At 40.3% G+C, this 72,089-nt stretch overlaps 1 pseudogene; it reads right to left on the reverse strand.

Moving 5' to 3' along the window:
- Positions 1-25,716: 25,716 nt before the first annotated feature.
- LOC138819944 (RING finger protein 11 pseudogene) lies at positions 25,717-26,180 on the reverse strand (annotated as a pseudogene).
- Positions 26,181-72,089: the final 45,909 nt, after the last annotated feature.

Genomic DNA, 72,089 nt, shown 5'->3' on the forward strand with positions numbered 1-72,089 from the left:
CACGCGTTCCCACCTGGCTACTTTCCCCGCCCATTTTGTCATCTTTATGCACCACTAAATGGGCTGGCACCTGCCAAACCTTGCTCTTCCTAGCTGCAAACCTGGACAGCCTTGCCAGTGAGGAGGAATGGGGACTGGAAGGGCACTGGGAATGAGGGCAGAGCTGTTTTTTAACTTCAGTTTCTCCCACCCTGAAGCCTTTTCATGAAACCTCTGGTTCAGGCGCCTTGGATTTTTGCTGTGCTGGTTTATTTTCCTTCCTGGATCACAGCTTTAAACTCAAGCATGGAGCTGTCACACCCTGACTGGCAAATAAATATTTCTGGCAACGTGCCCCAGCTGCTGTTTCCTGTGTTTAGGGAGCGCTGCGCAGGGAGGTGTTTGCAGAGCTGTGCTGCATGTTGAGTCTGTTCCTTGGTGCCTGCCATGAGGCACAAACCCGCAATGCTCCGGGGTTCAGATCCCAGCTCCCGTTTGCTGAGATCTGAGGAGAAACTCACAGACCACAGGGTGAGGTCATAGTCTCTGTTCTGTGGGGCTATGAGCTCATCGGGCTGCAAGGTTGAAGGTCTGGCCCAGGCTGGGCCTCTGATCCATCCTGGTACTCAGAGGTCCGTTTATTTCTACCTTACCCATTTGTGCAATGAAACCCTGCATTTCAAGAATGAGCCAAACCTTGCACACACATGTGAGAGCGCGCACACACGTGTGAGACTTAGTGATTTCTTTTCTTTGTTCATGACTTACAAATATGTGTGCATGTCGTGTTTCATGAATCATGGGCATCTTGAGTGCTTGGGTATAGTTTCTAGAACCTTAGTGCACTACCTGATTCCATGCAAGTCCAATGGTGAACATAAGAGACAGAAAAGACCTGCTCACAGAACTTTTGCATTGACTCCTGCATCTCAGTCATGCCAGAAGGAATCGTTCACTTAGGTCTACTTACAAAACTGCTGCTGGCAGCTTACTAATTAGACATTCCTCCTGCCTAGCCCTGTGCTCACTGTTAAAATAACAGGGTGGTTTATTGCATTATTTTTTCAGCAAAGATCAGACCAGCAAGGACCAATGGCTCTCATGGAGTAAGTAATTAGTTCCTAGCAAAGAAAAGCCGGCACATCTGTTTTAGGAATCCATTAGTCATCCACAGCATTGCCATTTGATTTTGAAGATTAGGAAATGGGGAAGGGGTGTGATTTGAATTTTGTTTGAGCAAGAGTGTGAGGTGGCTCTCCAGACACATAAAGTATATTCTCAAACCAGGTCGTTGGACATTTCTCACCTCATACTAAAAATGGGGGCAGGAAATTGGTCACTTACATCCCACTTACATTTTCCAGTCCGCAGAGCACTTTTACCTATGATTATTCCTGTATGAAAGATGGGAACTATGAAAGATGGCCATAGGAAGAAACCCAAGCCATGTGTTTTATGGCTAGAGACAGGAGGAGTGGGAATTCGAAATTCTGGGTTCCCCTCTCTTTTTCTGGACACGCCCACCCTTGTTCCTGAGTTCTTCTCCAAGTTCATCTGTCCACCAGCAACCTCAAGAAAGAGACCTTAAAGGCCTTGATAATAAATGTTTAGGAGAACTATGCAGCCATGTAAAATTACTGGGAATGGAGTTGTGTTGTCTGTAGTCCTAACGTAGGCTTTCGGCAGCTTAGAGATGGAATGAGGATTTTTTGAGATATTTTTTGTTTTTGTTGGTTGTGGGCCTGAACTCTGGGCCTGGGCACTGTCCCTCAGGTCTCCAGCTCAAGGCTAGCATTCTTACCACTTGAGCCACAACACCACTTCCAGCTTTTTCTGCTTTTATGTGTGCTGAGGAATCAAACCCTGGGCCTTGTGCATGCAAGGCAAGCACTCTACCACTGAGCCACCTTCCCAGCTCCAGAATGAGGAGATAGACTAGATAGACTAGATAGACTTGATAGACTAGAACCTGTGTAAGTAGGTTCATGTTTATACCTCTGGTGCTCAAGTCAGCTCTGGAGACACGTTTCCTCACCCCAGCTGAGCAATTAGCAGGGGAGCGGAGAGATAGAAGTTGCATATCAAGTCAGTGATACAGCCTGGTTATTAATGTAGCCAGCCCAGAACATCCCCTATCTTGTTACTGAGGAAACCAGAATGGCAGCATGCTGACTCCATCCCACAGCTGGACAAGGGCAGGGCCTGGTATCAGCAGCACCATCCCCAGGTTCTTGCAGGGCAAGAGCAGACCTCAGCTTTTACAGCTGGGATTCTTTTTGGTCCCACTGCTACCAGCTACCATGGCCTGCCATTGGTCCATCTGGGCTCTGCACCTGTGGGCAGGGCCTGCCATGCAGGCCCTGGTCCAGCTCCTCTCTTAAAGGGCCAGTGATGCCCAGACCCTGTGGATGGCCCTCATGTGCTGATGCCCTGCTCCAGTCAGCTCCTGGGGTGTGTATCCAATGGCACTGCAATGGGCTCCGGCTTCCACTCTCCTCAGTGGTGTCAAGGTCGGAACTCCATGACCCTGGATGACATTAGTGGATCCCAAGGCCAAGCTTAGTTTTATTTTACTAACAAACAAACAAGCCACAGGTCCCAGTCACTTTCTGAGGATAGCTCCCCTATAACCCTCAGGCAGCTGGGGATGGGCATGGTTGATGATGCTGCCATTCGTTTAGTGTGTGCCTGCCTTGCCCTGCGGTAGAAAAGGGCAAGTGAAAGCATGAGCAAGCGGCTGGGGAGGGGGGCTGTCTGAAAAAATCCCTATCTGGCCTCATCCCTGGTGGAGCCTCTCCTGGTCCTTATCCTTCCTTAGGAAGGCCTCCCTCCCAGAGCCACTGTCCAAAGGGCTCTGTCCCGGATTCATGGAAGAACAATGAATGTGATATGAACTAAACTGCATTAGCTAAAATGTGGAGTGGGCTCCTTTGCTAACTTCTTGTTCCATATACAAAGGGACACGCAGAGGCAACCTAAGAGGAAGTTTATTTACTTTTTTTTTAATGCCCATTTGGGGGCTTGAACTCTCACTGAGCTTTTTCTGACCAGGCTGGTGCTCTGCTACTTGAGACAAAGCTCCCCTTCTGGCTTTTTGATGATTCACTGATGATAAAATTCTTGCAGATGTTTTTGCCCAGGCTGGCTTGGAACTGCAATCCTCAGGTCTCAGCCTCCTGAGCTAGACTTACAGGCATGAGCCACCAGTGCCTGGCCTAATTTCAACTTCTATGTGAAAAATTATGTAACCATTTTCCTTTAGTAGAATTGAGACTGGTGCTGTGGCCTAGCCAGTTTGTTCTAAAGTTTTACAAGGTTTTATACATTCACTGAACCTCTAGTTACCTGTCATAGGATAGAGGTAGTCAAAGCCAGCTCCCAGCTAACTGGGACCATGGAATTTCCTGGAGGGAGATGTGATAATGCAGCCTTATTCAAATACATATGTGGAGAGGCAACCTACCCGTTGTCAAAAGGGCAGGGCAGATCTTGTCCCCTGTGGCTCTTTAGGATGGAACTGCCTGTGTCAGCCAACTTCCTCTCCTCTGGGGATGAGGCACTAAACTATTGAAAACTAAACAAGCAAAATTAATAAAGCAAGGAACAAATCATCCTGTTTTCTCCCTTCTCTTCTTCTTTCTAAAAGACCGGGAGGCAAAGAGATGTTGATGCAGGGAGGAATGTGATTGCATTAGTTTCCTGAAGCTGCTGTAACCAATGACCACAAATGGAGAGAGGCAAAGGATGATAGTCTATGCTGCCCTGGATCTGCACGCCAGAGCCCTCACCATGGGAAGGCAGTGCTTTCTCCCTCTGCAGGTCCCTGGGGAAAATCTGTTCCTTGCCTCTTCTAGCTTCTGGTGGTGACCACCTTGCCCTGGCTTGTGGCCACATCTCTTCACTCTTAAGATTGTACCTTTCTATTCTGTCTTCACTCTGTGATGTCTATCTGGAATCTCCCTTTGTCTTTTCCTTATATGGATACTTGTGACTGCATTTAAGATCTGCTCAGATGATCAAGATTTGTTTTTCTACCTAGGGACCCTTAGTTTCATTGCATCTTGTAAAATCCATTTTTCCATACCAAGTAAATTTAGAGAGTCGAGAGATTGGGACCTGTCACCTGAGGAGAAAGGATGTGATATTCAGCCCATTCCATTAATATTCCTTAGTTGACTTGAGGCTGTATAGACTTCAAGATCCAGGAGAACCTGGGTGCCAGTGGCTCACACCTATAATCCTACCTACTCTGGAGGCTGAGATCTGGGGATCATGGTTCAAGGCCAACCCAGGCAGGAAAGTCTGTGAAACTCTTATCTCTAATGAACCACTAGAAAACCAGAAGTAGAGCTGTGGCTCCATTTGTAGAGCACTCACCTTGAGCTGAAGAGCTAAGGGACAGTACCCAGGCCCAGAGTTCAAGCCTCATGACCTAAAAAAACAAATCCAGGAGAAATGTGCTCAACTTCAAGACTGGGCTTAAGAGGAGGAGATGGATGACATGGTGAGGCAGGAAGTGAGTGAGGAATTATGTTTGCCTGTTTCTCTTTGGAAAAGGCCACTCAGCATTCATGCAGCTCCTTCTGCCCAGACCCCTTCCTTCTTGCTCCTTTTAAAGGCCAGGCCTGGCTCCATTATTTTCCTTGCTCATGAAACTGAGATCTTACACCCAGGCCCGAAGTCCAGGAGTCCCCCAGTAGCACCAACCACTTGTCCTCTTATGCCAAATAAAGAAGAGACATAGTAAAGGGCTGAAAAGAGAATTATTTCCCAGCAGCCTTAGGAAGACAGCACTTAAGTACATCCTCAGCAGTCTTTGGGGGTGCAGACATTGGCCTTAGGTTAAAGAGGGAGAATTGGGGGCAGGGGATGAGAAAGGTCTGCAGAGTTCACACAGCCCCGGCTTCAGGTATGGCCTGGTGGGCAGTTAGCCCAGTCTTTGTCCTGGAGGAATTCTGGAGATATTGTTATTACTCTGTTACTGGAACAGATCAGGAGCAAGGCGATCTTCTAAGTCTTTGGCTGTTTTCTTTAAAATGATAAGAAGCAGACTTTGCTTGTTTGAGGGGCCGTGTGTCTTCCACATGAGATGGATGCCTGTGAATCTGCTCTTTCTTGGAGCCCATGGTGATTGCAATGGTGACTATAGCAGAAATCCTCTCAGATCAAAAGCACAGAGGCAAAGTCGAGGCGGGGACAGGGGGAGCTTTTCAGTAAATTCTCAGGGCCCAGCCAGAGGAACTTTTATGTTTTCTCTTAACACATGGCACATGTGGAATCTAAGCCCACCTGGTCCTTGTCCCGGTGGTTAGCTACGTGGAGGCAGGCCTTTCACCGACTTCCAAGGCACTGCGAGCTTCTCCTGTAGCTGTGTCCTATGTGGGTGAAGTTCTTGATAGCACAGGGACAGCTGGATTCTTCTCAGGTGTTTGTCATTTTCTCTCAAACCACAATCCTCCCGTGTCCAACCTCCCAAGTAGCGTGAACCACAAGAGCCTGGCTGTCCCAACCCTCTCCCCATCTAAGCTGGACTGGCTCAGAGCCCTGACCAGAAAGTCTCTTCTCCCTCTCTCACTTTCCCTGGAGAGTGGATAGGCTCCCTTCCCAGCCACACTCATGCCTCTGATGGTTTAAATCTAAAGTAAGTAATTTTCCCTGAAGCCAGGCAAAACTCAAGGGCATGCACTGGAAAGGGAGCAATGCTAGCTGGAGGCTGGCTGGGGGGGCAGACTTAAACCAGGAATAGAGGTCGTGTGTGTGTGTGTGTGTGTGTGTGTGTGTGTGTGTGCGCGCGCGCGCGTTTGTTTGTGCCCACGTATGTGCATGCATATGCGCCTGTGCACGTGTGTGCTTGGGGGGACATGCTGGGATTTTGCTGGATAATTAGAGGTAAGTGTCTGTTGGATTTGTCTGCCCAGGCTGGCTTTGAGCCTCCACCCTCAGATCTCAGTAGCTAGTTTAGAGTTGTGAGCCACCAGCGCCCCTCAAGCAACTAGTTTTAAACCTCTCCATAGAGAAGAACATGCTGTCAGTATTTGCAATTCTGTTCCACTAGCCTTTGTTTTCAGGTATATACCTTTCTTCCAGACTAACTCACACTCTTCCTCAGAGCCAGGCCGCAGCTGGTGGTCAAGTTGACCACACATGTTCCTCTGAGTTTGAAGCAGTGTGGGAAGCTAGGGGGCCCTTGATCGGAGGTCTGACCGGACACTAGGAACCAGAGCTCTGGCTATCCCATGTTCTCTTCTTTAGGCCAAGTAACAGGCTGCTGATTGCATTTCCTGCTTCTTCAGGGCAGAGAGGAGCATTCTAATGTCAACCTGGGCCACACAACATAGTCAGACAAAGTGTCCCAATTAGTTTCACAGATGGACTGGCCCACTGAGGCCAGCATTGATTTTGAGGTCTGCATGCCGGCATATTAACTCAGGATATCGATTCTGCCTTTTACTTTATTGCCCTGTCTCCTGGATGGACTTGGAACATGGTCTGGATGGCAAGAGGACTCCGAGGATTACCCGTCGCAGAATGTACCTCAGGTGATGTACAGGAATGGCTTCACTTCATCAGACAGCTTCCCACTAGGACATACTATCTTCAATAATTTATAGCCCAGCATGCCTGGACAGGTGATGGCTCGGCAGTCTTCCACTTGCTCGCTTCCTTCTTTCACCAGCACACATCTGGTCACCTCCTCCCCATGACCGGGGCTGTATGCTGATGTCAAGATGATCTTTGTTTAGTCTATTCAGAAGTAAAGGAAGCCATTTGGAGCCACACACGAAGGAGGCCCACACAGTACGTGTCTGCCTCTGTTTGAAAAGAGAGTGGAGAGTATCTCTTAAAGCACCTGTCAACTGTGTCCCAGATGCTTTCCCAGTCCTTATGGGACCAAAATTGCATCCTCAGTGCATCTGAAAGCGGTCCATTCTAAGATGTTACCAATTTATTTATTTAAAAGAGATACTGTGAGCCAAGGAAGGTGGCTCAGTGGTAGAGTGCTTGCCTTGTATGCATGAGGCCCTGGTTCAATAACTCAGCACCACATAAGCAGAAAAAAGCCACAAGTGGTTATGTGGTTCAAGTGGAAGAGCACTAGCCTTGAGCTCAAGAGTTGTAGGACAGCATCCAAGCACAGAGTTCAGAGAGAGAGAGAGAGAGAGAGAGAGAGAGAGAGAGAGAGAGAGAGAGAGAGAGAGAGAGAGAGAGAGAGAGAGACTGTGGATATTCTATTCTGAAAAAAATAAACATTGGGCTGGGTGTGTGGCTCAAGGTTCACAGGTGTGAGCCACTGGCAGCTGGCTAGCTCACCATCACATTCATTTGTTCACTCATGCATTTCTTCACTCTCATGTTAATATGTGCAGAAGAGAATGGGGAACAGAACAGGCAGGGATCAGCCCTGGGTCTTACCCACATCCTTCCCCAGATAAGGAAATTGGGAACCTCCTATGATAAGGTACCTAGCAGCCCCCACCTCTACCATGTGTGCATGCACCTAAGGAGCAAACATAGTGGCTGTCCTGAAATGCCTGGAAACTTCCAAACTCCTGGGCCCATCACAGAGGACAAAGCCAGCTCAAAGTCCCCCACAGCTGTCCCTCGCTCTTTGTGAAGGGGTTAGGAGGGCTCCCAGGCTCCAGAGGGCAGGGGGGGACAGAGGCCTGGAGGGAGAGGGTGAAAGTCACAGGAAGGGGCATGAGGGAGTGGGGCCTCCACAATGGCTTCCTTCAGTGCAAAGACTCTCGCTTGTGCACTCAGACATGTGCGGCATGACTTGAAGACTGAAGAGAGGAAGAGCTCTTCATTTGAGTATGCACCAATGCCCACCAATGCCCACCACTTACAGAGTGCCTGCTGCTCTTCCACCCCAGCAAGCTGGCTGCACAGGTGAGGCCAGATGGGAGGTGAGGAGGGAGGCTGGAGCAAAGGCTGGAGGCTGGATCCCTCTTGCCCTCCCCAGATTCAGCCGTTATCTCCAGCAAACCAGAAGGAGGGGGAGGAGGAGGGACAAGAAGAAGAAATGATGATGAAGAGGGAGAGGAAGAGGAGGAACAGGAGGAACAGAAGGAGGAGGAGGAGGAATTGTTCTGTTATATAAGTTCCATGTGTTCTTTCCTTCATCCAGCAGCAAGGTGTGCTAGGCATTGTTCTGAAGACCAAGCTTTATATGTTAGTAGCCAAAACAAACACAAGTCCTCTGTCAATTTAAACACTGATGGAATATTGATTCATTTTAAGGTCTGGCAAAGGTATTGTGATTTTGTTTTTGGATCTAGTGTTTTCTAGAACGCACATATTGAAAGACTTATCTATGAGCTGCCATGTTACTTGGGAGTCTCTTGACCCCATGAGCAGGGCGCCGGTGGCTCATGCCTCCCTTCCTAGCTACTAAGGTTGAGATTGGTGGATCATGGTTCAAAGCCAGCCCAGGCAGGAAAGTCTATTAAGGCTTTTATCTCTAATTAACCACCAGAAAGCCAGAAGTGGAACTGCACCGGCTCAAGTGGTAGAGTGCATATGTTCTTGTGTGCATGTGCACGTGCGTAAACATACACACACCACACACACCGGGCACTGGAACTTGGAAGATGTGGATTCTTGCCTTCAGAACCCAAGTCCCACTCTGGCTACATTCCACATCCATAGCCTTTGCACTCAGCCCCACAGAGCATGGCTCAGAAGGCCCCACATGGAGTCCAAGCCATGGCTGATTCTCTGAGCCAGAGATTCAGACAGCCAGAAACAAGCCCGTAGCTGGAAGGCACTGCTGGTCATCCTGAACCAGGGCCAAGTGGGGTGGAACATGGCCCAGTGCCTCCCACTCTCTGCCCAGGCTGGTGGGGGTCACCGGACTCGTTTCTAGTCCCTGATGTCCAGGCCTGGCTTCCAGCTCTTTGGACTCTGCCTCCTGTTTTTGGGTCAGATTACAGCCAGTAAACAACCAACCCCATGAGGAACAAAAAGTTTCTGGTTTAGAAAATGGAGCCCATCTGTTTCTCATTTGACTCCTCTGGGAAGCCTGATTTCCTTCCACGCTCCCACCCAGGACCTCTGGCTTCTCTGGGAATGCAGTGGCCACCTTTGGCCACCTTGGCATTAGGGAAGTGGGGAGCTGGCTGGGAGGGCAGAAGCCCCTTGTTTCCACTCATAGAGGGTGTCCTGGATGGTTTACTTGATTTTTTTTTCATGAAAATTAAGTGTCTGTACTTAATCTAAAAAAGTCTAAATAAAAATATAAAATTGTGGCTGATTAAACAAGCATTGTTTTCCTGAAGACAATAGAAGTCTGTATCTTAATTCCTTATTAACAGACTCATATAATCGTGAGCAGTACCTTACCGTCGGCTGTGAGAACACTTGATTAAAATTTACAAGGTTGTTTGGGAGTGGTGCCTCTTCCGCAGGCCTGTCTCTCTCCTGGGACTCAGGAGTCGGTGGCTCCCTGGAAATCATCTCTTTGTTCCTCTAGGCTGGTGTGACAGGTCCCTCTTGTGTTCGTTGTTAACATTGTCCTGTTTCTGTTCCCAGAACAGGAGGACTGAATTCAGCAACTGAGTTACTAACATACTTTAATCCATGTCCTCCTCTTCCTGTCCTTCACCACTACCATCATCATCATTACCGCCACCTTCATTATCACCACTGCCATGATCATCACCACCACCATCATCATCATCACTGCAATCATTGATGATGAATCACCATCATCATCATCATGATCAATTCATCACCACTATCATCATCAATCCACCGTGATCATCATCACCACCACCACCATCATCATCATCACCACTGCCATCATCATCATGATCAATCTACCACCATCATCAATCCACCGTTATCATCATCATCACCACCAACATCATCATCATCATCATCATCATCATCACCACAGCCATCATCATCATAATCAATCCACCATCATCATCAATCCACCACTATCATCATCAATCCACCATCATCATCACCACCATTATCATCATCATCACTGCCATCATCATCATCAATCCACTACCACCACCACCATCATCATCATCATCACCACTGCCATCATCATCATCATCATCAATCCACCATCATCAATCCACCATCATCATCACCACCATCATCATCATCACCACTGCCATCATCATCATAAATCCACCATCATCATCAATCCACCACCATCATCAATCCACCACCATCATCATCAATCCATCACCATCATCAATCCACCACCATCATCAATCCACCACCATTATCATCATCATCATCATCATCATCATCATCATCATCATCATCATCATCATCATCATCATCATCATCACCATCATCATCACCACTGCCATCATAATCATCATCATCAATCCACCATCATCAATCCACCATGATCACCAGCACCATCATCATCACTGCCATCATCATCATCATCATCAATCCACCATCATCATCAATCCACCACTATCATCATCAATCCACCACCATCATCATCACCATCACCAGCATCACTGTTATCATTGCTATCAACACCATTGTCAGAACTATCATCACCATCAGCACTACCACTATTACCATCATCACCATGGCCATCCCTACGGTTATGGATGATTATCAGTACCATAGATACCTATGTTGCATGTGGTTAGGCTAAGTGGCCATCAGTATAGATAGAAGTGACTGAATTCTATCCCTGCCTGTGTTCCCTTGGCTAAGTAACTTCCAGCTTTGTATGTCAGTTTCCACACTGACTAAGATGAGCTTGTGAAGAATAGCATTGGGATTTTGTGTGTGTGTGTGTGTGTGTGTGTGTGTGTGTGTGTGTGTGTGTGTGTGTGTGTGTGTGTGTGTGCTTGTGTCAGTACTGAGGCTTGAACTCTGGGCCTGGGTGCTGTCACTCAGCTCTTTAGCTCAAGGCTAGTGCTCTGCCACTTGAGCCAAAGTGCCACTTCCAGCTTTCTGGTGGTGTATTGGAGATAAGAGTATCACAAACTTTCCTGCCTGGGCTGGCTTTGAACTATGATTCTCAGATCTCAGCCTCTTGAGTAGCTAGGATTACAAGTGTGAGCCACCAGCATCCAGCATAGAGCTTTTTAAGTACAGAACATTTTCAGATTTTCCCCATTGTGTATGATGCTGGCTATAGTTTTACCCTTCCATTCCTGGTCTCTTCAGTGCTTTTCTTATGAAGAGATGTTGAATTTTGTCATAGGATTTTTCTTCATTTATTGAGATAATTATGTGTGTTTGTCTTTTATTCTGATTATGTGCTATATTATGTGTGTTGATCTGCATATATTTAACCATCCTTGGGTCCCTGGATAACTAATGCATTTATAAGATTATTTCTTTGTTGCTTTGTATGTCCCTCCCCCACAGTGTAACCCCCGTTTTCACTATATTTGATGTCAGTATAACATGTGGAGGAGATGGGGACAAACAAGTCGTTTAAGGATTCAGGTGGACCTGTTGCAACAATGAGAAGTACAAAATGTCATGTCAAAACCAGCTTTACAATGCCGGTGTGGGGGGGGGGAGGGGGGTATAATTGGGTGGGGGGAGGGGGGTAAAATTGGGTGGGGGGAGGGGGGAGGCGGGGAAGGGAAGTGAAGGGTAAACAAAGGAGGAGGCTGCAATGCTTGGTAAGAAATGTATCCATTATCCTGCCCATGTAATTGTAGCCCCTTTGTACAGTATGTTCTCAAATAAAATAAAATACAATTTAAAAAAAAAAATGAGCTCAATCATGTGTGTGATGTTTTTGTGTATTCTGGTACTGAGGATTGAACTTGGAGGCTGGATGCTGTCGCTTAGCTTCCCCCCCCCAAGGCTGGTACTATACTATTTGAGCCATAGCTGTACTTCTGGCTTTTTGCTGGTTAATTGGAGATGAATCTCACAGACTTTTTTGCCTGGCCTGGCTTTGAATTGTGATCCTCAGATCTCAGCTTCCTGAGTAACTTGGATGACAGGTGTGAACTACCCACCACACAGCATCTTTTATTCCTTATGTTGATGTTGTTGTTGTTGATTGTGGGGCCTGAACTCTGGGCCTGGGTGCTGTCCGTCAGCTCTTCAGCTCAGGGCTAGCGTTCTACCAATTGATCCACAGTACCACTTCTGCCTTTTTCTGCTTATATGGTGCTAAGGAATCAAACCCCGGGCCTCATGCATGCAAGGCAAGCACTCTACCACAGAGCCCCCTTCCCAACCCCTTTTAAATTCTTTTAAGGCAGCTTTGTCCAACGCCATTTTGTTCACACATGTTACCCTCTGAGTGACAGCATCTCACCCTTCATCTCCATAGTCCCAGCAGGAGTATGCTGTCCTCAGAGCTGCATAAGACGGACTCTTAGAGGTTGCTGAGACTGAGACTGACGTCTTGGGTTAATTGAAAGGCTCCTCGAGTAGGCCTAACACACCATTATGTGATGCACCTGACACCCACACAATTTAGTGACTTCTTATTTTGTGAGAATCATAGTCTCTGATCGAATAAATCTGCCAAACTCCAGCTCCAATGGGGCCAGGCCCCTTTCCCAAGATGCACAGAGGCACGAAGAGAATCGCAGATGGCATGCACAGGGTGTTTTTCAATTGTGTTTGGCTGTCAACACCACGTCCACCTCCACTGAAAGTGACTCATATGTTCTGTAGCTATCCTGTTCCACTGTATTTTGTGGGAAAGAAAGTTGGTTTTTTCAAGTAAGTCCGTTTTTATCATATGTCATGAAAATACTGGTTTATGATTGTGTGTCTGTGTGTCACTGGGAATAGAACCCAGGGCCTGGCACATGCTAGGCACTGCTTTGCCACTGAGCTATAACCCAGTCCTGCACAAGCTTTTCTCTATTTCTTTCTTTTTTTGGTGTTGGTATTGAGGCTTGAACTAAGGCTGGAGTGCTGTCCTCTAGCTTTTTCACACAACCACTTGAGCCAGAGCTTCCTGCTTTTTGGTGGTTCGCCCGAGGATATGTCTCCCAGAGTTGTCTGCCTAGGCTGGCTTTGAACTGCGACTCTCAGCTCTCAGCCTCCTGAGTAGCTGGGATGACAGACATGAGCAACCAGCATCCAGGTTTTTGTGTTCTTAAAAAGCAAGATCCTAAACATTTGCTGGAGAATCATAGATCTGCTCAGGTTTTCTTAATAGAATTTGTACAACATTGATTTAATAAAATTATTATAAATCTTTTAGCCAAATAATAGTGAGGTCATAGGGTAATTCTTTGCTTCCTGATGCCCCACAGAAGTGCGCACACAGGGCTGGGCACACAGAGCGGCCGTGTGTGGCTCATTTTTCTTGTGACTGAAGAGAGGAGAACGAAACTTCCACTCTGTTTCAAATTAGGCTACTGCAGTCCGCTTCTGTTCTCCTCACTCTGTGGCTCCCTCCACCCTCTACCTGCTACACAATTAACACCCAATTACATCCAACACCTTCATGGAAGCCATTGCTGGTTGCATTCCAGCTCCCTTGCTGCCTCCCTAACCCAGAGCCCAGTCTGCCACCAGGCTGCACAGGTGTTTGCCGGTAGGAAGCTTTTCAGTTTTACTGAGCTTTTCCCGGCACGAGAAATTAATGTGGTATTTAATGCAATGTCTTTGCTGAACCATCTCTTCTGGGCCTGGCTGTTCTCGGCAATAATAACCCTGTGTGCATGTGGGGTGTGTGTATGTATGTGTATGGTGTGCTCCTGGGTCTGAGCACATTAGTTCACTGGATGAGGAGGAGTGAACTGGGTGGGGAGGGGAGGAAAGAGAGGCCCAGAGGTGACAATGGGAAGACCCAACAGAGCCCCACTTCTGAGCCTGCTGCTCCCCACTTTGCTCCCATCTGGGCAGGAAAGGGGAAGTTCAGTGTCATCAGCTTTGGGAATCTCGATTCTCTCCTTCTCCATGTTGAAGTTCAGGAAAGCAAGAGGACAGGGAATTTTGCTTTTGTCCTCAAGTGTACAAGCAAGCACCTGGGGAGTGTCTCCATAGAGCTCACCTGGCGGGAACGCCTTACAGTTGTGGTGCTGGCTTTTGTGGAGCGGTGTGTGTGTCCACCACGGGAAAGTGTATCTCTGGACCCTCCCACTGGCGTCTCCCACCTTCTTTTCTCCCCTTCCTCCTCTTTCTCTTCCTCCTCTTTCTCCTTCCTCCTTTTTCCACACAGTCTTCCCAGGCTTTCTTAGTATCTCAGGCTCCAGAGTTGCTGGGATTGCAGATATGAGTTGCTGGTGTGGGCAGAGACCATGCACCTCACCCATCCCCCATTTTTTGCAGTCATTTTCTGGTTGTCATCCATGAGTGGGTTTAGAACTCAGCTCACTTTATCTGACATGAGTCCTAGTGGCACAGCTTCTTGGTGATTCATCTAGGAATGGCTTCATGTTCACGTTCACCACCTGGGTTCACATTTTCTGAGCTGCTTCTGACCTTCCACTCTATTTACATGCAAATAAGTTTGTCAGGGCTTCCTGTTTAAGCCTGCAGAGCCTGGCTGTTCAGTGAGAGGAGTTTTAGAATGCTTGCATTTTGTCAGGGGAAGGATATATTCCCAGCTGATTATCCCTGAGATTTCCTCCCACAGCCCCAACCAACCCATACCCCACAATGGCTGCTTCAGTCCCCTCCCTGCAGGCCTGGCCCCATGCAGCCAATGGGCTGCAGCACTTTCTTCCTTACTCACCAATAGTTTAACTATCTCATGAGCACACACATACACAGCACTCAGGGACTGGGGAAAGTAATGGCTTCCACCACACTTCGTCCCGGTCCCTCTGCTGCTGATCCTTCTTTTCCTATCCAGCATCCATTGACCACCCTTTTCCCTCTTAGCATATTTAATTTGTATTCCAGACAGACATACACCCAGGCTGGTGTCCCTATCTCATGCCTGTAATCTGAGCTACTCAAGATGCTGAGATGTGAAGATGGAGATACAAAGCCAGCACAGGCAGGAAATCTGTGAAAGTAATCTAAAACTAATCACTAAAAGGCCAGAAATGGATGTGTGACTTTTTGTAGAGGACCAATCACGAGTGATAAAATATAGGGTCAGTGCCCAGGCCATTACTTCAAGCCCCAGTTTGGGCACAAAGAACAAACAAACCAAAACCCAAAGGAAGAACAACAAAGGAGACAAAGGGAGAGGGAAGAAGGGGTGAGGTTTTGATTCCTCATAAGCATGTATGGAAACTTCACAGTGAAAGCCCTGTCCTACAATCAGTGCATATTAATTACAAAACAAAAAACAGAGGGTTGGGAATGTGGCTTAGCAATAGAGTTGCCTAGATTGCATGAAGCCCTGGGTTCCATTCCTCAGTACCACATAAATAGAAAAAGCCAGAAGTGTGGCTCAAGTGGTCGAGTGCTAGCCTTGAGCAAAAGAAGCTCAGGGACAGTGCCCAGGCCCAGAGATAAAGCTCCAGGACTGGAAAACAAAACAAAAACCAAAATTAAAACAAAAAACAAATACAAAAAATAACCAGAACAAAAGGATAAAAACATTTGCTGGAGAATCATAGATCTGCTCAGGTTTTCTTAATAGAATTTGTACAACATTGATTTAATAAAGTTATTATAAATCTTTTAGCCAAATAATAGTGAGGTCATAGGGTAATTCTTTGCTTCCTGATGGTCTGCATGATATTAACTCAAGCTGCCAGATGGTGTCTAGAGGATATGCTTCCAGACAGACCACAGGACTGAGCTCTATGAGTAGACTGACCACTTGGTTGGGTCTGGATGCTGGGGTGTTTCCTGCTCAGAAACATAGGAATTATGCAAAATAATAGCCTCTGAGAGGGTGGAGAAGCTTACATGAAACCCTGGCCAGCTTAATTAAGCCCAGAAACAAATGGCTGTCGCCACTAGGGGGCAGTGCAGTCCCCCTGCTTTCCCTGGGGGACGCATCCTTTCTGAGCATCCTTTTATTGTCAGCATCCATTATCCTTCCAGGATCCACTCTCCGTGTCTCTGTTCCTACAGAGTCCAAACCTTTGCTGAAAATATTCATTCACGGCAGTGGGAGTGTAAAAGGAGGATCCCTAAAAGTAAAGAAAAATAAGATTTATTTGGGGATCAACTGGGGATTTTTGCCCATCGCAAACAGAAAAAGAGAACCAAAATGGGGAAAGTTACCCATGGAGCTGTTCTGCCATCTGGTGGACACAGTGCACCCTGCACCTTGCAAACTATACTGGGGGTTTTAGGATTATAAAAGCTACTTAAGACAGCAAGCAATCAAGTAAGTCAGCAAAATCTCCACAAAAATCCTGAATAGCACACATGAATAAAGTGAACACAAGTTTTCCATTTAAAAGAATTGAGGATCAAATTCAGAAATATCATAGATGTTTTCTATCACTTACTTTTCACGTACCAAGTGTGCACACTGGTGCAGCTGGTAATCTTAGCACTGAAGAGACCCAGGCGGGCCAGCCTGGGATACCTAATGAGACAGGAGCTGACATTTCAGAAGGTTTGAAGTGAAACATATATATATATATATATATATATATATATATATATATATATATATATATATATATATATGTGTGTGTGTGTGTGTGTGTGTGTGTGTATAAATATTACATATATGTAATATATGTAAATGTTTTATAAACATATGTAAATGTTTTATAAACATCTGGTACTACCTAAGAATTGTGATTTGAGCTTCCTTGGTGTGAAACACTTAATGCAGCTATTTCACAAATATTTAGGGGCTCTGAGATACTGCAGCAGACTCAGGGGTAAGTGGACACATTGGAAATTGTCCTTTCTCCACTTTTCATGGTTGCACAGGAATACAAGGGGTCTCACTGTGCTGATTTCATAGGCATGTACAGTGCTCTTTGAACAAATGCCTCAAATTCCTTTTGATACTATCCATTTCAAACTATTTAGTGGGTTTTATTTTTCTCTGTAACTTTTTCTTTTTTTTTTTTTGTGTCGTGGGTCTTGAACTCTCGGCCTGGACACTGTCCCTCAGCTCTTCAGCTCCAGGCTAGTGCTCTACCACTTGAGCTCTACCAATAAATCTGGTGATTTATTGGAGATAAGAGTTTCACAGACTTTCTTGCCTGGGCTGGCTTTGAAACGGGATCCTCAGATTTCAGCCTCCTGAGTAGCTAGGATTACAGGTGTGAGCCACAGACGCCCAGCTGTAACTTTTTCTTTTAAGCTTATTTATTCATTTTAGTGTCATCCTGAGGCTTGAACTCAGGGTCTGGGTGCCCTACCACTTGAGCCATAGCTCCATTTCTGGCTTTTTGGTGGCTAACCAGAGATAAGAATCTCATGGGCTTTCCTGCCTGCCCTGGCTTTGAACCATGATCCTCCTATCTCAGTCTCTGGAGTAGCTTTGATTACAGACATGAACTACAGGCCCCCAGATGCAAGCTTATCTCCAGCATGAGGCTGATGGTTTCTGAGCAGTCTGATGGACGTCCATTCTCCTCCTTCCTCAAGTGGAACCTTTGGCTACAAGGTTCTGAAAGTGCTTCCACTTCCTTCAACTCAGTATTTTTACCATATTGACAAGAATATGTGTGTGTGTGTGTGTGTGTGTGTGTGTGTGTGTGTGTGTGTGTGTGTGTGTAATGGAGCCTCAAAACTTGTCAGAATTGGTTCTCTTGTCTGTCAGAAGAACTGATATCAGTTTTCACATGCCCAACTTCAAGAAGAGAATTTTGACCCATCATCTATCACCTGTCTATCTATCTGCCTGTCTGTCTATCATCTATCCACTACCTACCCATCTATCTGCCTATCTATCTGCCGGCAAGGTTGCTATCAGACTGACTTCAAACATGATCCTCCTTCCTCAGTCCCACCAGTGCTGGGTTTTTAGATGTGCACTCATGCCCAACTTATTTATGTGTAAGTACATTATTCAGATAATATATTTGTGCTTAAAAAGGAAATAAGAGAATGGCATAAATTGCATATAAAATTCTTCTAAGTCACATCCTAACTAAACATTGGAGTAGTATTGTATTATTATACTCATTACAAACTTCTGAAGGAAAACAACACATATATTTATTTCTGTATAATAAGTAATTATCATATGTAATTATATATATATATATATATATATGTATATAATGATGACTTTTTTACCCTGTACCCGGACAGGCTTGAACTCGGTGCCTGTCTTGTGCACTCATGGCCAGTGTTCTGTGACCTGAGCCATGGCCCCAGCCTGTCAAGTCAGCAGCACTCCTCCATCAAAGCCCCATATTCCTGCATGTCTAACGCCATGTGGAGCTCATGTCGGGGCTGGGTGCTGAGTGCTGAGTGGGACATAAATAGCTACTTTTAGATGGGGGGGATGGCCAAATGTGTTCAACGGCTTCTGGAGCTGGGTGACTGGGTGCGATAGGAGCCAGATGTGTGGATTCCAGGCTGATTGCCTCTTCCCCTTGCCCCTCCGGCTGCCTTCCCTGTGCCCCCCATCCTCCCCTCTGGTCCCCCTGGCCCTTTGCCCTGCCCTCCCCATCCCTCCGCCCTCCTCTTCCCTCCCCATCCCCCCTGGCCCTTCCCTGCCCCCCCTGCCCAACACCCAGCCCTCCTCCTTGCCCTCCTCCTGCCCTCCCCCCTTCTCACCCTTGTGCAGAGGGAGGAGAGGAGACAGTGGTGGGTGTGGTGGCCGGCTGGGCTTGGGCTGGAGTGGGTGTAGAGGATATCCAGCAGGAGGCCCAGGCTCTGTGGAGGCCAGTGGGGGGAGGGGTCGAGTCCAGCTGGAGGCCCGGCCTCCGTGGAAGCCTTCTGGCCGGACACCACTGGCACCTGGACTTGCTGTCAGTCAGCTGCTCCAGGTTCCTCTGTTGCCTACTGGTTTTTGTTTTACAATGGTTGCACTCAAGAGCTTCAAATTTATCTATAGATCGACTTGTATCAGGTTTATAGGTGACTGAGCATGTGTTTGCCATGTCAGCCTTTGCATTCTGTGCTTTTGTTCCATTAACGTCTTACACTTCCAGGAGAGAGACCGGGGGTTTTGTGAGTATAAGCGTGGGTGATGTGTGGGTAGTATGTGGTGTGTGTGGTGTGATTATGTGTGGTGTTTATGATTGTGTGTGGGGGATGTGTGTGTGAGTGTGTGGTGTGTGGTGTGATTATGTGTGGTGTGTGTGGTGTGTGGTGTGATTGTGAGTGATTGAGTGTGAGCATGTGTGGTGTGTGTGATTGAGTGTGAGTGTGAGCGTGTGTGGTGTGAGTGTGAGCGTGTGTGGTGTGTGTGATTGTGTGTGCTTGGTGTGTGTGTGGTGTGAGTGTGAGTCATTCTGTCGTCCTCGGTGCTGGGTGTGAACGTTGCCTTGTGCTCCGGACCGCCCTTCCGAGGCTCTCCTGGGAGCAGAGCATGGAGCTTGGGGTCACCCGCTGCCCTGCGCGGGCTGGGGTCGTGGGGTCGGCAGGTCCAGTGGGCCGGGGGTCGGCAGGCCCAGGCCGGCCTTTGCCCCCACTCTGACCGTGCTCCATGCCCACCACCCCGCAGTCCCTGCGGTCCCGGAAGCAGAGGCCATGGGCTCTCAGTTGGAGGCAGTCTGGACCAGTCTGGATCAACTTCACCCTCATCTCAGAGCCTCCGGCGAGGAGGGCATCTAGTACCTGTGGGGAGGCCGGGCGGGGCGCTGTGCTCAGCCCAGAGGGGGCGCTGTGCCCAGCCCAGTGGGAGTGCTGCCGGGCCGGGGCACTGCCGGGAAGGGGTGCTGCCCGGCGCTGTGCCCAGTGGGGGCGCTGCCTGGCTGGGCGCTGGGCCAGGCGCCCCCTGGGCGCTGTCACCCAGGCCTGCAGAGGCCTCAGGAGCCGGCGGGGCTGGGGCAGTGGGAACCCCAGGAGGGGCAAGGGGTCTCCCTTGGCCCAACCCAGGCCTTGTGTGGCCTGGATCCCATTAGCGGCGGTGGAGGAGTCTGGCCCAGCGGGAGGGCAGCCTAGGTCAAGAGCCTGCACTGGTTATGGTAGACTTGCCTGGGGGTGTCAATTTAGGAGGGACAGTGGGGGGGCGGCGTAGGGGGGCAGTGGGAGAAGTGGGGGGCGTGGTTGGGGGTGTAGGAGGGGCATAGTGGGGGTCGTGGGGAGTTGGTGGGCCGCAGTGTAGGCGGGAGCAGTGAGGGGCATGGTGGGGGCACGGCGGGGGGCGGTGGGTCCCCCGGTGGGGTGGGGCTCTGAGCCCAGGCTGGCCCAGGCATAGCTGTGGCCCTCCTCCCTTCTCTTCTTCACTCTTCCCTTTCTGCCTATTTTAAACTTCGGATGGGTCCTGGGGCTCGAACCCCGGTTGCGCTGTCCCCAGCTTCTCCCTTGGGCTGGGCTCAAGGCATTGTGATGAAGGGAGGTGGATCCCAGAGCCGGGTTCCATGGAGCCTGGAGCTTCTGGAAAAGCCCACAGCCGGGGTTCTTAGGTGCCAGCCCCCACCTTCAATCAAGGCTGTTTTGTAATGAAATCAGCCCTGCTTTGGACCCCAGACCCATGGCGGCATTTCTTCTCCTGAATTTATCTCCAGGTAGTTGAACATCTTCCAGCTGATATGCTTTACTAAATGACAAAGACAAATGCAGCTCTTAGAACGAGCATGAAGGGGGTTTCACACTTTTTCTTTCTTCCTTTTTTCTTTTCTTTTTGTTTTCTGTGCAGGTACTGGGGCTTGATCCTCCACACAGCTAGAATAGCAACGAGAGCACCCCTGAACACAAAAGCCCAGGGACAGCCCCCAGGTGATGAGTTCAAGCCCCAGGACACACACACACACACACACACACACACACACACACACACACACACACACACACACACACGTTGTGGATGAACATACAGTTTATATCTCCACTACATGTTCATGTTTGGTGTTGCTCAACACATGAGTCCTGGGACGGGAGGTATATTGCTTGTGAGCTAAGAAAGCACACAGTAGACAGGAAAGACTTCAGAGTTTGCACTTTGGTGACTACATTGTACCCCCACCTCTGGCTCCTGTCATCTGGGAGGCTCAAGGTGAGCTGAGTGTGTGGAGGGGCCTCTGACGCTTCTACTAGGAAGATTCTCTGAGCCATCGTGGCTCCTGTTGGGTTGACCACCTTAAATGAGGAAAATGACCTAGGGCTGCAGGGGTGCACCGTCCAAATTCAGGACCCTTACGGACATGCAGGGGACCATTTCTCAGAAGTAAAGATGCCCTGAGCCCCGAATCTTTCCATGGCCAACCTTGCCCCCAATGCAAGGGCTGCTCATTGACGGCTGTGAAACGTAGGCCTTGGTTGGTTTCTCTGCTCATGGGAACTGCTGCAAAGACTCCCCGTTTTACCTCTGCAAGCACCTTCATTCCGCTCTCCATCCCTGACTCCACACCCCTGATCTGGAGCCCAATCCTGGCTCACAGATCGCCTGTGCACATGCTATGTGACATCTGCTCCAATGAGCCCTGTAATTACTACCCGCCCACTTTCATCCCGCTCATTTCCTGTCACTTCCTCATGGAAGTGTGCAAGCTCTTCATGAAATCCTCGTTCTTCATGTGCATGCTGTAGTGTCATTGCGCCTTTCTCTCCACGTTGTTTCTTAGTTATGTCTGAGTGGCAGCTCCAGGATGAGAGGTGGGGTAGTTTGCTACCCATATGCCTCTGTCCAGGCTACTTTCTGGCTGGTTTACTTGTGTGTGTGTGTGTGTGTGTGTGTGTGTGTGTGTGTGTGTGTGTGTGTGTGTGTGTAATTGGAGATAAGAATCTGTTGGCTCTGAATCTTGATCCTCAGATCTCAGCCTCATGAATAACTAGGATTATGCTTTCAGGTGTGAAGGTGGTTCTCTTATTTTCCCACCTAGATTAGAAACCTCTTGACAGCAAGAGGAGAATTTTCCTGATACTTGGCTTATTAGTTTGCCTTCCCATGTCACCGTGTTCCATCTACTAGGATGGTATTAGTTGTGTGGTTCTGTAGCTACCTAGCTTTTTGTGTCCACAGGCAAGGTAGGCATTTCTTGATTGAAAGGAAGTGCCTGGATAGGTCTATTGGCCAATCACAGTGCCTGGCATGTGGCACACACTCCATGAATGTTTGATGAAAGAACAAATGCACTCAGACTTTGTGGGAAAACACTGACTGTAAGACGTGGATCATTGTACTGCTTTGTGAGCATGCTGCAGAACATGAGGGGTTTACTTCTGCAAATGCGATGCTTCTTTTCTTTGTTTCTTGGTGTACTTCCCCCACTTCCTATTCAGTATAGAACTTGAGCAGATTAAACAGGACTCAGTCTTGAATCCACGATGACACAGAGGCTGAAATGACCCTGGGGTTGGAAGTGATCAGTTCACTTGAATATTATTTGGAGGATAAAGTTTTCCTTCTGGGAAGAGAGATGCTAATGAAAAAAAATCACTCCCTGACTACAATTCAGAAGTAATAGGAATTTGGCTAGAAATAGGATCTTATGAAAACTCACCAAGCAGAGCATTTCTTCCCATGTCTTGGCCTTCAGGCTGGCATTCCAATGTTAGTGTTTCTCTGGTTTCTGGAGCTCAGGGTGGGGACAGGTGCCAGTGTACTGGGCAAGCAAGCCAACAGGTCTGGGCATGAGGGCGGCCTGCAGAATTTTATAGAGCTTGTGTTCATAACACGTGGACAAGTCCAAGGCAATTTGCAAAGATGTGAGAGATTTGTGTTGTTGTTGTTATAAATGTCTGTATGATAAAATGCGTGAATCTCAGGATTGGACTGGATCCGAAAGATGATCTCATAAAAGAAGGCTTCTGCTTTACTGGAGAAGATCTGTTTTCCGTATCCCAAATATTCTAACTTGTCACGGGCCGTGCTTGGTGGAGTCTGTTAAGTTATAAGATAAACAACAGGCAAAAATGGAAACGTGAGTCTTCCCTTCTCTTGTGGCTATGGAGACAGAACGAGGCAGCCATCTCCACCTTTCAGTGGTGAACCAGGGAGAGAGATTGGGAAGGGAGCGAAGGATACACATTAACCAGGAAAGATTCCAAGATCCTGTGGATTACTGTTGCTCCAACTTAAAAGTTCATCCACTCACTTGGCGATCAATCCACTTACTTGGCGATCAGCCCTTCCCCCACCCCCCAGTCCTGAGGCTTGACCTCATGGCCTGGGCATTGTTCCTGAGTTTCTTTTCTTTTTTCTGAGTTTTTAGTATAACTTTACTACTGGGTACATTCTTTAGCCCAGTGGTGGTCTGCATAAATCTTTTTAAATTTTTTTTTTATTTTTAATTTTTTATTGTGAAAATACTGTACAGAGGGGTTACAATTACATGGGCAAGGTAATGAGTACATTTCTTATCAAGAATTGTTGCCTACTGCTTTGTTTCCCCTTTCCTGTGTTTCTTTTGTTCAAGAGTACACTGTACCACTTGAACCACAGTGCCACTGCTGGATTTTTCTGCTTATATGGTACTGAGGAATTGGACTCAGGGCTTCAGGCATGCTAGGCAAGCCCTCTACCACTAAGCCACATTCTTAGCCTTGACTTGATCAAGACTTAGTCAAATGCTCCTTTGGATTCAGGAGGACTGGGGTGAGGCCTGGGGCTCTGCATTTCTTTTTTGGGGGGAGGGTCCGGTCATGGGGCATGAACTCTGGGCCTGGGCGCTGTCCCTCAGCTCTTCAGCTCAAGGCTAGCGCTCTACCACTTGAGCCACAGTGCCACTTCCGGCTTTTTTCTTTTTGCTTATGTGGTGCTGAGGAATCGAACCCAGGGCCTCGAGCATGCAAGGCAAGCGCTCTACCACTGAGCCTCCTTCCCAGTAGGGGCTCTGCATTTCTGACAGTCTTCTGCATGCTGCTGCTGATGCCTGAGCCACTTCTTGAGGGGTGAGGTTCTGGAGGTGGAGTGGTGTTCTGGCTGTTGGGGGTAAATCCCCATGGCAACCATCTCCAAAGGAGAGGAAGCAGACCCTTGGGTGATAAAAGTTCACTGAAAAGTTTACAACTTCTAAGGGGTCACTCTAGATTTCCAGATTCCTGCTTTTGGAAATACCAGAGGCAGGAACTCTTTTTTCAAACTTGTGGGTGTTATTAAAATTCTTTTTTTTTGTTTCCTCCAAATTTGCTTTACATAATTGGATGAATATAAATTAATGAACAGAAACTTAAGCAAGATACATGTAACAATTTAATAGAACCTGATAAATGAAATTCTTTCATTTTTTTTTCAAATTCATCTTTAAGTTTTTCCATCGTGGGGCTCATAGGGAAATTAACATATGGACATTACAGTTGAATGCCAAATTAACTAATTATGACATATTAAATACTTCTATAATGCAATCATGAAGACCCTTCATACCACTTGTGTTTTGTATTTAGAAAAGTGTTAGAATCACAAATTAAACTCAAAAAAAAGAGAAATATTTGACTTGTTATCTGGAGACTGATTCTCCTTTCAATAATGGTTTTTAGTGGTAACATCACTGAGCTGAACAAATAAGTCAACTTTTGAGAACATTAAGAAAAATAAACACATGCAAAATGTATAAAACACACTACTACATCTTTACTAGGCCATCTCTATTTCTAATACTTCAGAAACTTAGAGATTTAGCATACTCTTACATTAAATGCAAGAAAAAAATAAAGTAGAAATTCCTTTTTTGAGATCACAACTATGAAGTCAGGTGGTTATACAAATTCTGCATTTGTGTGCAAAACATTAAACACATTTACCTTTGTTCTTGTCAGTCACCTAGGACTTAACATAACTTTTGAAGAAACAGACACAGAGATGTTTTTGTATGACTTCAATAACCTCAGCACTACAGTAATGAGAGATGCAGTATCCTTTTGCTGTGTTTCAAGACTATAGGGAAGGAAGTCACAGGGAAGAGAATCAAATTATTACAACTAAGAAACTACTTCTTGTTAAGTTTCACCATGGTGCCACTTTCATTTTTACATAGTATGGTGGCATAATTCAAGCTCAATAAATCAGAAATCTTAATATTTAAAATTTATCTTGACTTTCAATTATTACCATATTAACAACCAAAAGAATTAGATAGAACATATAGAAAGGGTAATATTAAACCCACTTTGCTAGAATTGGTTTCTTGACACATTAACTCATTTTTAATACAAAAGGGATAGTGCATCTCAATTTGCTTACAAGCTAGGAGATCACTTTGATTTCTGCATTTTCTAACTGCTAACAGAATAAAGCACTTATAAGAGGTTATAAACTGATTTTCAAGCATAGAGCCAGCCCCAATGATAATAATACACTATTTTTAAAGACCTAAGGCAATGAATTCCATTTCCAATGGAAAAAAAAACTGTGCAAACAAGCTTAAAACTACTTTTTTTGTGCCAGTGTTATAAAATGTTGCTTTTAATAAAACCTTGACCCAAATGCCAGTAACTTCAGAAAAGAATCTGGGTAGAGGGAAGAAGAAAGTTATTTCATTTAGAAAAAATAGCCACTATCTTTTTCCTAATCTTCAACACACACAATTTAAACATATACAGATGCTTTAACACTACACAATTCCTATGTACTTGAGCAATAACAAAGTCTAAATACAATTATATTTTTAAACACTGGGTCAAGGTTTTACATAAAAATACAATCCTACTTTTTCCTGCTAAGTTTCTAAAATATCACATACTTTCCTCAACATCTGCAGCCATCCAGATATTTTTAGGAAATTTTTGTGCATGATCTTAATTCCTAATCCCTGGCTCTTTTGGCTCAGTGACAAAAGATCAAAACCGCCAAAAATGATGGTTCACTTGATGTCAGACGAGAGACCCTGGCTCAATTAGTCTCATAGGACGAAAGCAGTGCTGCATCAACTGGCTCCTTGCAGGAGGGGCATGTGAAAGATCTCATCAACCAGTCATCTATACAGTCCAGATGATAGATGTGCATGCACGGCAGAAATCGATTTGGGTCCCCATAAACAAAGTCCATCATACAGATCACACACTCTCGGATCTTTTTCTCTGATCCATCTCTTCCAGGGTCATAAACTCCTTTAGGCAGATGCTGTATAAGGCCTATTCTTTGAGCTATCCTAATTTGTTCCTCTTCAGTCAGCTGAGTTGCTAGCCGAGTCTGGCTGGGTATTGGATGATAGACTGGAACTGGAACTTGTTCCTGATATGGCAGCAGCGGCTCTTGATCTGGCTCCAGGTCCGAATCTGGCCAGGTCCGACTGAGACTGGTGCAGCAGGGAGATGTCATCCGAGGTGGGAGATTTGAGCCAGTTTCCCATCTTCCTGGGATGGGGCATGTGTGTGTGTGCGTGTGTGTGTACGTGTGCGTGTGTGAGAGAGATCTAGGGGAGGAGGAAAGCAGGGATGGGGGTCCTTCGCACGCTCTGCGGGGCAGCCTAGGTCGACAAAATGGGGTCGAGAGCAGGCCCGGGCTCAGGCAACGGCCTCCCTGCCCCCGGCATCACCGCGGGGCAGCTCATGCCAGTCCCCCGCACCCCAGGAAGGGGGACTCAAGGCCTGGCCGCAGACTCCGCTGGGGTCATGGCAGTTTCACCTCCTGTGAGGAGACTATGGGGGGGGCGGGGAGACCGAGCGCTTCCTCCCCCCTTGTCCCCCCTCGCAGTGTGGCGGCGGCCATGGAGCTGCTGGACCTAATCCAGGTCAGGAGGAGGCGGGTGCGGCTGCCTCAGCTACTGTCTCAGCTGCTGCTGCCCCCGCTGACGCCGAGCCGCTGCTGCGGGCCTCATCCTACTCCATGGCGGCCAGAACGAGGCCTTTAAAATTCTTAAAAAACCTCATATGATTAAAATGTAAGGAATCATTAAGATTATTGTCATAATTGAATAAACTCTAAATCATCTATGGAGCTCTGGTAAGTTCTGATGAAGAGGAGCACCATTGCCTCTGCCTTTGACATATAATTGCTTTCAAATAATGACCAGGACAAAGAGGACATGGCCAGGTGTGCTGGTAAACTCTTGGAATCTAAGTACTTGGGAGCCGAGGCACCAAGAATTGTGAGTTCAAGATCAGTCTGGGCTACAAAGCAAGTTGGATTATACAAGGCTTATTCAGAATAGAGCACAAACTCAATTGTTTCAAAAGGGCTTAGAAATATTTTTCCATAATTTCTGGCATGAGAAGTGTATTTTAACACGAAGAGCAAGAATGAGCATATTTTAGGTGGAAAATTAAGACAGTAGTTGAGACTTCTATTTTTTTTTTTTAATTTCAGGAAGGCAAGACAGGGGGATTTGAATTAGCTTTCCTTCTGGAAACTAGAAAAAGCACGGGTAAGAGGGAAGGGATGGAAAGGGGAAACAAAGGAGGAGGCTACAATGCTTATAAGAAATGTACTCATTGTCTTGCCCATGTAATTGTAACCTCTCTGTACCGTATTTTCACAATAAAAAATAAATTTAAAAAAAAAAGAGATGTAATTCTCAAATGTTGCTGGGTTCAGCACTTTTGGTAGCAGGCTAAAGCATCTGTGAGGGTGGAAGCCAGGATCACCACTCTGACCAGACTCACTTCTTGTCCAGGGTCAAGGATCAAAGACGGATGAACTTAGGGTAAAGAAAGGCACGGTGCACGGCTAGCTACAAATCCCTTCCTTCTTGTCACCCCACACACATTAGTGGTGAGCAAGGCAGCTGGGGTACAGTGCATACCTGATGGGTCTGGGGACAGGAAGCCGGGATTCCATAGCAAGCCAGTGAGTTTTGAGCAAGTGCGCACCAGGATTCATTTACCTTCTTGGCAGAGCAGATCTGCTGGTTCTGCTTGGGGAAAAGAGACTTCCTGAGATGTGAGGTAATTTTCATAAGGGGGAAACACATGTGGAGTCCTGCAGTACAAAACAATCTCAAGAGAAGTGGTGCTGTGGCTCAAGGGGTAGAGCGCTCGCCTTGAGCTGAAGAGCTGAGGGACAGCGCCCAGGCCCAGAGTTCAAGCCCCATGACTGGCAAAAAACAGTATGTATACAAAACAATCTCAAGGTGCTGATAGCTGGTACTCTCAGTCATGTGACTGGAGACTGGCTATGGCCCCACAAGGCCTTCCAGAGACCTTTGGGACTGGGGAAGGGAAAGAGAGGCCAAAATCTCTGAAGCTTTTCAAATACACAGCCTCTGTGAAGTTTATGAGAGTCTGGAGGAAATTCTTTTCTATTTTCAGTTTTAACCATCTTCCTCCTTTTAGTAAACTTTGACATGTAGGCTCCTTTAAAAAACAACAACAACAACAAAAATCCAAGATGTCAGCAAAAGACTTAATGAGGTTTGAGCTAGGCCTTGGGATGAGTAGCTAGAAGTGTGTGTGCAATGACTTGAGATTGATAAACGGTGGGCCAGGGAAAGGGGAATCATCCAATAAGCAAATGCATACTTGAAAGTCAGAGACGACTTTGCAAAATCCTTTAGGAAGGATTATCATCTAAGTGGAGTCGTATTTTGTAGTTCAAATATTAACATCTGGTCACATTTAAATAATAATGTGAACAATAACTAAAAATTTAAAAGTTCAGTGTTGCATAATAAAATAATATTTCATTTAGTCTTTATGGGCTCCAAATGTGCTAAGGGCTATTTTTTTTATACTCCACATGAGGCAAATTAGTGAAAAGTTAAGGAAACGTTTTTATGCCGGCTCAGGGATGCTGCATTGCCATTGTCTTCTGCCATGCATTAGTTCAGGTAAAATGTCTATAGTATAATGTATGTGTTCTTCCTTTGTTTTTAATGAACAATACAATGATTATTCCCTGAGGAACTGTCCTTCAGGTTGTTTTAATTTGTGAAGAAATGAGAGTGAGCCCTGGCTGCCTCTTCTCGACCATCTTGTCCCTTCCATCAGTGGTCATGAACCTAACACTTATGGCTATTATAAATCCCTCTGTGCCTGTCTGGTTATCTGTCTGTATGTCTGTCTCTGGTGAAGGAATGGAGAAGAGTCCAGTGAGGTAACGTGTCTGATTTATTATCACATACTTAGTAAGCAGTATGTTTGATTTCTCTTTCATGAACTTCAAACCACTATTTTATGCCAGCACAACCATTGATAACTCATGCAGAAATGGTTAAATCTCAGAAAACAGAGTCACAGGGCCCATGAAAGGGCTACACTTGTGCTGAGTGTGCTACTAAAGAAAGAAAGAAAGACTGCTCATAAGGATGAGCTCTGAATGAGACGTGTTGTGGCAGATACTGCCTAACTGTGAGGCATATGCTAATGTTTAGCCTAAGTGCATTTCTTCCTTACCAAGCATTAAATTACTCTCTATTCTCCCACTAATTGCTCCGACTAGGATGGTTCTAATTGTTCCAAGTTCCCACTCTTTCCCTCTGGGCTCACTGTTGGAGTGCATCACTCAGCCATGCCACCCCTTCTCACTGCCGCTCAGGCACTACTCTGGCTGTGAAATGCCGTATTCAAGCAGGGCTGCACCTGCCCTGCATGCATGGCCAGGCTTCAGGAAGGGCTTTGCAGACATGTACCCATGAGCATGTTGAGTGCTCGGCAGTGAAAGCCAGGTGTCTGGAGGTGAGTATGGTGATGGGCTCCGGCTTAACGCTGCAGCTGATGTGGTAGAGATGGGTCTAAGAGGCTCCAGAATCACAGAACATGAATCAGATCCCTGGCCTACTAGGTGGGTGACACTGAAACATGAATCTGACCTTCTTCAGTTTCATCTAGGGGATGTGAAGTACCTTGCAAAGTTACATGACCAGACCGGACTGTCCAGATGCAGTGTGCGTGGTGAGCAGAGCCCATTCACATGATGGCCCATGCAGCTCCAAGGGTGGCAGCAGCCATTCGTATTGGAGCCTAGTGCTAGGCAAGGCCTGCTGGTGCCAGGTCACAGCTTTGCTGCAGGCTGCCGCCACTCAAGAACCTTCTTGAGTTCCTGTCTTGCAAATTCAAACGGCAGAATCTCAGACAATGAAGAATGAGTTCAAGGAACTTTATTCAGGTGCGACACGTCCTGGTTGAAGGCTCCTGATCAAAAGTGCCTGAGTCTAGGGGTTTTTAGGCCCCAATGGATCTGCTTCATAATGAAATAATGCATGTAAAGCATTTAGCTCACAGAAAAGTGTAGAAAGGAACAACATTTTCTTCCCCCTAAATAATAAAAAGAGAGAAACTATCCACAAAGTCTCAACTTCACCTCCTGTTCTTTTCTAGCTTTTTTCTGTCTTTGACATTTAGACTTATCCCCTGCTAAGCTTGTTCTAATGACTGTCTCCAAACACTAGACATGATCACAATCAGGATTCAATCTAGAGAACAAAAGCCATGTGGCCTTTTAAACACAGAGAAGGCAGTGATAGGAAAAGCTTAAAATATGGAGCTGAAGAACAGAAAGATGAAAAGAGAACCTCGAAGTGGCATGGACATTGTAAGGACAGGACGCCACCAGCATCCCTGTGGCTCTCCTCTCCAAGAGGAATGAGACAAGTTTGCTCGGTTAGAACCTGATCTTGGAGAAATGGCCTGCTGCAGCGGCCATTTCTCTGCGGGGGTAGGGAAGGTGTCCTGCCCTTGTTGGTGCTTAGTGGATCAGGGCTGGGACTGCTAAAGAGTTGAGACTCAGACATCTGAGAAGGGGCTGGTGCTGGGAGATCTGAAGCACCTGAATTCTGAGCGGTTGTTCAAAGCCCTAATGGCTGCTGTTGACAGGGACCAGTTTACTGAGAAGCTGGGAGAGTTCCCCCTTTCCCATTAACTTTACAGTCCATTGGTATATCAAACAGGGACTGACTAGTCAAGAAGAGATGCAGGTTTTTGAGTCTCTGCCCTTCTGTCATGAAGCAGAGTGTAAAGGGTGGGCTGGAAGCCAAGCTCAGGAACCTGTACTAGATACCTATGGACAACACACACACATGGACAGATCTCTCATCTTTTCCTTATCTCTTTGGTGCTGTATTCTGGGGTTTGTTTCCTGTTTACAAGCTCACCTTCATACTAGAATTTGCTATTCATCTCCATGTAATGCAGCCCTAATCTTTGGGATTCTCTCCTTGCTGTGAGGTAAGCCTCTTTTGGGAGCAAGTAAAAAGGTCAGCTTGACTTACTTTCACTAGAAAGGGGCCTGTGATGGATGGCATAATCAGGAGGGTTCACTTTGGTAGCAGGGGACAGTTGCAACACTGGGGATAGAGTGCAACATTGGGGGGGGCTCTCTCTCCCTCCCTGGGCTGGTTTCCTTGCTTCCATGCATATGTGGTGAGGAGCAGACTGAGCTCATGGCAGCAGGCCTTGTGTGAACACAGAAAGGCAATTTTATCTTTCCTGGCTTTAGCATGAACACCTCCGGGGCTTGGCTCAGTCAGTGATGGTGCGCAGCCCTGTCCCTGGGCCAGGGAGTGAAGGTGTCCTGTGTATGGATTAGTTTACAACTTACATCTGCCCATCTGAATTGGTGTGACCAGAAGACATGAAAACAAAAATCAATTATGGGCTAGGGTAGGTTTTGTTTAATCTTGTTTAAAAATAAGATGATGATTATTAATGTGAAATATGCTGAGTACTGTTCACATGAACGTCTGTGGTAGGCAACATCCCTCTCTGTCATAGTCACAGGCTCTGTGTGGTCAAGGTCTAACATGACTTTCTGGGCATGTCTGTGAAGTCAAATGTTGGGCAATTGGCTGCTCCTATCCCCATTTTAACTTGAATTTGGCACCTATGGCAAAAAACCTGGAGAATTCCTCAGAAGACACGTAACTGGTTTGTTTTTCTTTGGAGGGGGGGCTTTCTTTAGTTTAAGTCCAAGATAGTGACTTGAGTATTACTCATGGCTCTTGCTCACTGGCCAATGCTCTACCAACTGAGCTCTACCTCCAACCCCATGGTATTGTTACATGTTAGCTCTGGGAGACAGGAGTTAGGAGCATGCGTCTGCAGTTTTTCAAGAAAGGAGCCACTAAGGCCCAGGGGATGCAGGGACCAGGTGTAATGCGAGTGTCACAGCAAAAGGTGAGACACAGGCTCCCTAGGTACCTGGGTAATCACACAACTTGGCAGTGGTGGGGTGCAAGGGTGAGGGGATGGAGGGAGATACACAGGATTAGCACATGGCTTGTGTTCAGTGTATGGGGGAATTTCCCAGTGTTGTCTCCAAACTATTTTATCTCTTGGTCTCCATTGCTGCCTTCTCTTCCTTTTTCCTTCCCTCCCTTCTCCTGCAATTTCTTTCCTTGCCTTTTGTGTGTTTGTTCATTTGTTTGCTTGTTGTTGTTGTTTTCCTGTACCAATAGAGACTGTCCTATTAGTCAGGGTTCTACCAGAGAAACAGAAACACTATTAGCTAGACATTAAGAAGCATACTGCAGGGAATGGTTTACCCTGCTGTGGGAGTTGGCTAGACAAATCTGAAATCCCTGATCTTGAGGACCCGGCAGCAGTGGACCCGTCCTCTGCCTCTGTCACTTGCATTTATGACGGGTTTGCTTCTGCATTGTTGTTTCCAGGGGCCCCAGCTTTGACTCTGGAATTGCCTTGGATTCTTCCTACTGCCCATCTCCCATAGGAGTCTATGTGTAATACATGCATATTATGTGCCAGTGTCATATATATCTCAATTAAAAATACAGATTCCTATAAAGATGGCATTTGACTATTTTGGAAACAGTAAAGTTTATATATTTTTGTCAGTCATGATTCTTGAACTCTGGGCCTGGGCATTGTCACTGAGCTCTTCAGCTCAAGGTGAGCCACAGTGCCACTTCTGGTTTCTGGTGGCTCATTGGAGAGAAGAGTCTCATGTAGGTTCCTGCTGGGGCTGGTTTGAACCATGATCCTCAGATTTCAGCCTCCTGAGTAGCTAGGATTACAGCCGTGAGCCACTGGTGCCCAGAAAACTATATATATTTTTTGGTGTGTACCTTTTCATTGTCTTTTCTTCTTTACAGTAGAAGCATTGGAGTTGGGATGTGGCTTAGTTGGAAGAGCACTAGCCAATGATCAAACATATCAGATATTGAGTTTAATTCCTGGTCTCAGACCTAAAAAAAGAAGGCATTATTTAGAAGTCCATGGTCCAGAAAGTGCCAGAAGGATCCAAAAGGTGGAGGCTGGGAATTGGTATTTAAACTCAAAATCCAGAAGTTTGCTGAAGAGGATGTGGGTGAATGATACCTGATTTCCATTAATTGAGATTCCAGGTTCCCGTGATTTCCTTTTCTCAAAGCCAAATAGTCCCGAAATAGACATAAAACTCTAAAGAGACAAACTTGAAATGTTTCACAAGAGGCAATTCAAAGGTTACATGGAAGTCATTCAGCAAGAAGGTCACCTGGAAGCCATGGTTCCATCATCCTGGAAACCCTGCATCAGGACCTAGATTTTCTGGGAGGGCGGAGAAGAGTTATGGTGGAGAAACCAATGAGTGGTACCCTCCCCATTGCATGTAGGATGTTTTGCCTGACTTTCTGGCCTTCAGTGTCTGATGGAATGTGAGAACTAGAAGGCCATACTCACACAAGATCCATTACGCCAGGCCATGTCTGCGTGGCGGGGAGCTTGTGGTGAGCACAGACTGAATTGGGCAGGCCGGATCTTAGGGTGGGGATGAGTGCTGTGGCTTCTGTGCTAGGAGGTGTTTAACACGGGCTAGATTGGCTTACATTGGCTGGTAAAGGAAGATTCTTAAAACTTTTAGAAATTAGTGACCATTCTTTAAATTGCATACGCTTACAATCAAACACCATATGATAAAACAAAAGCAACAGAGGCTCAGCAATCATTGTTTTCTACTTTACTACACTTCATTCTTTAGTGTTGTCTGTGTTTTCAAGGTTACTGATGCTCACTCTGTCTGCCTAATGGAGATTTTATGTAATGATGCCATATTGCTCAAGTGTTCCTAACCCAACAACCAGTGCCATCCCATTGGTGGTTTGAACTTGGTCCCTCAGGGCCACATGGAGATAAGATGGGTATGTGTGGAGGCTGTGCACATGGGAAATAGAGCTGTGGCTGAAGAGATTGGTTCTAAAGGTGCAGCACTATTACTTGTAAGCAGTAGCAAGTCATTTCCCCTCACATAGTCACAACCGCACTTACATTATGACATACATGGCCAGTTATTTCTGTCTGTCATGCTCATCAAGGATAGGCAGGGAGATGTGGACCCAGCTATGGGGCCAAGGAGTTGGCAAACATCAATGAATAAATTCATCCCCAGAACCAACCGGCTACATGAGCTTTATGAAAAAGAATATTCTATAATTTACTATTATATGTGAATTTCACACTCCTCCCTATCTTCAATATCAGCAACATTTTAATAAACATATTAATGTCTTTCCACACACACGTAGTAGTGTGTATATAAACACATTTGCTAGCACACTACTGGATAGCTTCCATTGAGGAACTCCTGGTTTATAAAATAATTTGGGCCTAGATGTGAATCTGCAAGAAGAGAAGTGGAGAGAAAGTCTCTCAGTGGAGCTTGGATTATTGTCTTTGAAGAATTCAGAGGACAGAGGACATTCATGTGTGAGGCTGGGTCGCAGGGCTACAATTGCTCACATTTAAACTCCTAGGTACTTGGTGGCTGAGTTCTGAGAACAGAGGCTTGAAGGCAACCTAGATATTTAAATCTGAGAGATTCTTTTCCAGTTTACCAGAAAAAGCCAGAAGCAGAAGGTGTGGCTTGTGTTGTAGAACTCCAGTCTTGAACACAAAGGCTAAGCAGGAGCATTTAGGCCCTTAGTTCAAGCCCCAGATACACAGATATGGCTGGAACACACACACACACACACACACACACACACACACACACACACACACACACACACACACACACACACACACACACACAGAATTTCACTAAATCAATGTTTTCCTTAGAGTAAGAGTGGTTTATTGGACTTCCATTAAACCTCTTATGTTTCCATCTGTATGAGATAGATTACAAAATCATGAGACACTAAGGAAACTTCTAGTGTGAAAATCCAATGAAAGCAAGATGAGGAAAATGAGCAATGTGCTCCGGTACAAAACTATACTAGGAAAATGGAAATATGTGTCCTTCATATCATAAATTCCTTAAGAAACATGTTTTAAAACTTTATGATAAAAATGGAAAACATTATATAATCAAAAAAGGAAGTAAATCTGTTATTGAAGTTATTCTAATAGTGAAAGCCTTATCAAAATTATAGTTGTTACAAAATTGAGGAACAAAGCTCAAAGGGCCCAAAGACTCAATATTCTCCTGAGATGGAAAGAGGGTCTTTCCCTGGCTAGGCCCAAAGAAAGCCACACTCTCATTGAAGCCTGTGAGTCTTAAGCCTAGGAGAAACCAGATAAACTACGGTTTAGCGCCTAACCTAACGAAACTGTTAAGATAATAAATGAGCTTTATTTTCCATCATCATGTCTGTTGTTTCAAAGATTAAAAAAATGATAAACCATATCTTGATGGGTGTACACAGCTTTGTGCTAAAACTATTGTGATTGACATTATGTTAAACTCATTGTGACTAAGAAGATGTGGAATAAGCCACCCGTTCATTTTAAGGGAAACGCATTTACAAAGATAGTGAATGGGATTTGGCTGAAAATGAAATTCTTGTTGACTTAAATTAGTAGACAATAAAATATATTGTGCATGGAATAAGTAGTACAAATTTATACAAAACATTACAAAATGATAATTATGGTAAATCTATGGGTTATTTTAAATCTGTGGTGGGTTATACATATATCGAATATATGCAAATGAAATTAGTAGTTGCCTATTCTACATGTTTTAAACCACTCTCATTCCAGTTTGAACCAAGGAATCAGAGAATAGGCAGAGAGTGGTAATGTAAAATATACAGAGGAACTGTGAGCAGAATGTGGTGATACTAATAGCTTCCCCAATATTCTAAACATAGCTGTAGGAAAATGTTCTGTTTGCATAGAGGAAAATATTTTGTTTTGTTTTTCATGAATAACTACATTAAAATGTTATGGTAACTTTTTAAATGATGACCATTTCAAAGACTCCTTTTTTTCCTCACATGAAAATTACTGAAGTAAAGTTTACTACCCTTATCTCTGCTGGCTTTCAGAATCATTTTATTTTAACAGCTATTTCTTTTGAGCATCAAGAAAATAGATATGTGTATATGTGCATAGGATAAAAATAGCTCGTTAACACACAAATTAAATTAATAAAAGAAAAATTTACAAGAATTAGAAGAAAAATTATTTGTCAAATATATTCTGATATCTGCTAAATTTACCCACCATTTTATGTTTTTAGAAAAAATTAAACAGTTACATTGACTCTCACATGTAATATCTACTTAGAGGGATGGTATCAGAAGGATTATTCCTCAAAATTAGTATATACACTAAAGTAAAATAGATCTCATCTCTAAAATATCAACAAAATGGTACAATAGAGGCTTGGTTCAGGTGGCAGACTGCCAGTACAACAGGCAGCAAGCTTAGTCCAATGTGAGGCTCTGAGATCAAAGCCTGGAGTAAGCAAAAATTGAAAAAAAAAGATTCATGAACCTTGGATTTTATGGATCTAGTATTCTCTTAACTGATGATAAAGATCGCATTTTGACACATAAACCTGGGTCAAAACATACAAGAAAGAATTTATTGTGCATCAAACACAAATAAAGAACAATGGGAAAGGAATCATCATTTCTATGATTACTGTTTTACAAGTAGAAAATATCCACTATGAGATCTCTTACTCAGTATTTACATATATATATATATATATGAGTTATCACTGATAATTAACATTTATATATTAGTAGTAATGTTGAAAGCTAAGAGTTACAGACGATCTGCAGCACCAATTTTTATGCTATGAATATAAAATAACAATAAAATATACACATAAATATCTGTGGCATATTATATATGCTAAGCATATGTACATAATATCTATAGCATAGTATTTTAAATTAAAATGTTCAACATAATATGATTATAAAATAGTAATAGTAATATAGACATATTATTTAACATCAGTCACTTCATGAAATAAGCAGGATTTTTGTCTTTATCTTACTTATGGGAAATTACTACATATATATATATATCATATATATTATATGTAAATACAGTATATAATATATATAGCTAGATAGCTAGATAGATCTATCTAGCTAGCTATCTATATTAGAGCAAGTTCTTCCTGGAAAGGTAAAGTGTAAGAGTGGAGCTAGAATTTGAAATTATCATTAAAAAATCATCAAGACTCAATTTGGGACTGTATAAAATATACTCTTGCTTAGAAAAGCCTCTTGAGTACTTGAAAAGAATATGGATGTTTTTTTCATTTTGTATAATGTCCTTTAATAGACTTTAAAAACTAGTTAATTTACTATGTTGCACAAAACATCCACTTTATTATTTAACTTCATCTGATTCTTCTTTGAGAGTATGTGGTTTGAACCTCCAACTATTATTCTAGAAGTGTCTGTTATTTTTTTATGAATTTTCTTGTCCTTCAGTTACTGTATGTTTATCATTTTATTATTTCTTATTTTATTTAATGTTTTCTTCTATATTCCTACTTTCATCGTATTTTATTTTATTTATTTGGTGCTAGTATCAATGTTTTAGTTCAGAGTCTCAAGCTCTTGCTCAGCTATTATGTTCAAGGGTTTGCTCTATCACTTGACCCATGCTTTCACCATAACATTTTATGGGTTAGAAAGATGTAGTCCAGAATACTTTTCTACTCAGGCCTCAGACTCCTGACTAATTAAAATTCCATATGTGAGCCATTGGTGCCTGGTAAAGTTTCATATTTGAATTTAAAAATCTATTTTATCTATATTACATCTAATCTCCTGTTTCCTTTTGTTACTATTTTCAAGGAATCTTTTTAAAACTCAGCTTCTTTGGGCTGTTGGTTTTCAACTCAGTATTACAGACAGAATTTAGGTGGATGAGATTTTTTTCAAGGGAGACAGTATTTCAAAAGGCTTCCCTGATAGCACTTTGCCTCTTCTACCAAGTATTAGTATAATAGGCACTTCCTACCATGTGATTGCTTTTAGTGTTGTAGTGAGCGAATCTTTAGCATAATGTTTTCAAAAGAAGACAAAGAATAAAATGAAGTGGCTAAAAACACTAGGTCCTTAAATCCCCTGTGTGTTGCTTTAGCTAAGGTACACATGGTTGGAATAGGTGTATGTACACAAGAGTGGATTCTTCCCTCTGAAATTGACTTAGATTCTCAAGAACAGAATGCAAGATGGCAACAGAAGTCATCAATGTTTGGAGATCAGGATAACCAAAGTCCATCTTGATTTCAATGTTGGGTATAAGCTTGTCCAGGAACATGTCTATGCTCCGTTCAACTAGGCTGACAATGAGTATTGACTGGGATATTATGCACTGAATTAAATTGCCAGGAAAATCCTACAATTTACTGCTCAAATGATCACCTGGAAGTTGAAAATTTCCCATGTTATCCAGTTTCTAAAGAGACATCACATATACTTGATTGATGCATGCCCACGATTGTTCTAATTTGCCAACTTCGAAGTCATAATGCCTAATATTTTATGTTTAAAAGTTATTTGAAGGAACTTCGTGATAATTTGTGTAACAAAATATTACTTAAGATTAGAGGTGAAAAGCAAACAAAATATTGAAACCATTACAAACCCTTTAATTTGAAGTTATATCCGGGTTATGTATAATTGTGGATTTTGATGACTTGTAATTTAAAGTAGAATTCTAGGACTAAAACATTTACAAAAAACTAGACCAATCGTATCTAAATATTTCAGTCACAATTGATGTTATAGAGGGAAGCAAAAACTAATACTATAACTTTTGAAAGTTTTCAAAATTAAACATTTCATGTATTTTGTTTTCTTTCTTTTTTTGGTGCCAGTTCTGAGAATTGAATTCATGGCTAGGGGGTAATCCCTGAGCTTTTTTACTCAAATCTAACATTTAAACCACAGTTTCACTTCCAGCTTATTTTGGTGGTTATATGGACTTGAGGAACTTATGGTCTTTGCTCCCCAGATTGTCTTTGAACCACAATCACTGCATGAAACAGGAGCTCAAGGCAAAATTCATTTTATTTTATTTTTTTTCATGTGAATCTTTCTAATTTTTTATTTATTCTCAAGGTAATGTACAAAGGGGTTACAATTACATAAGTAAGGTAATAAGTACATTTCTTGTCAAAATTGTTACCCCTTTCCTCAGTTTTCTGGCACTTTCCTCCTCCCAACCCCGCTCCTCCAAATTGTCTTCTAACAATTTATTTTTTTTTTATTGTGAGAATACCGTCCAGAGGAGTTACAATTTCATGGGCAAGATAATGAGTACATTTCTTATCAAGTGTTGTTGCCTCCTCTTTCTTTCCCCTTCCTCTCCTTTCCCATACTCCCCCAACCAAATCGACCTCCCCACCAAAGTTGTGTAGTTCATTTTTCAATATAGCGACTTATACAGCTCATTGTTGCAATGGGTCTAGCTGTATCCCTAGTTAAACAATTTGTTTTTGCCCTTCCCCTACACAAATTATACCAACATCAACTACAGTGAAAGCAGGGGTTATACCTTGAGGGAGAGACGTACAAAGCAACATAGAAATAATCTAATAGATATGTTAGAAAAAATTGCATGAAATTAAAAATCACTAGAATATTTATCTTGGGGTTCATTCCCCTAACATCAACTTATCTGAACTATTCTGCTTGACTCAGACATTTTCTAGTTATTGCAAATAAGGGAAAGAGACCTATGTCTCTTTGGGCCCGGCTTACTTCACTTAATATAATTTTTTCCAAACCTTTCCATTTTCTAACAAATGGGGCAATGTCATTCTTTCTGATGGAGGCATAGAATTCCATTGTGTATATAATACCACATTTTCTTGATCCATTCATCTACTGAGGGGCATCTGGGTTGGTTCCATATCTTAGCTATAGTAAATAAGGCTGCAATAAACATAGTTGTGCTGATAGGTTTAGTGTGGTCTTGTTTGTAAACATTTGGGTAAATGCCCAAAAGTGGGATTGCTGGGTCATAGGGGACCTCTATGTGGAGTCTTTTGAGGAACCTCCATACTACTTTCCAAAGTGATTGAACAAGTTTACACTCCCACCAACAATGCAGTAAGGTTCCCTTCTGTCCACATCCCCTCCAGCATCTGTTGTTGTTAGAGTTCTTGATTTTTACCATTTTAACTGGGGTGAGGTGGTATCTTAATATTGTTTGGATTTGCATTTCTTTTATGGCCAGAGAGGTTGAGCATTTCTTCATGTGTCTATTGGCCATCGTTCTTTCCTCTTCAGCGAAGTTTCTCTTTAAATCTTTAGCCCACTTATTTATTGGACAGTTCTTCTTTAATGATTTGTTGTTTGGGGTTTAATTTTTTGAGTTCCAAGTATATTTTAGATATGAGACCCTTGTCCATTGTATGGCTAGTGAAGATTTTCTCCCAATCCGTGGGCTTTCTATTGATCTTGCTAGCTATGTCCTTTGCCATGCAGAAGCTCTGCAACTTCATGCAATCCCATTTGTCCAACCTTTCTTTGATTGGTTGTGTTTCTGGATCTCTATTAAGAAAATTTTGGCCTGAGCTAAGGAGACCTAGGTTTCTCCTATTCCATCCTGTAATGTTTTCAGATTGTCTGCCTTGACTCCAAGGTTTTGATCCATTTGGAGTTGATTCTGGTGCAGGGTGATAGATAAGGATCTAGCTTTAGTTTTCTACAAGTAGTTAACCAATTTTGCCAGTACCATTTACTGAAGAGGCTGTCTTTTTTTCCGTTCTATTTTTTTTAGCTCTCTTATCGAAGATTAGATAGCTATAGGTCTGTAGGTGCATTTCTGGGTTTTAAATTCTATTCCATTGGTCCTGAGGTATGTTCTTGTGCCAGTACCAAGCTTTTTTGATTACTATGGTTTTATACTAGAGTTTGAAATTTGGTATTGATATTCCACCAGCAGTGTTCTTTCCGTTGAGTAGCGTTTTTGCTATTCGGGGACTTTTATTATTCCATATGAATTTTTGGATTGGTTCTTCTATTTCCTTGAAGAATGAGGTTGGAATTTTGATAGGTATCACATTAAATTTGTAGATAGCCTTGGGAAGTATTGCCATTTTCACGATGTTGATCTTTCCAATCCAGGAGCATGGGAGAATTTGCCATTTTCTAAGTTCTGTTTTGATATCCTTTTTCAAGTTTTTAAAGTTTTCATCATGGAGGTCCTTCACTTCTTTGGTTAAGTTAATTCCTATGTATTTTATTTTTTGTGGGGCTATTACAAATAGAGTTGCTTTCTTAATTTCAGCTACACTTTCCTGATTGTTGGCATAGAGAAAAGCCATTGATTTTGGGGGGTTAATTTTGTACCCTGCTACTCTGCCAAACTTTTGAATCAGCTTGAGTAATTTGGGAGTGGAGTCTATGGGATTCTTTAAATATAAGATCATGTCATCTGCAATGAGAGAGAGTTTACTTCTTCTTTCGCTATTTGGATCCCCTTTATTTTTGCATCTTGTCTTATTGCTGTAGCTAGACATTCTAATACTAGATTGAAGAGAAGTGGAGAGAGTGGATATCTTTGTCTTGTTCCTGAGTTAGGAAATGGCTTTAGTTTTTCACCATTAAGTATAATGCTGGCTGTAGGTTTGTCATATACAGCCTTTATTGTATTGAGGAATGTTCCATGGATTCCTAATTTTTCCAAAACCTTCATCATAACGGGGGGTTGGATCTTGTCAAATGCTTTTTCTGCATCTATTGAGATAACCATGTGATTCTTATCCTTGTTCCTGTTGATGTGATGAATTATATTAATGGATTTGCGTATATTGAACCAGCTTTGCATCCCTGAAATGAATCCTGTTGATCATGGTGCATGATTTTTTGGATGAATTGTTGAAGTCGATTGGCCAAAATTTTGTTGAAAACTTTTGCATCAATGTTCATCAAAGAAATGGGCCTATAGTTCTCTTTCTTTGATGAGTCCCTGCCTGGTTTGGGGATAAGGGTTATGATGGCTTCATAGAATGTGTTCGGTTGTGAACTTTCTCTTTCAATTTCATTGAAGAGTTGGAGGAGTATTGGTGTGAGCTCTGCTTTGAAGGCCTTTTAAAATTCCGCTGTAAAAACTTCTGGTCCTGGACTTTTCTTAGCTGGGAAGTCTCTTATTGCTGTTTCTATTTGGATGATTGATATGGGCCTGTTAAGATTGTTTAACTCATCTTGGTTTAGTTTTGACATGTCAATATTTGCTAGGAAATGGTCCATTTCTGCCAAGTTCTCAAACTTAATAGCATAAAGTTTTGAGACATTTTCCCTTACCATGTTCTTAATCTTGGTTGTTTCTGTGGTGATGTTTCCACTCTCATCTCTTAGTTTATTTCTTTGGGTGTGTTCTCTTCTTTTTCTGATAAGATTTGCTAAGGGTCTGAGAATTCTGTTAATTCTTTTCGAAGAACCAACTCTTTGTTTTGTCGATTCTTTCAATGGTTTTTTTTTATTCTAATTCATTTAATTCTGATTTAATTTTAATTATTTCTTTCCATTTACTGGATTGGAGTTTATCTTGCTGCTCTTTTTCAAGGAGGTTCAGATGTCTCATTAAATTGTTGGTTTCAGATCTCTCCAATTTGATGATGTAGGAACTCAGAGCTATAAACTTGCCCCTGAGTTCTTCCTTTGTTGTGTCCCAGAGGAGCTGGAAATTTATGTGCTCATTTTTGTTGAATATCATGAACATTTGAATTTCCTTTCTAATCTCTTCCATGAATGACTCGTGATTCAGCAGTGTGTTGTTCAGCCTCCATGTGATACCAGACTTTATTTAGTGGCTTTTGGTGTTGAGTTCCAATTTTATTTCCTTGCGGTCAGAGAGAATGCAAAGTATAATTTCAATATTTCTGAATTTGGACGTTTGCTTTGTGGCCTAAAATGTGGTCTATTTTAGAAAATGTTCCATGTACTCCTGAGAAAAAACGTGTATTCTGATGTCTGTTAAAACTAGTTGATCTATGTAGTTGTTTAGATCTACGGTTTCTCTGTTGAGTTTTTGCCCAGTTGATCTATCTAGTGGGGAGAGTGGTGTGTTACAATCCCCAACAATTAATGTGTTTGGATCTATATGGGATTTGAGGGAAAGTAGTGTTTCTTGGCTAAATGTGAGTGCTCCATGGTTTGGCGAATAGATATTTAGAATTGTAATATCCTCCTGAAGGAGAGATCCCTTAATTAGTATGTAGCCATCTTCTTTATCTCTTCTCACGAATTTTGATTTGAAGTCTATTTTATCTATTATTAGGAATGCAACTCCACCCTGTTTATGGAGGCCGTTTGCTTGGTAGATTTTGTTCCAACCTTTAACCTTGAAAATGTGTTTGTTTTTACGGGCGAGATGTGACTCCTGAAGGCCGAAGATAGAAGGATCTTGCTTTTTAATCCAACTAGACAGTCTATGTCGCTTAATTGGAGAGTTAAGTCCATTAATGTTGAGAGATAGGACTGAGAGGTATTTGGGAGTTCCTGCTATTTAATCCACCTTCTTGGGGGCTGCAGCTACTGGGTTCCTCCTATTGTTCTTGGATTCTCAGTTTGGGTGCAGTTTCTTGGATTTTATTGTGGTCTTGTTTGTTTTCTATGTGTAGGACATCTTTAAGAATCTTTTTTAGGGCTGGTTTGGTGGAAATATATTGTTTTAATTTTTCTTTGGTATGGAAGGTTTTTATTTGGCCTTCAGTTACGAAGGAGAGTTTAGCTGGGTACAGTATTCTTGGTTGATAGTTGTTTGTCTTTAAGGCATGGCCTATATCATTCCAGGCTCTTCTTGCTTTGATTGTCTCTGCTGAGAAATCTGAGGTGATTCTAATTGGTTTCCCTTTATAGGTGTTAATCTTTTCTCCTTGACAGCTGTAAGGATCTTTTCCTTGGTCTGAGTTGATCCAGTGTGGATTATAATGTGGATTATAACAGTGGGGTGTCCTATTCTGGTCTGGTCTATTTGGGGTTCTAAAAGCTTCTTGTATCTGAACAGGCCTATCTTAGGCCTATCTTTTTGCATGTTTGGGAAGTTCTCTGCTAGGATCCTGTTAAACAAATTTCCTAGACCATTAACTTCTGTTTCTAGATGCTCCTCTACACCCATGATCCTCAGATTAGGCCTTCTTATGGTGTGTTCCAAATGGTGGATACATCTATCATATTTCTTGGGCTGTTTTGGATGGTTGTATGTTCTTTCTCTTCAATATCTAGGCTGTCTTCAATCCCCAAGATTCGATCTTCTGCATGGTTTAACCTGCTGTCAAGACTTTCTACTTTGTTTTATATTTCTTTTCTGTGTAATTGGTCAGCTTTGATGGCTTCAAATTCTTTGTTGGAGCTTTGTTTTAGATCTTGTGTGAATTTCTTTACTTCCTTAATTTGGTGTTCAGTGTTTATTCTCAAATCACTTAGTTGATAGATTATGGTTTCCTTGGATTCCCATTCCTTCTGTTGGGTTCCATTCAGCATTCCCTTTGTGGTCTCCCTGACTTTCTTCCACTCTTTGCTAATGGATTCCATGGATGCCTTTAGTGATCTTTGTGTATTCTCATCCTGCTCTCTCAAATTACTCTTTCCTTAGCTTCCTCGCATTCATGCTATTCCTGTAGTTATCTTTGAGAGTTTTAAACCTGCTCACGCCTTTCCTGCCTTTCTCTTTGAGTGTTCTCAAGCTGCTCATGCAAATCCTGTATCAGTTTTTGAGTAGCTTCCTCACGCTTATGATATTCTAGTATAAACCTTTGGTTTGCCTCCTCTCTCTCCCTATCACACTCAAACAGAGTCCTTTGTAGGTTTTCAATCTTTTCCTGTATTGACCTTTTGTTTGCATCCTCTCTTTCCTTATCACGCTCATACAGAGTCCTGTGTATGTTTTCAATATTTTCATTTACCATGTTTGCCAGCAGTGTTTGTAGAGCTATTTGGGGACTCTCTTCTGGATTATTCATTATCTGTTCTGTTCCCTGATTAGCATGAATGGGTGTTGAGATACCCGGAATTGCCATTTTTCTTGTGTTTTTCCGGTTTACCCTGCCCATTTGGGATGAAAATAACACCAGTTTTCTGCTAGAACACTAACTTAAGGCAAGCATCAACCAAAGTCTGTATTTGCCCAGATACAATCTAGTTCTACAGATACATATTTTCAACATCAAAAAACTATATATTAATGGGCTACGAACCACAAAGAAGAATTTGGCAAACCAGAAATTATTAGGTTTAGGGAGAGATGTGGGTAAAAATAGGAATAGAGAGATATGGGAAGGCATAGGGAGAGTTAACTTAAATAAGTCCTAATCTCAAAGCAGGAAATAGGTTGGATAGGACGAAAGTAGAGAGAGAGAAAAAAAAGAAGAAAGAGAAAGGGAAAAAAGAGACCAGAAAATATAGAAAATTAAAAATTAATAATTGCAATGCTCTCCCTGGCATTTTCAGAAAATTATTTAACTAGCTTTGTTTATCATATGGTCAGCAAAATAAATTACAATAAATATGAGCTGCTTCTTACTCTCATGGCATTTTATTTCAATGTATTATACTATTATTCTTTTCATATGACAGGTACATTTTCTGCTCTAAAAATTATCATGCACTTGACATCCATGATAAGTATGATTCCTGGAGATTTTATCTAAGATTCTCCAATTGTATCATAATAGGCCTCTGATAATTTTAGAATTCCAGAATGGATGAATAAAGTCACCCAGATGTATAGTAAAGGCACTAGCAATCAAATTTAGATATAACTTAGGAATATTCCCCTTCTGCTCATACCTCTTTCATTTATTGAGTCCTGTGATTATTAAGACATGGTCCATTTTTGTTGTTTTTGTGTTTGAATACTGTTTCAGATGTATATCACATTGTCTAGTTGTATGCAAGCTTTCTTGACTCACCCTTCTTTGCTAAAATCTACCATATTCAGCATACATGCTAGACCCATAAATGAACTTTCAGAATATCTCCAATGTCACTATTACAAAAGGTTATTATTGTTGTTGAGCATAGTGAATATGTGAAGTACAGGCATTGTTTTCCTTCCTTTTCGAAATTTGTTTTGAGATGGTGAGATAATAATTTTGAATGCAGTTACATAGATATATAATGTGATCTTCAAGTAGGGTCTTTAAGGAATTGTGTTGGTGGAGGTTTCTTTTTACTTCTGTTGCTTTTCATGTTAGGAAAAGTTAAACCTGAAAATTTTGGATAAGGATAAAAATGGTCAGTGTTTATATTCTGGGAGAAATTAGCTCCAAGTGTATTGACAGGATCTACAATAAAATTAGCATAGGCAAATACTCTGAGAGCCAGGGACTTCACTACCGATGAGGAAATCGCTCAAAAAAATCTGTGGAAAAAATTTCTTAACTGAATTATGTGTTTTTTCATGGAAGAACTCCAAGATTATAAACATGGGCCTGGGCATGCAAAACCTTTCTCCATGCAGTACAGATTGTATGTAAGCAGGGGATCACCACTGTTCTCCAAGAAATGTAATCATCCTAATAAAGACTGTTAGCTAGCTTTCCTTCATTATTAATAAAATATCAGATACTTTACAACAGCTGCTTCCAGATGGTCTGCACACTCAGTTGTAGCACATGGAGCTACACCTGTTATGTTAGTCACCCCTGATGACATTTCATAAAGAAAGTTTCCTTGAAATTCAGACAATATGGTTTTATTTTTACATTGCTAACTGTTCATCTGCTTTTATTTTAATATTAGTTATTGCATATAAGGGAAACCATGGGACCTATGCTTCTCTGGGCCTGGCTTACTTCACTTCATATAATTTTTCCAAGTCTTTCCATTTCCTAACATATGTGTGTGTGTGTGTGTGTGTGTGTGTGTGTGTGCGTGCGTGTGTGTGTGTGTGCATATATATGTATATATATACATATATACATACATATGTATATAAATACATATATACATATATGTATACATATATGTTTATATACATATATGACATATATGTGCATATATATATATATATATATTACATTTTCTTGATCCATTCATCTACTGAGGGACATCTGGGTTGGTTCCATGTCTTAGCTATGGTAAATAATGCTGCAATAAACATAGTTGTGCTGTTAGCTTTAGTATGGTTTTGTTTGTGAACATTTGAGTAAATGCTCAAAAGTGGGATTGCTGGGTCATAGGGGAGCTCTATGTGGAGTCTTTTGAGGAACTTCCACACTGCTTTCCAAAGTGGTTGAACAGTTTACACTCCCACCAACAATGTAGTAAGGTTCACTTCTGTCCACATCCCCTACAGCTTGTGTTGTAATTAGAGTTCTTGATTATAGCCATTCTAACTGGGGTGAGGTGCTATCTTAATGTCGTTTTGATTTTCATTTCTTTTATGGCTAGAAAGGTTAAGCATTTCCTCATGTATTTATTGGGCTTGGCTTACTCCACTTAATATATTTTTCTCAAGTCTTTTCATTTCCTAAAAAATGAGGCAGTGTGATTCTTGCTCATGGAGGCTAAGAATTCCGACATACATACCCACACACATATATATGCACCACATTTACTTGATCCATTCATCTACTGAGGGGCTTCAACCACTTTGCAAAGCAGTATGGAGGTTCCTCAAAAGACTCCATATAGAGCTCCCCTATGACCCGGCAATCCCACTTTTGGGCATTTACCCAAATGATCCCAAACAAGGCCACACTAAAGCTACCAACACTGCTATGTTTGTTGCAGCATTAGTTACCATAGCTAAGTTATGGAACCAATCCAGATGACCCTCAGTAGATGAATGGATCAAGAAAATGTGGTATATATACACAATGGAATTCTATGCCTCCATCATATAGAATGACATTACTCCCATTTGTCAGGAAGTGGAAAGACTTGGAAAAAATTATATGAAGTGAAGTAAGCTAGGCCCAAAGAAACATAGGTCCCTTATTTGCAATAACTAGTATATGTCTGAGTCAAGCAGAAGAGGTCAGACAAGTTGATGTTTGTGGAATGAACCCGAAGATATTCAAATGTGTTTTTTTTGTTTTTTTTTTCCTTTCATGCAATTGTTTCTATCATATTTATAAGATGATTTCTATGTTGCTTTGTATGTTTCTCCCACACAGTATAACCCATACGTTCACGGTATTTGATATTGGTATAATTTGTGGAGAGGAAGGGAAAAAAAAACAAATCGTTTAACTAGGGATATAAGTGGACCCATTGCAACAATGAGATGTGCAAGTCGTTATGTTGAAAAACGAACTTAAGAACTTTAGTGAGTTATAGGGGGAAGATCGGGGCAGGGGAGGGGAGGTGTATGGGAAGGGATGGTAGGGGAAAAACAAAGGAGGAGGCAACAATGCTTGATAAGAAATGTACTCATTATCTTGCCCATGTAATTGTAACCCGCTGTACAGTATTTTCACAATAAAAAATAAAAATAAATGGATCCAGATAAATATGACTGAAATTTCTTTTTTTTAAATAAAATAAAATAAAGGGGCTGTTTTTCTGAACAAACTATAACAAATGATCCTAAGGTATATCTCTTGTTTCATTCATGGATGAAAAAAATAAGCCTGGAATATAAAAAAGAAGAGGCTGAATACGTATAAGACACAAGTACTATTCTATATAAACAAAGTGAGGCTTCCTAATGTAAGAGTGAATGTTCACCGATGATCCATGAGTGATGTAATAATCAGAATTTATAGTTTATTCTAAAATAGATATTTAATTAAGAGAAGAAAATATAGCAAATTAATTAATCTTTGTCAAATTACTTCAAATTCTCCATCTCCAGTTTGATCTTTTTCTTTTCTTTTCTTTTTTTGTTGCTCCCGGAACTTGAACTCTGGGCCTGAGTGCTGTCCCTCAGCTCTTCAGCTCAAGGCTAGCGTTCTACCACTTGATCCAAAGCACCACTTGTGGTTTATTGGTGGTTGATTGGAAATTAAGCTTTCCATGGGTTTTCATTTCTAGGATGGCTTTGAAGAATAATACTCGTATCTCAACCTGCTGAGGAACTTTATTTTGGTCATGGGGCTTGAACTCTGGGCCTGGACCCTGTTCCTCCTGAGGAACTTTGGTTATAGTTATGAGTTACCTGACCCCAGCGCACAAGTCATTACTGATCATTACTATTAACTAAAGCCTGTTGTTTACCTTAAGATAATTGTATATTCTCCGGGTTTTAGCAAATGCATACTGCTATATATAGGCCATTGTATCTAGTGCATCGGGTATTTTATCTAATGCACAGAATATTTTCATGGCCTAAAACTTCTCTTTCTTCTACTTACAGAACCCCTTTTATGCTAAGACCTTCTAAGAACTGGTATTTCACTGTCTTAATGTTTTGGCTTTTGCCATATCTTCATATACTTGGAAGCTTATATTATGAAGTCTTCTCAGACAGACTTAGCTTATTAAGTAATTAACATTTAAATTCCATCCATATATATTTCATGTTTGGCATCACATTTCTATATATCTTGGATGATATTCCATTAGGATAATATTCCTTCTAGATAAAACTGGCACTTTTCTCTTCTTGTTTCTTTTGTGTTTTGTTGTTTTGATTGTTCCTCAGGATTATAGGTTCACTACATCTCTCTTCAATAATAAAAAGGTTTTCCATTGATAAAATCACACATTGCTATCAACACATATTCTCAAAATTGTTAAATATATGCATAGTATTAAAAAACATATATAGTTTCACAGCCTCAAGCTTTATATATCTAATATTTTTACACAGAGACACTCAATGGGCATGATAAAATTAGCCTACTATTTAAACCAGAATTGGTTATCTTTTAGTTGAACTGACCCAGTAGTCTGACTTTCTTAGATCTATTAGACCACAGTATTCTCCCTGGGCAAAAGGGTAAAGCCATGTGCTCTTTTGTTTCCCCATCACAAAACCAGATTGTTTAACTATACCTACAGCATATGTCTTTTCTGAATTTCTTTATCGTCTTACAGATCAAACATAAACCTTCATGAAACTTTAAAGATTTGGTTTTATAGGCTTTATTTTTTGCTTTATCAACCATAGACATTTTGTAACCATATTTAGCTTCTTAAAATGTAAATTGTTTTGTTGTGTTTCTAGGTCTCTATTTAGAAAATTTTGGCCTGTGACAAGGACACCTAGGGTTTCTCCTATTCCATCCTGTGATGTTTTCAAAGTGTCTGCTTTGACTCCAAGGTCCTTGATCCATTTGGAGTTGATTCTGGTACAGGGTGATATATAAGGTTCTAGCTTTAGTTTTCTATAAGTGATGAACCAATTTTGCCAGGACCATTTACTGAAGAGGCTGTTTTTCTTCCATTCTAATTTTTTCGCTCACTTATCGAAGATTAGATGACTGTAGGTCTGTAGGTTCATTTCTGGGTTTTCAATTCTATTCCACTGGTCCTGAGGTCTGTTCTTGTGCCAGTACCAAGCTGTTTTGATTACTGTGGCTTTGTAGTAGAGTTTGAAATTTGGTATTGCTATTCCCCCAGCACTATTGTTTCTGTTAAGGATGGTTTTTGCTATTTGGGTCTTTTATTGTTCCATATGAATTTTTGGATTGCCTCTTCTATTTCCTTGAAGAATGAGATTGAAATATTGATAGGTATTGCATGGAATTTGTAGATAGCCTTGGGAAGTATTGCCATTTTCACGATGTTGATCTTTCCAATCCAGGAGCAGGGGAGGTTTTGCTTTCTACTTTCTATGTTCTGTTTTGATTTCCTTTTTCAGGTTTTTAAAGTTTTCATCATAGAGTTCCTTCACTTCTCTGGTTAAGTTAATTCCTAGGTATTTTATTTTTTGTGGGGCTATTAAGAATGGACTTGCTTTTCTGATTTCAGCCACGCTTTTCTCATTGTTAGCATACAGAAAAGCCATTGATTTTTGAGAGTTAATTTTATTCCCTGCTACTTTGCCAAAATTTTGAATCAGCTTGGGAGTGGAGTCCGTGGGATTCTTTAAATACAAAATCATGTCATCTGCAAACAGGGAGAGTTTTACTTCATTTTTCCCTATTTGGATCCCTTTAATGTTTGCATCTTGTCTTATTGCTGTAGCTAGGCATTCTAATACTAGATTGAAGAGAAGCGGAGATAGTGGACATCCTTGTCTCATTCCTGATTTAAGAGAAAATGGCTTTAGTTTTCACCATTAAATATGATTCTGGCTGTAGGTTTGTCATATACAGCCTTTATTGTATTGAGGAATGTTTCCTGCATTCCTAATTTTTCCAGAACCTTTATCGTAAAGAGGTGTTCGATCAGTGTGCTTCTTTGGAAATGGGTGAAATTTGGAATTATTATATTTTCACAGAGAGGATCCTTTTATTTTACCCCTAACTTTACAGAATGATTTCTTTCAGCAGTTTCCATAAATGTCTCTACCATACTTTATACCTTTCTCTGTCTCTGTCTCTGTCTCTCTGTCTTTCTCTATCTTTCTGTCTGTCTGTCTGTTTCTGTGTCTATCTATCTGTCTATCTGTGTGCTAGTACTGGGGGTGGAACTCAGACCTTTGTGATCTTGCTTGGCTTTTCATTCAAAGCTGACACTCTACAACTTAAGCTACAGCTCCACTTTTGACATTTTGTTAGCTAATTGGAGGTAAGATCTTGTCAAATTTCCTGGACTTTTTCTATATATCATTTTCTCATTTCCAATGTAATATGTGTGTGTGATTTTTTTATCCTAGGATTTCAGAGATTTTTCACTTGAATACTATCTCATTTATTTGTTTTTTGTGTGTTTGTATTAAAGGTTGAATATTTCTTACTGATTTTGTAATTAAATCCACATTAAATATGAATCATCCAGGGCATTTGGCTATGCCTGAGAGCTGTTCTATCAAGTTATAATTATCCTTTGTCTGAATTGTCCATGAATTTAAAAACAAAAGAAGGCTTTGCTTTGCCCAAACAAATATTGGTTATTCACATTTGTATGTCTACTGTGATTTTTATTGTTATTATTTACGGTGGTTTTCAATGGATCAAAACATCTTCAGATGCACACACTGACTTTTCAAATTTCTTCTTAGCATAAAGATCTGTCTCTGGCATGAAAATATTGTCTATTTAATGACACTGGCCTTTACATTTAAAGAACAAGGTTAATACTTAGACCTACCTTTGAACATTAAAATACAAATTGTATCTGGACTCAATTAGGTTTGTATAGTTCTAACAAACCTTTATGAAAAGCAGTTTAGAAAAGAAAAGCTTTATTTGGGCTTTGTATCCTGTGTTACACTGCATTTTGGTTCTGTGTTTTGGGACCTGTAGCAAACAGAGCCTTGGAAGGGTGGAGTGAAGCAAACCTGTTCACACACAGGTGTCCAAGAAGCAGAAAGAACAGAGTAGCAGAAAGAACAAAGTAGGGCCCAGGGCGAACATAGCCCAGAGGATACATTCTCAGTAACCTACTTCCTGCTCCCCCTTCTTAGTTAGATCAAACTTTGGAACTTTCCATCAACTCCCAATAATCCAAACCATTTTGAAACCATCAGTGGGCTAATGAATGAATTATGTCACATGTCCTCATGATGTAATAGTCTCTCATTGAGTAGCACTGTCACCAAAGGTTGAAACTTTCATGAGAGGTATAGGATGACAGTTCATATTGAAGCCAAGTAAAAGAATCTGTATGGCCTGAGGATAATCTGTGGGAAAAATAACGTAAAAGGATATTTCAGCAAAGAGAACTTAGTGGTGAAATGGTGACTTCTTGTGTAACACAAGAGAAACTCCTAAGACTCCCTAAATTTTCTAAGGTTTTAAAAAATAAATGGATTTTGTCCATATAATTTGATAAAGGAGTACCATTTATGAAACAAGTCAGGTGATATTGCTCTTAAACGTTTGGGCTCTCATCCATTTATATCTTCGTACAACCCTTACTCACACTGAGATTTTTGAAATTACATATTTTGCCATACCAGTCATTTTCTCATGGAAGCGTAGAAGATTTAATAGCACTGTGTTCTCTCTTGCTCTTTCTCTCTCTCTCTCTTTCTCTCTCTCTCACACACACACATGCATACACATACACAAAATGACAATATAAATCTCTCATCAGTTTTTAAACAAAAAAATCATTCCAATCAACCAATAAATGAAACTAATAAGAGAATCAAATTCAAGACAAATGCAAATAATCTATTCCCTAAAGTTGCATAATTATCAATAATTTAGTTTGATGTTTAGTTTATATTCTCTGTGTTTGTTTTATAATTTGTAAACTACATGTAATAAAAAATACCTACCATACTGAGAACTATGAACAAAGGCCTTAAAGTTGGTACAAAATGGGTGCTAAATAGTGATTGCTAAATAAATTTATATTATGAAACCCCATTTTATGCTGCATTGTGACATCTCAGTGACTAATGCATGTTATGTTAATGTGTCCAAACCTATTGCTTGGATAGTTGGATAGAGTTGTAGCCCATTATTTATTTATGTTATTTATTGATAATAAAGGATAGTAAATGACTATCTAACTGGCTTAAATACTTGCTACATTATTCTTCTTGTGAATTAATGTTCTATAAACCATTAATGGAAAACTATACTACAAAACACTGTGCAGTATTACACAGTATGGTACATCTGGTGTGTATTTTCTCTTATTGTATACAGAGGCCATAGCAGATGATCAACCTATACTACCCAGCATTGCTTAGGTATACTCTGTGTTTCTTACACAATGACAAAGTTACCTAACAATGCATTTCTCACAATGTTACTGCATCATTGAACTGTTCATATCTATACAGCAAAATTATACAAAATTGAGTTTAATAAATAAGAATTGAAGCAATGTATCAATAGCTCATATCTATAATCCTAGCTACTTAGGAGGCTGAGATTTTAGGATTGAAATTCAAAGGCAACCTCAGCAAGGAAAGTATGTGAGACTCTGACCTCCAATTACTATCAAAAAGTTTCAAGTGATGCGGTAGCTCATCTCAAGTAGTAGATCACAATCCATGAGGAAAAATGGCTCAGGGACAGTGCTCAGGCCCTCAGTCCAAGACTTGGTGTCAGCACACACAAATATATACAAACACACACACATACACACACACACAGAGACACGCATGCACATACCAGGTAGCTATGTAATTTAACCTCAAAGAAATGAAATATACAAAGCATTTCCAGGACCCCAGTGGTTGCTTCTACACACAACTGAATTGCAAATTCATTTTTTCCCTGACAAATTTCCTGACACTTATTCAACTACTGGCTATTAATTAATTAATTATTTGATTTACTAATTAATTAATACTACCATAATGGGCTTGAATTCAGAAACTTGAGCTCCTGATTAATTAATTTGTTCAGGGCTAGTACTCCTAACACTTTCTTTTTTTTTTCTTTTTTTTTTCTTTTTTTTTGGTTGGTATTGGGGTTTGAACTTTGGGCCTGGATGCTGTCCCTCAGCTCTTTAGCTCAAAGCTAGTGCTCTACAACCTGACAGTGCCACTTCTGGTTTTCTGCTTTAATTAAAGATGAATCTCAAGGACTTTCCTGCCTGGCTGGGTTTGAACTGTGATTGTTAGTTCTCAGCCTCCTGAGTAGCTAGGATTACAGGTGTGAGCCACTGGCACCTGGCACACTTTTTAAAAAATATATTTTTGTCTGGCCATTTACCCTACGCTTCCAAATCACCCCTTCCCTTTGGCCTGATTGTTGTTACATTATTATGTGGCTAATCAGACATAAGAGTCTCGGCCATTTGTCTGGCTTTTTTTGAACCTTAATACTGAGATCTCAGACTCTTTAGTGTTGAAGAGTATAGGTGTGAATCCACAGTCAAGTTTATTTACTGTTATTATTATAACTTTTTATTTTTACTCTTTCCTTTTTAATTACTTTCATACATACTCATTCAACCATACAATTTTATGTATCTCTAAAATTAGTATGACCTAATATCATTGGATTTTTCTTTTTTGGAAATTTTATCTCAGATATCTCTGTGTATTTTTATTTTGATGAATATACTACATATTATTAGTCCTCTTGTTATTAGTCTTCTGAAACTTGCTATTTTACTAAAAAGGCTGTGATATTTTTGGTACATGAAATGTGTATATCAGAAAAAAGTTAGATCTGCTACATAAAATGACGTGCATATTTTCAATTTTATTAGATACTACTCAGCAGTGTTTCAGTCCGTCTTCACCAACTTATACTGTCAATCAAACCAGATGTATGAAAGTAGTCATTCCACCACTTACTGGTAACTTGTCATTGAATATAAATTTTCCTAAATCTGAAGAATTCAAAGCAATAGGAAATTATCACCTCACTTTTTCTGTGGGTAAGAACAGAGGAGGTGCTCAACAGGGCACTGCTGGCTCCAGATTTTCTCACTGAAGTGCACTGAAATGTCACCTGTGAGTTTTAGCCTTAAAGCCATACCAATAATTGGAAAAATCCTCTGTGAAGGTGTTTCATTCACATGGCAGGTGAAAGATCAGAAGGGAAAGTAGAGGCATTTGCCAGTGGCTGATTAGTGAGAGTGGCTGGTAGCTTTGTAGTCCTGTCCACATGGATTTCTTCAGTGTTCTCAAATAGGGGTGTGGTTTTTCCATGCATTGAACCACTGAAAGAAAAATTTGAAATGCCCATTCAGTCTTCTCTAAGGGGACCAAAATCAATTGCATGTCATTGTACTGGTTAGATAGAACAGCCTTCATTCATTTCACATGGCATTTTGCAAGCACATTAATAACAGGAAGCCAGGCCATCCAGGAGGCTAAATGTAATATTCCATATCCATCCTGCTTTTAGAAATATTACCCTTTTAAACATTGGTGTGTAGCTTTCATTTGAATCTTTCTGTTTTCTTTGAAATTAAACATTTCCGATATATTTGTTGAGATTCATGCTTTGTTTGATTTTTCAAAGCTGACTCTTTATTTACTTCTCTCTCTAGGGCTCATTGGTGCATTTTATTATGAGATGTGGTAACTAAATCTAGCAGTCTTAGGCAGTATACTAAACGTGTGACAAGCTTACAGGACAATTTTTGGCTTACAACATGAGTTGAAATACTAGGATTTCTGCACATTTAATAAAAAAAAAACTTGTTTACAGAACTGCAGGACTGAAAAAAGCTCATAAAGTTACTTCTACTGATGACCGGATTAAAATATTATCAAATTCATAGTACATAGAAAGTGCTTAAAGAAAGATTGGAAATAGAATAAGAGAGAAAAGGTCTTAAGATCTCGGATAGATTATAAATATACATTCACAGCATGTGAAACAGCAAGGCACACTGAGAATATGAAAATGGAAACAGATCATCCCATCTTACTGCAGAATGATGTGACTCCTTCATATAAGAAAATTACTTTGTAATTGCTAACAAAAACAATCCTTAACTCCCGACACATACAGCTCTTAATTTTCCTCATTCTTATTACTAAAGTTAGATCTCAGTGTGAGGTTTAAGAGGATAAAGTGAGATGCTAATGTCTTATAATGATTCCCCTCACTGGAATTCTTATGTCAAGCATCCTGACTATGGACAGCAAGATTGAATTGCTTACAGGCATCTAGAATCACGTCCATTGTCTCTTGAGGCAAAGAATAGTAATGATGTGTCCTTGGCTCTATATTTGTATTTTGAGAGGCACAGTAGGGTAATAGTAAGCACTAAACTACAGGGAAGAACACTGTGCTTTCTTCAGCATCATTGATTTTCAGGACAGGTCTATATCCCCTATGTAAAGATTCCACCTCTACTAGATTATGGTTATTTTCCTTTACATTCTTCTTAATGGTACTGAGATTTGAACTCTGGATCTCATATTTGATAGGCAGGTGCTCTACAACCTGAGCCTGTACCCTTATCCATTGTTATGCTTTTTATTTTTTAGTCAAATTCTCATGCTTTTGCCCGGCATTGCCTCAGAAAATGATCCTCTTACCTAGAGTCTCCAGGATAATTATGGTGACAGGTGCACACCATCACACTCTTACTGACTGAGATAGAGAGGTAGTGTCACTAAGTTTTTTTTGTTTTTTTGTTTTTTTTTTAAATTTTATTTTATTTTATTTGTGAACATACTGTACAGAGGAGTTACAATTACATGGGCAGGATAATGCATATATTGCTTAACAAGCATTGCAGCCTCCTCCTTTGTTTACCCTTCACATCCCTTCCAAGCCTCCCCCCTCCCCCCATCCCAATCCTATTCCTTCCCCCCTCCCCCCCCCCCCCGCACCGACGTTGTAAAGCTCGTTTTGGACATGACAACTTGTACTTCTCATTGTTGCAACAGGTCCACCTGTATCCTTAAACAACTGGTTTTTCCCCATCTCCTCCACAAGTTATACTGACATCAAATATAGTGAAAGCAGGGGTTATACTGTGGGGGAGGGACATACAAAGCAACAAAGAGATATAATCTTATAGATGCGTTAGAAACACATGCATGAAAGAAAAAAAACATTAAAATACACATCTAAGGGTTCATTTTCCTGACATCACATTATCTGACCTTTTCCGCTTGACTCATACATATATTAGATATTACAAATACGGGAAACCATGGGACCTATGTTTCTTTGGGCCTGGCTTACTTCACTTAATATAATTTTTTCCAAGTTTTTCCATTTCTTAACAAATGGGGCAATGTCATTCTTTCTGATGGAGGCATAGAATTCCATTGTGTATATATACCACATTTTCTTGATCCATTCATCTACTGAGGGGCATCTGGGTTGGTTCCATATCTTAGCTATGGTAAATAATGCTGCAATAAACATAGTTGTGCTGGTAGATTTAGTGTGGTCTTGTTTGTAAACATTTGGGTAAATGCCCAAAACTGGGATTGCTGGGTCATAAGGGAGTTCTATGTGAAGTCTTTTGAGGAACCTCCATACTGCTTTACAAAGTGGTTGAACAAGTTTACATTCCCACCAACAATGAAGTAAAGTTCCTTTCTCTCCAAATCCCCTCCAGCATCTAAGTTTTTGACTGAGATTCCTTTAAACTTTAATCCTCCCTATCTCTGTTCCTGAATTGTTGGAATTCTAGAAATGCGATGCAATGTGCTCTAGGTGTTGGAAATTTGATAAGCACACCAAGCTTACATGGGCAGGGATAGGTTAGTGAATGGCAGACTAGGTTTATTTTCAGCTGTTCTCTTCTATTTTGCCATTCAGATTCTTTCAATGTCCTAGAGTATGAATTGAACTTCTAACTCCCAAAAATTTTGTTCCCTATGTGGGTATTGAAATGCTCAAAACCCTTGATTCACTCATTCAGGATTTGAAAAAATATTGACAGCATGAATCTATTGTAGGTATTCCAAGTGTTTGTTTGATCCAAAAATCTAAGTGGTAGAGATAGTTATTTGTGTCTGTTCACCTATATGTTTATAAGTAGCATCTCAAAATACATTAAGGCCCAAACTTTTTTAATGTACTTATTTATTCATTTCAATAAGGGGATTCCATTTGATTTAGGGAAAACCATTGTTATTTTGCTGGCAATGTGGAGAGGAATTAAAGTGGAATCCCTCCTACATGAATGGAGGCTTTTGTATCGAAGTTAATACAAATTTTAAAAAATTTCTCTTTATGAATCATTTTCGTTCTTAGGACTTACTGAAACTCATTTGATATTACCATGGCAAAAATCAGTTACTCAATGAAAACTGGGACTTCTATTAAAGTTGCAAACATATATTTCAACTATATAATGACATTAGGATTAAAATAGGCAGATAAGTTACAGTAGATCATCAAACACATTTAGATGAAAATTATACCACTTTGCACTTAAAACTTATACATACTGTAAATACCAATTTAATGTGGAAAAAGTTATTATGAAGTAGTATCCTACAGTCATTGTTGACAAGGTCTTAATAAACAGCTTTCTTATCATGAGCTGGAGTTACTCTGTTTCTTAGTCATAAGCCTCTTTGGGGAAGTTATATTAAATTTATATAGCAATTGTGTGTGTGTGTGTGTGTGTGTGTGTGTGTCCATCCTGAATTCAGACTTGAATTCAAGATTAGGGCTCTGTCTCTTAGCTTTCTTGCTCAAGATTGGTGATCTTCCACTTGAACCATAGCTCCACTCCTGCCTCTTTGTTGGTTAACTGAAGAAAAGCTGCGCAAAATTCCTGCCCAGGCTAGCTTCAAACTGTGACCCACAGATCCCTCACTGGCATGAGCCACCTACTCAGCTGCTGCTCCTCCTACTGCCCTCTCCCCCCACATCGTTCCTTTCATTTTCCCCACCTCTTTCAGTTTATTTTTCTCCAAATCTGAGATGTTATCTCCAGCCAGGCCTTCACAGTATCATTGAAGAAACACATCCAGTCCTTTATTCTCTGGTTATCATTCAAAATAACGTCTCACATTTCACCAGGGTGAGTCTAGACCATGATCTTCTTAGACAGTTGAGATGAAAGGTGAAACCACCACATATTAGAATACAGTTTTGGAAACATTTCCCAGGCAGGTCTCAAATTGTGTTTTTCACAGTCTCATAGTTAAATACAGCATTTATTGTCAGTCACATAAGTATATTTGTGAAGAAATACAAACCAGAGCCATGATGCGTATTCCACAAATATGAAGAAAATAATTACTGAGAAAATGTAGTGAGCAGTTACCAATGAATCCCTAACAGGAACAAAAGATCCTGGTTTGTAGTAAAAATTCAGACTCTCATTGTATGTTTTATGTGAGGTGTATCACTTACTTTGTGCTATTTTGTTGTGGCACACCTAGGAGACCTCCATGCACACTTGATGTGGCTGTTTTGCATTGTTTAGACCAGCAGTCTGTGTTACTTCAAACACTGATTTTTAACAAATGCATACTAGAATCGAGGTATCTTTATTCTCTGTCCTTTGTAGTAATACTGCAAAAGGTGGGTGCCATCATAAGGTCGAGCTCAATAATCATAATAAGGCATCCCTAAATTATACCAGTAAGACCTCTATTAGATATTAGCCCACTCAATCCTATTTTATCCCCTCTAGTTCTCCAGTGAATTAGTTCTTTGATCTCTAGAAAGACCATTCCCCTTCCACATCACACGGGCTAATAAACATAGCTATGGCATAATTTCCAGAAAATAATGAATTAGAATTAGTGATGCAAATATATGAGCATTTACACAAATTCACAGCTACAAATTGATGTGTCCTATAACATGTATTAAGAGAAATACATATGTGTAAATTATTTTTACAGTGAATTATTAAATTTAAGTAAATATATTACAAAATTAAGAGGTACTTGAAAAGGAAAACAGTTTTTGATTTTACATTTCTTTCTTTTAAATTTTTTATTGTGAAAATACCATACAGAGGGGTTACAATTACATGGGCAAGTAATGAATACATTACTTATCAAGCATTTTTGCCTCCTCATTTGTTTCCCCTTCTGATCCCTTCCCATCTCCACCCCCCCACCCCCGCCAAAGTTGTAAAGTTCGTTATTCCACATAACAATATGTACATCTCATTGTTGCAATGGGTCCATCTATTTAAACAGTTTGTTTATCCCTATTTAAACAGTTTGTTTTTGCCTTTCCCCTCCATACATTTCTTTTTTGAAGAAAGTCACTATAACCTATGTGAATTCCATCTATCATAGTGTAATATTATGTGATTGACAAAGTTTGAATTCATTTTTGAGTGAAATTTCAATACTTACCAATATGTTTGTGTATATATATGAATATTTTTGAGTTAATTATAATTCTGCAATTTTTATTTACAATGACAGTCAAAAATTATTTACAAAAAAAGAAAAAGACACTCAAAAATAGGACATTACTATCAGCCAAATATTTACCAATAATTCCAGTTAACTGATCACATTCTGAATGAAAGTAAAAATGTTCAGATTATTTCATTGGCTAGAGGATGCAGTATAAAACATTCAATTGTTGAAATGAAAATGATGTATTATAAATTCCAATTTTAAAAGTGATTTGCATTTCAAACACTTTTAATTGCCAATTAAAAGTGATTAATTTATTATTAATCTCTTAACTTGTTAAATTAGTACTCTGCAACATGTATGACATTGAGAAATTCCCAAAGAAAAATAAGCAATAATAATCATTTGATGAAATAATTTAGGAAATTTTCCTATTACCATAATTCAATTTCCATATGTACTACCTATATCATAGCATATGAATTTAAAGAGACACTGTAAGTAATTTCCTCTCTAGAATATGGAAATCTGATAAAAATCCTGGTTTTTAAAATAAAGTCAGTTTTATAACTTTGTAAACTGATTGAAGAGCTTGATAGCCAAATAAACACACTTAAATCTCAGGAAAAATATATCCATTCTACAGGAAGAAAGGAGATAATCTCTGTTCTTATTTAAGTAGATGTATTAAACACTAATAAAGTGCTTTTCAGTCACTGTGCAACTTTTAGGGTCTGTAGAAATTACTGTTTGTACCTTCATGCTTATTATTTGTCTAGAACAAAAGTAGAGTGTTCAACATATATGGAACAATATATGTGCTAATTTATATGTGATCACCATTTAAGAAGAATGGTTGCAAAAACAGTGCCTGATAATTTTCTAAAAATTAATACTGAATTGTCCAGCTTTTGATCAAATCCTCAACACTGACTCTTTAGGTAAACTGAAAGTTTAATTGACCAACTTGACATTTTCTTCTCCACAGCATGCCTGTTGGACATCCAGGAAACTGCCATCTCCTAATGAAGTTGTCGTCAAGGAGTGTGATTAATGATAGCACAAAGGGTAAGCCAGGGAATTAGAAAAGTCAGAACCTACTTATGCAAAAACAGAAGATACTGGCATGTTCTCCATATGCTAAATATACTTTAAACAAAAAATTAGGGATCAGGAATAATGCAGATTAAAATTTCTCAAGTAAGTAATAGCAAAAGTAAACTAGGTATCTGTAATAATGTCAGAAAAAGAATAATCAGACATACAATATTTCCAACAATAAAGTTTTCTATCTTATTACATGTGTGTACAATAAACAAATTATCTATCATGAAAACCTGAACTTCAAAATATATGGAATAGTAACTGATATAATCTATGCTACATACATATCTATAGTTGGAAAAATGAACTCTTTTCATTATTGCTTAGAGTAGTGGAGGATAAATTACTAAGTGTGTAGAAAAAATAAGCCAACTAAATCAAATCAAAATTTTCAGAAAACTACATCAATAGCAGCAGAACCTGTGTCCTTCGAAGTTTATGTGTGTATTTCTCCAGAAGAAAGAATATTTTGAGTCATGCAACAAAGCTCAAGGCTCAAAAGAACAGAAATCACAAAAAGACATCCTCACATAATAATTAGATTGTTGTAGAAAAATTTGATGAAGATGTGTAGAAGTTAAAATTCCACTTTTACATAATACGTATCACAGAGGAATTTTCCCAAGGAAATTTAGCTCAAATGTACCTAAATAAATGAGAATAAGATTCATGTCCTATGAGATGCCTTTAAAGCAGCATTCCAACATTAAATATTTACAACAGTAAATTATAAAGTAGAACTCTGTGATATGCACAAACGCAGCAAAGATTTTAACAAATTGAGTAAGCAAATGGCCATGCAACTGCATTTTTTTTCATGCTTCTCCAGATCATACTTTCTAAGCTTAATAATTTTTATTCCAATTAATAATTACGCAACTATTGGCACTGCTAGACAACTTACAGAATTGCACAAGAGGAGGATTTCTCTGTTAGGGATTCTGAGTCTGGTTGTCATATTGGAGATTGTTTCTGATTCGACTACATATCCTTCTATAAAAAACAATTTGCATTTTATTTCTGTTCCATAGTTTACCTTGTGACTTCTGAACTGGTAAGATAATTTTAAGAAAAAAATAGACACTTATCTATGAAATTTATTTTTTTACTTGCCGGTCAAACCCAATTTGGGTTTATTTCACTTTGGGGTATTTGGGGTATTTCACTTTGTATTTTCACATTTTATCTTGGATTACTTCAGGACCTATCCAACTTTATGATCCAATAAATTTTCATAGTTTGGTGCCTTTTTTCTCAAATAGTCTATAATATTTGCTGCAGACAGTCTTGACCTCCATCTAAAATTGAGGGTCCTGTTTTATGTATTTTAAACTGGAAATCCTGAGAGATATGTCCATACTATAGAGCCTAATAGCAATGTCAGTGGTAATACTTGAATGAATGCCTTCTACACCACCCAACATTGTAATTCCCTCTGAATGGTAAACTTGGAAGAAGCAATAATACACACTTGTCTTTGAGGATGCTGTGCAAACATGCACTAGGATAGAACTCTGAAGTTTCATAAGGCTTATATCCCATGTGAAGAGCTCATATATGCATGCATGTGATGATTGGCATAATTTGTCCTTTGCAGGGGACCATGGAATTTTTTTGGTTCTTCTTTATAAGGATTAATGCAATGTGTTAATAATCAGTTGTGGTTGTCCCAAGAATGTGAGAAGAATCACTAGTCAATTAGCATAGAAGTCATGAAAGAGGAAATCACACCATCCTGTTGTGTTCAGATTTCTACCCCTTCTGTCATTTTATCTTGAATGTTTGCATGCAGACACTTAGAGTGTCTTCTCAGACACTGAACATATGCATTTATTATACTCTGAATGATGTGTTATGAACATCATTTCTATATGCCACTAATGACAATATATTTTATAAATGTAAGTTATTTTAAATTTGTATTAAGGAATTTACAAATATTTCTGTGAAACAAGGGTATACATATAAAGATACATCAACTTTTACAATTGGTCTTATAGATGATTTTTTATTACATAAGAATTATTTACAAAAATATTTCCTCATAACCTTGAAGACATTTTCACATTTTTGTCATTTTGTCATTCTGTGAATAAACATCTTTATGAGTAAAATGAGTTCATTTTCTTTTAAATTATGTGTATGACTAGCATTATAAGATGTTATGAAAATTATGTTATGTCAGGATACAGGTGGACCCATTGCACTAATGAGATGTACAAGATGTTATGTCAAAAATGAACTTTACAGCTTTGGCCGGGGGGGGGCGGGGATTGTGTGGGTGAAAGTGGGAAGGAATGGGAAGGGGAAACAAAGGAGGAGACAACAATGCTTGATAATAAATGCATTCATTACCTTGCCCATATAATTGTAACCTTCTATACAATGTTTTCACAATAAGAAAAATCCCACAATAATATATCACAATAATACACTATGTTAGCAATATAATATGTGCTATATATAGTAATATAATAATATTAGCAATTGTCATAATAATTACTATTATCACTGATACAATTCACATACCATAATTTATTAAAGTATATGATTCCATAATCTCTAGTACATTCAGAAAAAGAAAAAGAAAACTTCACCCAGCTTAAAAAGAAGAGATTACCACTAATAGAGGCATTTGGGTGCTTCTCTTCAATTGCATTCTTTCTCCCTATTGCCCAAAAGCAGACTGTTCTAAAGTGCTGGATGTCTTTCTCAATGCTCTATTGCAAATAGTTCTCTAAACTATCTTTGAAAAATCCAGAACATTTTAAACAGTAGATGAACTGAATCATGCAGTATATATTTTATCATATTCTTTCAATTAGTCATGTTAAAAGTTGTCACAGGTACACTTGCTTAATAGATATTATTGTCTATCATCCATTTCTACAGCTGTGAGGTGTTGTCTTCCTGGAACAGAGTTGTCCAAATCTCTTTTAAATCTCTTCCATTTTTGTAATTACATTTATCACTTCTCTGAACATGACTCTATAGGTTTCCCAGAGCAGATATGCAAGAATGTATAAGCCTAACAGGAAGCCCTCTGATCTTGAAATAAGACAATTTTCATTTACATTTGTAAAATTAAAGTACTTTCTACATGTTCAGGCCTATTTATACTTTCATCAGCAGAACATGTTTAATGTATATCTTTTCCTTAATATTTATTATCTAAGGCTTAATGCTTGAAATTTACAAAAGTTTTGGTAACTAATGAAATTGAACATCTTTAGATAAATGATTTATTATTTGAACTTTACTCTTCCATTTGCCTTTTTTTCCTTTATTTCCTCCTTGGTTTTAGAGCACTCAAAGACTTGTATGCTTGGGACTTTTCTTGTGATTACAAGATGATACCGTTAAGGTTGGGAAAGTGGCTCAGTAGTAGAGTGCTTGCTTTGCATGCATGAGGCCCTGGGTTCGATTCCTCAGCACCACATAAGCAGAAAAAGCCAGAAATGGCACCAGGGCTCATGGTAGAGCTCTAGCCTTGAGATGAAGAGCTAAGGGACAGTGCCCAGGCCAAGAATTTAGACCCCATAACTGACCAAAAAACAAAAAACAAAAAACAAAAAAAAAGATGATACCATTATACATTTAATTTATGGGTTCCCTTTTCTCCTAGAACTTGTATATTATGTGTCATGCAAGTCAAAAATCTAACAAAGAGCCAGGCGCTGGAGGCTCATGTCTGTAATACTAGCTACTCAGGAGGCTAAGATCAGAGGATCAAGGTTCAAAGCCAGCCTGGGCAGGAAAGGCCATGATATGCTTATCTCCAATAAACCATAAGAAAACTGGAAGTGGTACTGTGGCTCAAGTCGTAGAGTGCTAGCCTTGAGCTGAAGATCTGAGAGACACAGCTCAGGATCAGATTTCAAGTATCATGACTGACAAATATATATATATATATATGTATATATATATATATATATATATATGTATATATGTGTATATACATATATGTATATGTATATATTTTTAAAACAAAGAACACAATGGCTATGTCTATAATCCCATCAATTAGGAGGCTGAGACAGGAGGATTAGAAATTGAAAGTCACCTGGGCAATTTAGTGATACACCTAGTCAATTTAGTGAAACAATAGAATACCAAGAGTATTACCTATTTGTATTATTTTGTGAATAATTTGATAAAGTAGAATGGCTATGAATTCTATTCACTGTGAGAAAATATGTTAAGGGTGAGTAAGTCAGGGCTAATAACACCATCAGTCCAACTATATTTGTCATTGAAATGTAGTATTTCACTAGTGCAACATTTAATACTAATATTAGTACAATATTTTATTTACTTTGAGGTTTTCACTGATCCTGAAGTGAAAGAAAATATATCCAAATTCAATGTGTATCAAAATCAATTGCATTTAGAGTTTCCTTTTCTTATCTTTTGACATATTTGGTACTCAGACACGTTTCTAGTAACAAGTGAATATGAAGTTGAGCATTTCCAATATCAGCAAGTCACCACATTAACAAGCTCATTTGATACAGTCAGGCTCAATTGTAAAAAAAAAAAAAAAAAAAAAAAAAAAAAAAAAAAAAAAAAGAAAGAAAGAAAGAAAAAGAAAAAAATTAAAAATTAAAAATCTTTACTATCAAGGCCCATGGGTTGTTTAAAAGTAAATATTTTGCTCTGGTGGCTAGGCTCTTGTTGATTATTCTATTCTACTATGACAATACCAGCAAGTAAAAACTTGCTGGTATTGTCATAGTAGAAAGTAGCAGAGGGGGTGGCGTGGTTAAATCTAACATCAGATTGTCCAAGAAACATAAAGATATGAGAAATTAAAACTGTTAATCTCATCTTAAAGTTATTTAATGGTCACTTTATGCAAATACGGACTACTCTCTTTAAACTAACCAATCATGAGCAGAGTAAGAACTTGAGCCTGGCCAGTAAGTACAGAGGGGCCGGGCTTGCTGTCTTAGGAATAAATAAGAAGCAGCCCTCCTACTCTGTATGCCTGTATGTGAGGGGTGCACCATTTTGGACCGAAGTTAATTTTGCCTTGTTGATACAACTCTTTGTTTTCGTGTCTTTTTGAGACTTTGGTGGTTTTTGCAGAGCATTTTTATAACACAACTAACACAGAATGTTTGAATACTTGATAATTCACGATCAGGTTTCCTGATAATATAAGTACATCAAACTCTTGCAGGTAGAATACCTGGAATGTTGTAATGCCTGTTACGAATTTCTAACACGGCTCTTTCTCTGTCTTTTCATTTCTTCCTTGTCATATTTGCTTCCTTGTGATTTACAGTTAGATATAGAGACAAAATTACACAAGTTTATACATTTAAAAAATAAGTTTGTGGAATAAAGCTGGTTCCTAGGACAGAGAAAGAAGATAGGCTCTCAATCAGGCTCATCAATTTGTTAATTTTATGTGAGTGAATCAGGAACAAAAGGGGCCATTAGAATAGACTCATTGGGCCAACCTGCAGTGTTTTGGGGGTTTTTTTGTGTTGTTTTTGCTTTTTGTTTTGTTTTTAACCCCCTCATTAATCTACTGGATGCAAACTTTCCCTATTAACATATGCCCTTTAAGTGGCTCTCTGAAACTAAGATGCAGCTTGAAGGCATTAACAGTTGGAGGCTGATTTCTGACAGCTGGGCTAATGCATTATTCATTGAAGGAAGTGAGATTCATTGGGCAGTTCTTCTCTACATCCATCATAGTATGCTTTTACAGGGTCCATGTTCCCAGTAATGAGAGGCATTTAGTAGTCCCAAAGGTGAAAAGGATAATATCACAAGAAAGGAGCAAGACCAGGATTATAGAATGAAAATGTGTTCAGGGAGTTTCCAAGGGCAGGGGTAGCGGGGAGGATTGGGTGGGGGGACAGGGGGAGGATGGGAAGAGATGGGAAGGGGAAAGTAAGGAGGAGGCTACAATGCTTGATAAGAAATGTACTCATTATCTTGCCCATGTAATTGTAACCCCTCTGTACAGTATTTTCACAAGAAAAAAAAGAGAGAATCACCATACACACATAATTTTAAGCAGGATAAATGGTATAATTATCAGACAAGAGTTTAAAAGTAAGGCAAGGTGTTACTAATAAAAAAAAATTCCCCACAGTTTAACCCGTGCATTCACTGTATTTAATGTCGGTATAATTTGTGGAACAAAGGGGAAAAACAAGTCGTTTACATAGGGATAAAGGTGGACCCATTGCAACAATAAGTACAATTCGTTATGTCGAAAACAAACTTTAAAACTTTTGGGGGGGGCAGGGAGGATTGGGGAGGCAGGGGGAGGATGGGAATGGATGGGAAGCAGAAATAAAAGAGGAGGCTACAATGCTTGATAAGAAATGTGCTCATTATTTTGCCCATGTAATTGTAACCCCTCTGTACAGTATTTTCACAATAAAAAATAGTTAAATATATTAAAGAGTAATTAAATTTACCAAATGGAAATTATGTCATAAGACAGGCTGAATGTTTCCCAAAACTGTTTAGGATCAGTTCTCTGTTCCAAAACACTCTTTTTTCTTAATATATATATTTTATAGTAAAGATACCGTACAGAGGCGGTACAGTTACATAAGCAAGGTAATCAGTCGATTTCCTATTGAGCATTGTTACACTCTCCACTACCACCATCCCTTTCCTCCCCTTATCACTCCTAACTCATCCCTCCCGTCTCCCCGACCCCTGCAAAGTTGTAAAGTTTGTCTTCAACATACTGTCTTGTGTATTGTTATAATGGGTCATCCTATACCAAAACTCTCTTAATTAATAATTGATCAAATAGTTGTTGTTGGTAGTGATGGTGCTGACTTTGGTGTGTGTGTGTGTGTGTGTGTGTGAGAGAGAGAGAGAGAGAGAGAGAGAGAGAGAGAGAGAGAGAGAGAGAGAGAGAGAGAGAGAGAGGGAGGGAGTGAGGGAGAGAGAGAGAGAGAGAGAGAGAGAGAGAGAGAGAGAGAGAGAGAGAGAGAGAGAGAGAGAGAGAGAGAGAGAGAGAGAGAGAGAGAGAGAGAGTACTGATTCTGGAGCTTGAACTCAGGGTCTTACGCTCTCCTTTGGCTTTTTTGCTCAAAGCTAGCTCTACTAAGCCTCAGAAACACTTCAACTTTTACTTGTTAATGGAAGACATGATTTCCTCAGATTTATCAGCCCCAACTGGTTTTGAACCTCAGTACTCACAGCTCAGCTTTCTTCTGGGTCTATGTGACTACATGTGTGTGCCAGCAATGTGTGGTTCTAAATGGAAATTTTTGAAATTTCATTTTTGTAAGTATATACAAATACACTGAATAAAATAATATAAAAATATCCTTTATATTTCTCTATTTCCTAAAATGTAAATGACATTTTCCTATTTTAAAATATTTTCTATATCCCAACAATTTAAAGTTGCATTTTTCACTTTTATTTGTATTTTTTATTAGAAATATCATACCTAATGAAAACTATTCGGTCCAAATCATAACTTTAACTATAAATTTCCTAAGCATCTTCAGTTTTAAATGTCATTTTCTTTGTCTATTTCACAAAAACCACTTGTTTTATATGTTCTATCACAAAAGCTGTTAAACAACAGTAAGAAGATGAAAATTACAGATATCTATGTTAATTTGTTCTATTACATTCATCTCGTTGATATGAGAGATATTGTTATTTATTATACTAAAAACCTCTCTGACTGATACAGATGCACATAAAATCATTGAAGTTTGTGGTAGAAATCTACAAGTCATATTGTTAGTATTTATTGGAACTTGAATTTCTTGAGAGATCTTAAATACATAACCTGATTCAATTATGATTCTAATATTTTGCTATTAGTATTATGTTGATAAAATTATTTAAATATTGAAGGATGGAGTTTTTGCTTAGATGAGAGATGAAATGTTGGCTTCAAAGGTACAAATATTAATAATAATGATAATAATAGTACTATGGTATAAAACCAATAAACTATGCAACATTATATATGTATATGGATTGTCTTGTATAGAGAAATTGAAATTTTATTTTCTATGAAATCTTAAATGAGAGAGATTGTTACAGCCAGGTGCTCAAATTTCCTATTATGATGGTTTATTAGAGCCATTTTTGTGTGGAGTGCTGGAATTGTTTTTCATTTCCATTTCTCCCTGCTTTAGCCTGTTTTACTAAAATAAGACTAACTAAAACATAAAATAAAGTATATAAGAACAATGTCACATTAGTGTGTGGAAAATTTTTGTCAGAATATAATCATTATAACTTAATATGCAGGCGCTAGGAAGGTGGATCAGTGGTAGAGTGCTTGCCTTGCATGCCTGAGGCCCTGGGTTCAATTTCTCAGTACGACATAACTTAATATGCAAATTTAAACAGGTATATTAATACCTATAGAAATCTTATTTTTCCCATAAAACCAGGTGTTTTATTTGGGATTATTGAAGTCCTTTAAAGAAAGTGAATGTCAAATTTTTCATCATGTCTTCTGGGGTTGGGTGGAGTAAGTACTGTACTGATAGTAAAATCCTGCCTTCTTTTCCCTCTAAGAAAAGTTCATAACTTGCAATACTTTTTGGGTTTGTCTGTGAGTAGAGATACCACATAAAATTTCCACAGCAATATTTGATGTTAAAATGGAGAGAGACATAATATTGAAATGAAATTTAGAAATAATTCTTGGCATGAATATTTTATAGGAAGCAATTCCACCAATTAGCTCCTTAGGTGTGCAGAGTCCTGATAGCTGGACACTAACTGAGGCACATGTAACATTAGAAAAATAAATCAGCTCTGTAGAATTCATTGGACTCCTGGTAACATGAACATAGATTGAGTTCCATGAAATGAAAGAAGTGTAGTCGACAGTTTTTAACCATTTGTGGTAAGATTAAAAACTCATTTCTCAGTTGCTCAATCTGTGTAATTGCTTGGATGACTGCTGAGAAGAACTGTTGGAGCAGATGTTGATCTTTTATGTCACCCTTTGGATCCTGTCCTCCCTGAATTTGCAACTGCTTCCTTCAAAGTACATGTTCACCAGGGTTTAGATGGAAGTTGAAAATTTGACACATCTTTATGCTTTAAATCTTCATACCAGAGGATTTAGCAAATGACTTTTTGCTGTTTAGATGTTTCTAAAAGCCAGCAGCTCTCATTAGCATTTGTACTAAGCAATGAGAGACTTTCTTTTAATTTAACATAATCATTTTAGAAGTTATATAAAACTTGCATATTTTTGTTAGAAATTACAAGTTAAAGGGTCTCAGACATTTCTACCATGTATTTAAAACTAAAGAGTTAGCATTGAAAATGCTTGATTTAGTTGAAATGTGTTTTTCTGTGACAATCTGTGTTCTGAAAATATGAAATTTACCCAAATTAATTTCATATTGTTACCATTGATTTTAAAAATGCATTTAATTCAATGTTTTCTTTTTATATCACAGAGTTACATCATTTTATGCAGTTCTCAGAAATATCATTTACATGTGACTCTGTGTGACAGAAAAAAAAATAAAATAGTGTCATTGTTTCTGTGAATTTTACTGGAAAAAGCATGGAGGAAACTATGAATGATGAAATTTAACTCTTTGAAAAAGACTTGTTTTTATGTAATTGTTTACAAACTTAAACATGTATCACTTTGTTTGTTATGTGCTAGAAATACATTCTGAGAAAATCAGTCTTCCTCTCACAAAAGCAAGTTTAGAGAGGGAATTAATTGCATAATCACTTATAGATCAACTACTTGCTCTTGTAGCTTCTAAAAGAGAGAAAATGGAAAAATTATGAGCATATGGGAAAGAATAAAATATAATAAATCTGTGTGTGTGTGTATGTGTGTGTTCTGTGCTAGTCCCAGGCCTTAAACTCCATGCCAAGACGTTGTCTTGGAAGAGATTTGTTGTAGGCTAGATCTCTATCACTACAGCCACAGATACATTTCTGGCTTTGGGTTCTTAAATGGAGTTAAGAATCTCACAAACTGCTCTCTCTCTCTCTCTCTCTCTCTCTCTCTCTCTCTCTCTCTCTCTCTCTCTCTCTCTCTCTCTCTCTCTCTCTCTCACTTTCTCTCTCTCTCTCTCTCTCTTTGTTCTTTTCTTGGGCTCTCTGCTCTTTTCTAGCTCTTTTCTCTCTCTTTCCTCTCTCGCTTTCTGCTCTCTTTCCCAGCACTCTCTCTTTTGCCAGCCGCGTGGAGTGCCAAACTTGCCTGTTCCCAGCAAGTCTACTGAATAAACCTACCCCTTACCTGAAAAAAAAAAATCTCACAAACTTTCATTCCTGGGCTGGCTTTGAGCATCAATCTTCAGATCTCAGCCTCCTGAGTAACTTATAATCATAGGAGTGAACTACCTAACTAAAATATA

The sequence above is a fragment of the Dipodomys merriami genome, unplaced genomic scaffold (assembly GCF_024711535.1).
Source record: "Dipodomys merriami isolate MVZ:Mamm:240054 unplaced genomic scaffold, mDipMer1.0.p SCAF_830, whole genome shotgun sequence".
Lineage (NCBI taxonomy): Eukaryota > Metazoa > Chordata > Mammalia > Rodentia > Heteromyidae > Dipodomys > Dipodomys merriami.